Below are 70,788 nucleotides of genomic sequence, written 5' to 3' on the forward strand. Positions count from 1 at the left end.
CGCGAAGGTTGTTATCTGATGAACAAAAAAGGCAACGAGATATTGGAAAAAATGAAAAAGGTAAACATAGTCATGTCAAAAAAATGTACATTTTTATTGCTCATTTAATTCATAATATATTAATTTTTTCATTTTAATTTATGTAGACCGGGAGCATGGAACACCCCCACAAGAAATTGTAGATTTAGTGCACAAGGAATTTCTTTTCAAGGTTGAAGGGAAGGATATATGCGGAATGTGGTTTAATCCAGCATTTAACGTCTTGAAAATTTGCAAGGACCAACAAATAATTTCAAAATTCAAAACAAAGGTAAAATTTTAAACTCTTATTGCTAAATAATGGTTATTTATATTTACATAATGAATTTTGATATTTCTGATTCAAATGTAAAATCTCTGATTGAGGTATTGGTCATCATTATTGTCAAATAGGTTTGTTTTAGACATTGGTCATCACTATTTTAAATATGTTTATTTTGCAGACAATAACTAAAAGTGTTAAACGAAACACACCTCCACCTATACTTGAAGACTCCAACACACCTATTAAACGTCGTTCAGACGAAGAATCCATAACATAAGTTGTTGGAAGTAACGATGCAGAAATGTTCAAAAAGATCAAGTTTTCAAAGAATTGGTAGCATTTCCTCAAGATTGTTTACAAATAAAGAGCATATGTGCTAAACTTTCACTTTTATGTCTTTACCCACGTTGACAATGTGTTTTTTTTAGTAAATTGACCTCGGTGGTAACTTTCAAACATTTTGACATTTGTTTTTCGTATATTGACCATGTTACTAAAATATTCAATAAATTGTTTTGTGTTTGCAAATCTTCGTGCATACGTCAATTTAAATGTGCTTTCGACCCTTAAACACATTACTTTGCAAAAAAAAAACCTACATCACAAATGTGCAAAAAATGAAAAATAAACTAAATACCTATATAGAATAAATAAAAAAGATATTAATTGATTAACAAAAATAAAAAAAATAAATCTAAAATTAAATTTCCCGTGCAAGGCACGGGTTAAAAACTAGTTAATATTATTTAGTATTCATTATTTAGTACAAATTCAAATCTTATTTTTTAAAAAAGGAAATGCATTAACTTAAATTGAATATTGATTTCTTAATCTATGAGTTGATTCTTTTAATTATACTTTGTGGGTAAAAAATTATAAGAAACACATTTAATGATTATAAATGAAATTCTAACTGACTTAGGATAAAAAAAAAGGTATTATGTGTCAATGAAAAATGTATCTTGTGATACATGTATATCTTGGTCAAGTTTAATAGTTATTCTTTTCTGCTTTGTACTATCTTTCTTAAGCTCTTGTTCATTACTTGCTCTAGTGAGAATTCTAATCATATCTGCTCAAAGAAAAACACATTTAAGGAAAATTAAGAACTCTAATTTAAAAATCAAAAGGTTACAAAAGAGAATATACCTATAAGGAAAGACGTATCAAGGTCCTTAAACATTATGTTACAAAGTGGCACAAAAGAGTAAGGACTTAAGTTGATAGCATTGTTAGGAACCAATCGTACATAAGTGTGTATATCAAAGTTGATCTTGAATGGATGCGAGGTTGGGCGGAAATCACGACCGCTTTCACCAACACCAAAAAATGAAATCTGATATACGCGTCCTTCACTTATCAAATACTGGAATCGGTAAATAAGAGTCTTGCTAACTGAAGCGTGAATCTTACAACCCTGAAATTTAATAAACAGAGAACATAAGAGATTTTCCAACCATGAAAAAGAACTTAAAACATGGTGATTAATTAAAAAAATGCTATACCTTGCCATCCATAAGAACCATGTCCATGGAAAAGGGAAGCTTCAAACCATATAAGCTCGGACTTACCCATAAACGGTTCACTTTTACAACAATAGTCCAGTTCTCCTTGGAGGCATTGATGGTGGCGAGATCGTCGATTGCCATCAGAACAAAGGTTATTTGAAAGCTATTAGATGCTGGTAAATGGATGGAATGATGAAGGTGAAAAATAGCATAAGGGAATATATATATATATATATATATATATATATATATAAGTGAGTCAGAATTAGAGTTAATGATGAGTGCAAGTTAAAAAAGGAAGAAAAATATTTGATATAAATTAATTATGTAAGGAAACTATATAGTCTCCAATCACTTTTTAACTTTTGTAATAGCCTTATTTGATAGATTAAAAAAAACAAACGACAATAAATTATTGCCAACACAAATTATTACTAAATTTAAGCAACGAAATTAATGTAATAATCAGTCAACGAAATTAAAACTATTAAATCAAATCTTGAGCTAATTTATGTTTTTAACTTTTGTAACTTTTTTAACTTTTGTAACAACCACATTCCAAAAAAAAAACAACTTTTGTAACAACCTTATTTGATATGTTAAAAAAATAAACGACAATAAATTAATGCTAACATAAATTATTACTAAATTTAAACAACGAAATTAATATAATCATCAGTCAACGAAATTAATACTATTTTGGAATTTAAGCAACAATGGACGGGAAAATAAAATAAAATCAACTATTAATGAGATTTATAATGATCTTCAATAGGTTGTCAATGAGGAGGGGTGAATTTTGTTAAATTGTGAGTTAAAAAAAGAAATTAATTAGCTAAATTTATGCAACAAAATTAATGTAATAATCAGTCAACGAAATTAAGACTATTTTGGGATTTAAGCAATAATGGACGGAAAAATAAAATAAAATCAACTATTAATGAGATTTATAATGATCATTCAATAGGTTGTCATTGATGGGCCTCAATATAAAAATCAAAGAAAAATGAGCTTGTAATAAATTGATCCAAATGAATAAGATAGTAACACTTGTCAGCTAATGAGGGGTGGGTGAGAGTGAACCATGGAATGTCAACTCATCTAAATAGGTTTTACCGTAATTCTCTTTTCTAAAGTATATACATGAATTAAAACAAGTCAGTTTTTTATGAAGCATGGCTTTGTGCCGAACATTAACAGACAGATGCATCATGCATGCATGTTGGATGTGGGTTTAATTCTGAGTGCCATGCAGTGCACCTTTTCAGGTGCTCATGCATTGTTTTGAATCAGTTCTCTGCTCTTTCGGCAATTAAACTTGATTTTTATAGTCTACTTTATTTTGTTCTCTTTATCACGTCATTATTCTTTTTTTAATGTCTTCTTTTCTTTTAAGTTATATAATAAATCATATTTCCTACCTCTTTCTCAAGGCGATATGCGATGCACTCAATGTCTATCCATAATTATTGGTCGGCAATTATGATATATGTTTGACAAAATTCCAGACATGAAGCATGGTACTTAGGAATAGGACACTGACCAGGACAGGCTTTTATATATTCCGACCCCATCAAACTTTCTCGTATTTTTGATATTCATATGTTGCCCGAAGATAATGGCAAAGACTAGGTCTTATTTTATACTATTGATCGGTAGTCTAAACATTAATAGAGAAGGCCGACCTAAGGGTAAAACCACCTAAGCAAAAACTTTATGCTTTCCGAAAAAAAAAAAATTACTAAGGAAAAAGGTCTCAAAAAATATTACAAAGTAAAAAAGGCTAAAAAAAAACTAAACATTAATACTAAGTAAAAAAGGATCCAAAAAAATGACTCACTTTTAAGTTGGCTTTAGGTCTCATTTAGTGTTGGACCGGCCCTGTTGATAGATTTTGTAATTTAGAAATATTCTTAGTGGTTAAGATTAAATTAGAGATTTCGACCAAAAAATATTAAATTAGAGATAAAAGAATAAAAATGCAATATCCTCTCTCTTGAACTCTCTCATCACTTCTCTCTTTTGAATCATCTCATCACGCTCTTGTTCCATTCCTCTACTTCATGAGAAAGGCTTTGGAAGCCTTACAAAATTCGGGAAAATTTATTATTGACCATTTTTTTGTGGTGCAAGTTCTTAAAAAAAATCAAGAAAACATATTTTCTTAATCTTTAATTAATAATTGAATTAGGTCAAATTAAATGCTCATTAATTATTAGGTTAATTACTAGGTCATCTTCTTCTTTTCTTCCTCCACCCACCACAACACTAAACCCGACCACCCAGCCACAACCCCGCCGCCACCACAACCCTAAATCCCGCCGCCATAGAGGTCCATTCCTGCACCAACTGCGAGCAGAAGACAACAGAAACGTGTTGCTGAGTTTAGATTTGGATTTTTTGCTTCGTGGGTCGGTGTGATAATCAGGGCAAGATTATGGATTTGAAACGTGTTGGTGGTTGAACGCATCTCTGATTCCTGTTCGTTTCTCCCAGAATCAGATCTGAGGTGGCAATTGGAGGAAAAGTTTCTCGCACAAGTGGGTAAAGAAGGAGGAGATTCAACCTCAATCTCTCGAAACTAGAAAAAGAAAATGTTTTTGATCGGCAAGTATTTCTCGCGACTAAATCACTTTTGGTTGGAAAATAAAACAAGCCATGAGGAAAAACTACAAGGCTAATTTGAAGGAGAAAGTTTCATATCTGGCTGTGGTCTGGATAGGTTTTTATAACCATTGATCAAGGGAAATGAGAAGTTGAGAAAGCGCATTGGTTGCTCAACAAGCTAAGTATGTTAGGGACCGAAGGACTGAACTACATGCCATGTCAAGATCGAAGAAAAAAAGAAAGCAGAGGAACTAGGTCATGCAGAAGATGAAATAGATGCTGAATATGCTCAGCAAGCTTGTGAACGTTGAGAGGGAGAAAGCAGTTTCTCCAATGTATTATGCACAAAGAATGAACAAAGGTGGAAGGCATCCCAACTCAAGAGAAATCGATCACTACAGGTAGCAATAACTAAACTATCACCACATGTACAAATTCTCTTAGAATAGAAATTTGTTATCTTATCTTGTTGGATTCTAATCACAATATCCCCTTAAAATAAATTTTACATCTAACGATCAGAATAAAATAAGATCATAACTGTGTTATCTTTCATATTAACACAACAAACTACCGATTACACTAAAATATGATTATGTTATTTTATCATGTTGCTATATCTTATCACCAAACGAGCTAAAAGATTATCTTCCTCTTCCTCTAAAAACGAGCTACAAGATTAATTAAGATTTGTGTTTATAAGTGGTCAATACAATAATTACTAATTAGACAATTCGCACCTCAAACTTTGTTTGTTGAACGCATGAGTAAAAATTGAGTAATGTTTCATTCACACCTATCTTTTGAGGTGGAGAGGTGGAATGGTGAGAGAGATAGGAAGAAAATAAAAAATATGAGAGAGAAAATATGAGATGTGATAGTTGATAAGATGAGAGAGATAGAAATAAAAAGATGTGGAAATTGAGTGTTTAAAAAATGAGGTGTGTATATATCATTACTCGTAAAAATCATCTGTCTTCTTTTCCTGTCTCAAACCCTGTCCCTCCAATAAAAATATGACACATCATTTAAAACTTACACATCAGCTTTTAAATTTGAGAAACGACGTTAGATCATTGTTAAAAAGAAAACGACATTAGATCCGTTTTTTCTCTTTCAGTAACATCCTTCCTATTATTTCAATTTTCTATCTTCTCAATCGGTAGCAGTAGCACTTCCAGCAATTGCAGAGGCTACCAAAACCCATGGATTATATATTTTTGTCTCCATTGTGGGTTCCATTTATCATAAGTTTTTTCCTTTTCCTTTTCCATTTACCAAAACACATCTGGCAGAGGCTACTAAAACCCATGAACTATGCTGTGGCGGAAAGCAGCAGAAGGAGGAGGAAAAGATAGACAAAAGGGTAAGGCAAATAGAAGAGAGATGTTAGAGACAGAGACAGACATAAAAGAAAAACAGATCTAGCCAATTTGCATCCCCTTCTAAGAATTGGGGGCTTGGATTTCTCGTTCTATTGTTTTTCTTCTCAAAAACTCAGATCTGGGAAATGATATTGTAGAAAGTAACACAGATGTGAGTGAATTATTAGGAAGTAGGAACAAGAGAGAGATTTAACGGCGTTAATCAATTCAGAAAAAAACTGTGAAAGATGATGTGTTAAATTAAATGACGTGTTATTTTCTTATTGGAGAGACAGAGGATGGAGACAGAGATATGAGACAGATGATCTCCACTCATATCTATATAATTGGGGTTTCCCCCATAGCACCGAAAAAAAAAAAGAATCTGTATAATTGGATGTATTTATCTGTAATTAATGACATACATGTATGATTGTGTATAATCATTGTCTGCAATTAGCTCTTAATTGAGTATTTTTGAAAATCTAGTTTTTTTTTTTTGAATAGGAAAATCTAGTTGCAAATAGCCATTATGCACAATAATCTCTTGCGAAGTATCATGTGATTATTAGAACCAGAAATATAGTATTACCTAATTATTCTTTCGCAAGTGAAAATTAATGGCCATCCAAGCCCATTGAGAAGGAGAAAATGAAAAACAAATATGATGGCTTAGTTGGAAATAACGTACCACTCACTACCACATTATTTTATTCATTTTCACAACCATTCAAAAGTGTAATCGTAGACACTAATAATATTTCTTAAACTTTATGCAATAATTTATGTCTCATGTTTCGACATTACATATACCTTTTAATTTGATAACATTATACTCTATGTAAAAATTATAATTTATTATGTGAAAAATGCAACAATTATCACGTAATAACTGATTCATATTATTAAATACAAAATATTTATTTAGTGTTGGAAACGTGTTAGCTAAAATGAACCTTCTATAACAACAACACGAACGGATTCTTATTGCATTTTAGGCATCGCTTTTTCTTATTGTATAAATCAGTGTTATTAAAAGTGAAAAATATATTGTAGTGATCACTTCCTCTCAAAAAGTTGTGAGTTTAATTTTCATTACTAATATAAAACCTGTATTGGTAGGAGATATATAAATGACCTATCACTATATGAGAATTGTTATTCAGACCCCCCACCCCTATTTAGACCGGAGGAAATTTCTGAAACCCCGAAATTACCCCTTTCGAACGCACATTTAACTTGCGTGAGGGTTGCAGTTTGAACCTTATTTTTCGAGTGTGAAACAGACGCACACTGAGGGTTCGATTGTGACGCACTTTGAGAGTGCGTTTAAAACGCACCGGCCATTGACCATGAGTCAACAACCGGTAAAACTCATTTAATGAGTCATTAAGTGCGTCATTACAACCTAGGTCATCGCAGCTTTATAAAAAGGGCTTCCCAATCCTTCATTTTTCACACAACACCTCTCTTCTTCCTCTCCTCTTCTATGCTTTTCTTATGTCTTCTTTTTAATGTTATTGTTTTGAGTGGTTGGGGTTAATTATGTGGATGTTATCCCCAACATTAGCAACTTTGAGTACTTTGAAAGTGAAATTTCAAATTCAGAGTGCCAAAGTTGCTAATGTAGGGGTGACCATCCTTGCTCATGTGCTTGTTCAAAGTACTCAAAGTTGCTAAATAGAATAGGTCCACGCTCCCGTAGAAAAGGTCCTCCTCCGGTGTGGTATTGTGATGGAAACATCAAGTCTCACCCAGGCTCAGGTGGCTGCACTGGATCCATCCGGGATGCTGAGGAGGAGAAGACAAGGAAGAGGAGCTCAGAAGCCAAGGAAGAGGACCTGAAGAAGAAGAAGAAGACTCCCTCCTGATTGTATCCCATATGTGGGGGGGGTCATTGTACTTGTATATGTCAAGTACTAGGGTTAGGACTTAGAGTCTAGGGGTCATTGTACTTGTATGTTTGAAAACTTTGTAATTTATCATCAAAAAATTAAATTATGAATAAAGTCATTTTCTTGTATATAATTATGTTCATATTTGTTTCATCATGTTTCTGTTTCATATCTGGTTCTGGTTTCGAGTTGTAAATCGCACTCTCAGGGTGCGTCTTAGACGCTGCTCCAAGGAGCGTCTGCAACGCCCCATGTAGAAGCGTCTAACACGCACCTTGAGAGTGCGATTAATTCAGAACTTGTGTCATGTACAGGGACCCTGGCATGGAACATTGTTTGGGTGTTACACGTCGCACTCTCATGGTGCGTCGTAGACGCATCTTAAGGATGCAATTGAGACGCACCCTGAGTGTGCGATGAGAAAGGAACTCTGCAACAGAAACGTTTCATTCAAAACAGAAACATTAAAACAGTAAATGTTACATGTTACCAAAACAGAACAATTGGAGACTAAATTAATCACATCACAACATAACTGGTCTTTTAAACACAACTTACGTGAAAAGTAATTTGTCTTCAATATAGTCATCCTTTAATTAATCCTAAAACACTAGACCTAACTAGTCTTCGAGGTAGATGCTTTTGCTTTTCCTTTCTTCTTTCTCTCAGGGTGTGTCTGTGTCCTTAAGGGTGTGTATCAAGCGCACCCTTAAGGTGCATGCATTCTGAACACGCACCTTCAAGATGCGACACAGACGCGTCTACAAGGTGCGATCAAAACCATAATAGAATGGGTCGGGTCGCGTAACGAACCTGGGTTCCAGGAAGAATGTTTGGGCTGTTGGCAGCAGAAGGTGGCGATGGGGGTGGCGGCGACTCCACACAGTTGCGGTGTAGCTGGCGATGGCGGCGGCCGGCGGAGGCAGCAGAGGATATGCGTGAGAGAGGGAGGGAGATTTTGAAAGAGAGAAATGTGTTTGGGGGAGGGGTTGGGGGGGGGGGGTTTCAGAAGTTTGAAAAAGTGGGAGAAGTGGGAGAGGGGGAGTTAGTGGGAAAAATGAGAAGTTTTTTTTAACAGGGGCATTTTGGACAATTTACCAATTTTGAGGGGTCTGAATAGAAGTCGGGGGGTCTGAATAACAATTCCCTAACTATATATGTGATGGTGACCAAAGTCAAACTTATCCAAACTTTTCATAACAAAAGGGAAATGGATACAAGAGAAAACAGAAGTAATGACTTGCATGCTTGATTGTATTCTTCAATACACACCACTACTCCACAAGTTTATGCCCCTTAATTAAAAAAATTGACACTTCTCAAATTCTTTCAATACACACCACACAAGTCTTTTGATTTTTGATAATTTTAAACGATCCCCGTCAACAGTGACTCAATTACCCACGCAACTTCTCTGCCATGCTATTTTCAATTCCGCGCCGTGCCATTTCCAACATTGTTTATTTCGTTCTTAAAGTTGTGGAATTCTTTTATCCCTAAGTGCTTTCTTAATTTTGTCAGATGAACTTCGCATTGATTTGTCCAACCAAATCTGATTCTAAAAGGATTCAACTTTGTGTTATTTTCTTCTTGTCCTTTGCACCAAGTAGAGTTAATTATATTACTAATTATGCATTATGATTTAGCTCACCCAATAGGCTGGTTAATTAATTTGACAATCCATTTTATATATGCACTTGTTTTGGTAGTTAATAGTTACATGTATCTGTTGTGTGGGTCACCAATGAGTGAGCCCACTTGGATACATTTAAAAGAAAAAATAAAAAGGAATTGAAGAATTTGGACGGTGCTTATGGGGTAAATAGCTAACTTGGTCCCTGAAAGTGTACGCCGCCTTCAACTTCATCCCTAAACTTTCAAAATGACGCCCGTGGTCCCTGAATGTGCAAAATCTCCTTCATCAGCAATCCCTGGGTTAAAAACAGCTGACGGCGTTAACGGATGTGTGACTTCGATTTTTTTTTTTTTTTGTCAAAGTTGAAGCTTATGTGGCATTTGACTCTTGAGGAAATTTTAAAAGTTTCAATTTAGTCCTGGATCTGAAAAAATTCTTTCTCTCCACCATCTTCCTCTACCTCTCCCCACCACCATCACTCTCTCTCCATCTCCATCTTCTTCATCCTTCTTCTTCTTCCCACCCTCATCTCCTCCCTCTCATGCTCTGACGCTCTCCCTCACCCCAACCCTTTCTCCCTTCCAAAAACCAAAATCCTTCAACTCAAAATCACAAAACCAAAAAACCCACAAACCCACCCTCACCTATTGAAAATCCATCGCAACCCACAAACTTAGGATTGTGTTTTTTCACTTTTGGTTTCTGAATAATAAGGAGGATTGACTTGTGCTGGTGAAAACTTGTTGAGGTGATTTGTCTGCAACTTTGCATGGTAACTGAATGAATTTTGTTTCATTATCTGAGCAAAGTAAATTGGAAAACTGACAACTATGTGCATATGATGTTGAGTGATTGATGTTCATACTTGATGCTTTGATTTCCTGGTAATTATTCTTGTGTATTATGTGAGCATGAATGAAACATCATTATTTTGTGATCTAGAGTCTCGTAATTGGTGGAGCATGAATTTTGAGTGATTGAGGAGGGTTATTCATTGGATTATGGCGATTGGTTACATATGTTAGGATTATCCAGGAAAATGAGGCAGATTGGAATATTTTCCGTGTTTAGTTCTTTTGAATTTGTAATATGCAAGAGATGGGCATGTTATAGGAATCAAATTCTTCTTTGCAAGAGAGAGGGAGGGGGATGAGGGTGGGAAGAAGAAGATGGAGATGGAGACAGGGTGATGGTGGTGGGGAGAGGTAGAGGAAGATGGGTGAGAGAAAGAATTTTTTTCAGATCTAGGGACTAAATTGAAGTTCTTAAAACTTTCCCAACAGTCAAATGTCACACAAGCTTCAACTTTGATAAAAAAAAAATTTCAAGTCACACTTCTGTTAACGGCGTCAGCTTTTTTTTAACTCAGGGACCCCTGATGAAGGAGATTTGACACATCCAAGGACCACGGGCGTCATTTTAAAAGTTTAGGGACGAAGTTGAAGTCGGTGAACACATTCAGGGACCAAGTTGGCTATTTACCCGTGCTTATATGGTGTTTAGGGATAAAGTTGAGCCCAACATCTCAGAGGACAACAGTATCCCATAAAGTGGGAAGCAATACTAGTGGGTTTAGGTGCATGCTTTCTACATTGTCAGGATTAGTTTTCTATTCTTGTTAATCTAATAATATGGTAATGTGGGAAATGTGATCGTGCTCTGTCTTTTTAAATTACAGTTATCCTCTGAGATGTTGGGCTCAACTTTATCGAAATCCCCAGGCCACTATTTGTTTATTTAACATGTGATAATTACTGATAACATGTTGTCATTATCCCTTCTTTGATGTCAATGTTAGACAGCGTTAATTTATATGTAGTGAAGTAATTAATTTGAAGTGCCAGAAGGGATGTCAACTAAAACAGAAACCCCACGCATCACTTTTCATCTTCACTAACATACAACATCTCTACTCTAATGGTTATACGTACTCATAGTCTTAAATCATAGAATCATAGAGTACTAGGAATGTTGCGTGTAGACATCTAGATATTAAAGACAACATGATTAAAACAAGTCATAAAGGATGTGTTTGGATCTGGGTTTCTGAGACTCATAGCTAGTCACAATTATTTTAGTTTTAATTTACAATGGGATAAGATTGGTCCCATAATTCAATTATCTCAACAAATTAAAGCTATTTGGGCATGTGAATATGATTTATCTTAGTCCTCATGAGCAATGTGACTTGGTGACGCAAACATTTTTTGGCGGAATCATAAGAAATGCAACGTCAAATAAATATGAAAGACTACAATCACTTATTTTAAAACACATGACTTAATTTCTACAATCTCAGTTTTTAATTAAGGGTACTCAAAATGCAATTAAACCTACAATTTAATAGTTTTGTGAGATTTTCTTTTTATTTCCAAAATATCTTTACAATCGACCGTTCCTTTACCCTCATATAATTAGGCACGAAGGGAGTATGAAATAGATGGCTATTGTCTTAATTTTTTTTTAAAGGTTCAGTCATTTGCATTACAGCATTAGAGTCGGAAAGTATTGACAAAAGAATGTTCCAATTTACAAGGAAAAACAAAACTCTTATTTTGGTCGACATGAGAAATCCTAAAAGTAGTAGTTGCATACCCTACGGCCTACACTCCTCCACCTTGACCTGAACTAGTTGTTTGCCGTCTTCTTATGAACTTGCCAAATGTTTTTGAAAACCATGAAAGTGAAACAGCACTAAATTCCATGTCAAACCCATTTTTCCATTATTTAAAAAACTCATTTACAGAAAAAAGAAAAAGATGATATATTAATAATGTAAAGTTTTTTTACACCGTAAACCAATAATATTTCAAGAATGTGTCACGTTAATTAATGAAATTAAATTAAATTAATATTTCAAGAATATGCCACGTTAATCTGATTGGTTGATAGTGTAAAAAAATCATATAAATTAAACTCTTAAATTTATACTATAAAGTTGTCAGCTTTATAGTATATACCATATCATTATGAAGTTCTAGACTTTATCAAATTTATTAACACTTACACACCCAAACCCAATTAAATTCCACGATCACAGCTTCCAAATCTTGAGAACAAAAAGTAGCACATTCTTTCAGCTCCAACTTGTATTTTCTCATCTCTCTATATTTCTTCTTCTTCAAGTATTGCTTCTATATTCATCTTAATTGTCTCATCCATTCTTAACAGAGATGAAGCAAAAGCCACCACACGATCAACAGGTGCTGTTTTTCTCTTTCTCTCTCTCTCTCTCTCTCTGATGGCTTGTTGTTGTTGCTATGTTTAGTGGTGTTATTGGGATTTGTTGATTTTGGGGGAAATGAGGAAAATTGCAGAGAACATGGGCTGAAATCTGTTGTTTCGGTTGGTCATGCATACAGCTCTTCTGGGCGAGAGTGGTCATGCGCAAATGGCTCAACATGCGGACCAACGAGTCTGATTACAGTGCTGATCCTGAGGATGATGATGATGATGAAAGTGATTCAGACAATGAAGGTGAGTCATGGGTGATTGGTTGTGTTTGTTCATTCTAGTGTGTGTGTTTTTCATTTTGGAAGATTGGGGAAGTGGGATTCTGTGGATTTTGTTAATTTCATTAGAATTGAGAAATTTGAGAATTTAGGTGAATGTCAATTGTAAACTGGTTTGATAAGCCAAAATTGAGATTTTTCTGGGTATTACAGGCTGTGTTTGATTTTCTCTTTTTGTGTTTTGGCTGTTGAAGTCTCACTGTAAGCTTGGTGTGTTATGCAGAGTGGGGAAGACAGTCGCGGTTTATGGTCAACAGAGGTGGTGAAGCTCCACTTGAATCAAATGGTGACTTTTTCCAGACATGAAGCTCTAAACTGTTTTACTATGAACTGCAAAGTTTTATTCATTTTCTCTTACATATCTTCAAAGATTGCATAAGGCTTTTCAGTGGATGCCAGAATGTTAGATCTATTTAGTTCTGATACTAGGATTTGTTGTTGCTTACTTGTCAGTTTGGACAATTCCTCCAGTAGCAAGCTGTCAGAAATAATAATTACATGATTTTCCCACTAACCGATCCCACACTGGGAAAATACTTAAATGCTTTAGATGCTGTTATTGTTTAACATTATTCATGTCATGAGACTATCTCCCGCCTTCGTTGAAAATAGCCCATAACAAAAAATCATATAGCTTCCTGCAGAAATTAACAGCTCCATGAGTATCCAGTTCTAACTCTTATTATTAGCAGTTTCTCATTTTTCATCTATGATGTAAATGGTGAAGGTTTAGTATATTGCTTTTCTTTATTGGCTCTGTACATTAGTCTGAACTTTTATTGAATTACAGATTTTGTTCCAAGGTTAAGGAGACAAAAGTCATCAACTTATAGATCTCAGTATATAAACACGAAGGATTTGAGGTGAGGCACTACTTTCATGTTTCTTTAGTAGGCAAGAGCAGACAACATTGCAATGATTTGAAAGTTTGAAAAGAACAATTTATTGGGAGTATTGCTCAAGCCTCTCATATCTGGATTCTGATGTATATAAGCTTCGTAGGGTATGTGCTGGAACATGGAATGTTGGAGGTGAACTTCCACCTGATGACCTAGATATTGATGAATGGCTTGGTGTCAGTGAACCAGCTGACATCTATGTCCTCGGGTAAGTTCTTGATTGATTTGATTTTTACTTGATCATACTTCTCATAGTACATAATGATGAGATGATAATTGTCATATGAACAGTGTTACTTATTCATTATGTTAAGCTGGTCTTGGTATATTTGTTGATGAATTCTCGGGCCAAGTCATAAATCTGATGCCATGCTGTTATCACTTTTAGAAAATGTTTTACTATAATTCTATTTCATGTACATCTAGATTCATCTGATAGGTTTGACTAAAAGAATGTTTTACCCTTGCAGTCTTCAAGAGATTGTACCCTTGAATCCTGGTAACATATTTGGTGCAGAAGATACTGGTCCTGTTCAAAAATGGGAGAATATTATTCGGGAAGCACTTGATAGAGTTCGACCTACAGCATCAAGGATAAAATGCTTCAGTGACCCTCCATCTCCATCAAAATTTAAGCCATCAGATGATATCCCAGATATAGAAGATGAATTATTATTTGAAAGTGATAGTGATGTTGGCGAGGAAATCCATCCTTTGGTTGAAGAACAGACTATTTGTGATGGAGGTACAAATGGATTAACCACAGGTAAAATCGTGAAAGCCAATTTATTGGCTTCCAATGCCACTGATACTGCCAACTCTCGTATTCCGGTTAACATTGATTTACGGAGACAGTTTTCTTTTCCAAAGAGGTTTGATAGGCTACAAGTTTCATCAGAAAATATGGATACATCATTTTCCCAACAGACCACTAAATTAACCAGAATGCTAAGTGGGTCTGAAAGAATTGGTTTGAGCTGGCCAGAGCCTCCGCTACATCTTCTATCCCAGCGTGTTTTGGAGAGACCAACTTCTTTTAAATCAGTCAAATCCTTTAAATCATCGAAGTCATTTAAAACATATAGTTCTTTCAAGTCAATTATGGATGAAATACCAGTAATAGGTTTTCTTCCTGAAGTTGATCTTGAAGCTTTAATGAAGCGGAAAAGAAGATCATCATATGTAAGGATTGTGAGCAAGCAGATGGTTGGAATTTTCATCACCGTATGGGTTCGTCGGAGCTTGCGCAAACATATTCAGAATTTAAAGGTTTCAACTGTTGGTGTCGGTCTTATGGGCTATATTGGTAACAAGGTATTTTCCCTTTTTCCAGAGTATTCTTTTTCTCCCTCAGTTCTTAAGCCTTTGGTGTTCTCTTACATGTTCCCTCTATCTTTCAAGAACTGAAATACTCTAATTCTTTATCTTAGTTCCACAAAAGCTCGGTGTGCAGATTATTTTTCCTTTTTGCTCCTCCTCTAGCCCATCTTTGGTTGGCTGATATTTGGTTTGATCTTTAATTACTGATCTTGATATCATTTTCTGTTTTCTTGAACGGCATGATTATCATCTCTTAACTTGTAACAAATCGATGGCCCATTCTGGTGCTTTCATGATGAAAATATTGTCCCTGCATCATACATTAAGTTGGTTTCCTCTTTATCTTTCTACCTTCACCTATTCAAAACTCTTGAAAGGGGTTAATACCCCTCTTCAAACCTAGATAGCCCCATAAAAAGAAGTATTTATTTTGATTTATCTAAATTGGTATACATTGCCTACCAGTTAACCCGCCAGTTAGCTTTAACTTTTAACATAATTTCTTGTCATGATGGTATTGATTCTGTTTAGTTCACCGTGACATTTTGAACGTGATTGATTTTACTACTTTTGATATTAATATTGAGTAGAGTGACCATCTGATGAATATTATTTTTGCATCAGCTTAAAACAATCTCTTTTCCATTTTCCAGGGATCAGTATCTGTCAGCATGTCCATATATCAGACGCTTTTTTGTTTTGTATGCAGTCACCTTACATCTGGTGAAAAAGAAGGAGATGATCTTAAAAGAAATGCTGATGTTCATGAAATTCATCGTAGAACACATTTTCAATCACTCTCTTATATTGGACTTCCCAAAACAATCCTGGATCATGAGTGAGTGCAAGCTTTAACAACCCTGACAAACTGACATGTTACTTTACACCCTTGTTAAAACTGCTAGACATTTTTAACACTATATTTACCTGATGCACTGACGTTCCTGGTCATTGGTTTATTCATCTTTTAGCTTAATTATTAGTTATGATATTTTTATAGGTTTTTTAAATTTTTCTGTCTTTGAGTTATATTGTGCCTGAAAACTGTTTATGGTGAGAAATAGGGGGATGACATGGAATGAGATGGTTGCTGATATTTTGAAAATTAGAACACAAGGATACTATTGATGAATTATCTGGATCTGGTTAGGTCTTGTCAGACTAAAATGAAGCACGTTTACTCTGATGATAGTAGGAAGATATGAGATGTGCTAAATTGACTTCAGCTGGGCTCCCAGTGTGTGTAATTTGTAACCTATATTCATAAGAACTGTAACAAGAGCAAACTGCCATTATTTGCTACTCACTAACAAACTACTGTTCTTTATCAATTAGTTTGGTTTTTCCATAACATGCTCTCTTTACTGCAATTTAGTAGCCTTAAGTTGTATTTAGCTTTTGGGAAAGATAATCTAGATAATGGATTTTATTATCTATGACTCCATAATGGTGTGTCAATGGTTTTCTACACGGGTGACTAGCTTGTTGGCTAGTAGGTTGTATTCAAATAAGCCTTACACTAGTATTAATACTTACATGAGAGCCACTGAGGAACTCATATAAACCCTTGATGGTGGAGGTTTCTTGAACCTTACAATTTGTAATATAAATGTACTCTCATGGTATAGAGGCATGGACAAGGCTGGGTAAAATGTTACAAAGGGCTATTTGAATTTTCAAAGAAGGCCAATATTCCTACAAGGCACTTGTCTAGCCCCAAGTGGCAAGTACTGTGGCATGCTTATATATTATTTAAGAGCAACTGTTTGTATTTTTTTCACTAGTGTTTCAGAAATTACATTTTTGTGTTATTTTGGAGTCAATTCTTTATCTCTGGTATGCTCATGCAAACTTTGACACCCTCACCTTTCAGATATCTCATAATTTCATCACCCTATTATTTCATACTATTAATATCTCAGACTCTCAGTATGGATTTCGAACTACTACTCGATTTAAATAATAGTAAAGAAATATGTGCACAAAGAAGTGAAAAGGAAAATAAATCCAACAAGTCCTATGTTTAGAGATTATTTGCTTTTGCTGTATAGTTATAAATAAATATGTGGTCATAATTATTATTGTCTTCTTCATAGATCACATTGATATAACTGAGTTGGTTTTCTGTTTGGAGCCCCAAAATCAAAACCATATTGAGGCAAAAGCTACAAGAGAGAAGCTTTTGTCTAGACCACAATTTGGGCTTTCCACTTTCCATATGCAAAACATAACACACATTAATATAGTATGACTTTCATGAACATAAGGCGTCATTCTAGCAATCTGCAGCATTCGTAGTTGCTGGTAATTCGGCCTTTCTGGTCAGGCAGAGAGACGCGAATCTTTATTCTGTCATTCTTACCGTGTACGTTGATTTTGTGGGTTTCTTGTGTTATCTGATGAGGATCATAGAAATGAGGATGTTGTAATGGATAAGTGTTGATATCATCAGGATGAATAATGTTATGAATGAGTGAATTAGAAAGGTTTGGTTGGCTCCTTGGCTTCTATAGAGGAGATTGTGATGGAAAACTATTCTGAATGGTTTGGTTGTCTAAGATGACAACCTACCCACAGGTCCCATAAGATTTATTGCTGCTTTTTTTTATGTGTATTTCTTTTTCTGTTTGGTTTTTGTTCTCTCAACATTCTCGTCTAGTTATTTACTTATCTATTGCTCTAACCTTCTGATAGGAACAGTGCGCATGAACAGTGAACCCCATAGGACAGTTTCTTGTTTGGGTTAGTTGTCACTTGTCAGTTATTTTAATGGTTGAGTTAGTTATGTTATGTCGGTTATTTCTGGTAGAGTTAGCAGTTATGTTAAGTTACTTACTAGAAACTGAATGTTGGGCAGTTATATAAGAAGTGTTAGACATGGTAGAGAAGTTAGAGAATTATGTATTTGGGCATTAGGGAAACACTGGCTCTCGAACACCAGAAAACAATAGAGATTTCATAACCAATTTTTCTTGTCTTAAACAATGTGTTTTCTCACGTTTAATGAAGATTTATAATTCCTAATGTCTAAATCCTTATAAAGTTAATTTCCACTCCTATATGTACCTATTATTGATTATTGTTTGATTTAGGTGTCAATAATTTAATCTAACTAAATGAGAAGAGTATCTGATATGACCAAATAATTCAATACTCCTAATGCATTTTGTATGTTTAAAATGATTGGAAAGAATTGCAAGCCACAGGTTGGTGAGTTTGTAATTCAGTCACTCATGTTTCATTTGCTTGGTTGGAGGACTTTTAGCTTCCTTCTATTTTCCTGCAACTCTATGTATTAATGTTCAGTGTTTTACAATCACTTAATCAATTTTCATTTTTCTGCAGAAGGATAATTTGGTTGGGTGATCTGAATTACCGAATCAACTTATCAAATGTGGAAACAAGAGCTCTCGTCTCAAAAAAACAGTGGTCAAAATTGATTGAGAAAGACCAGGTACTACAAAAACTCTTGCATAACATTTAGTATGTACTGTACAAGAACATTCATTGGGAGTCTATGGTGTTTTCTAACCTGGTTGGGTTCAAGCCAACTTAGAGTCGTTTATTTTTGTTAAAAAAAGTTCCGGGAACACTTTTAGACCCCTTTATCTCTTGCTTGTGAGGAGCAATAAGTAAAATTTTTGCAAACCTGTGTCTCCATTCAAATGTTTTTGTCTTTTAATTTCATACTAAATTAATGAGTCATTAATACTATTATTTAAGTGCATTAGTTGAATTATAATTGTAGTTATGTAGTAATTGTAAATTTTTAATAGAAGAGATTTGTTAGGAATGTTAATATGAACTTGCTAGATACAAAATGTAGTAGTGAACATAAATATGCACCTGGTTGCACAATTTATTTGTGGCAATAAGTTGTTAGTTTCACTACTCACCTAGTAATAAATTTCAAAGCTTCAGTATAGAAGTTCATTTCAGTTTATTCTAGTTGGTGAATCTTTTTGTTTCTTTCTAAATCAGGAAATTTTATCTATAGAAACGAGAAAGTGATTAAATCAATAATAGAATATGAATGACAACTTGTCTATATATATTCAAATGAAAATTTTCAAAATACTGTTACACTTTCACCCTTTTATATTTATCTTGACAAATGAATTAAACGGTGTATATTATGTAATGCTATGTAAACTACAAAAAACTGATACAAATCATGTTAATTAGTATTTTGTCCAAATCAATGTCCCTGCTAATTGGAAGTCTCAAATTTTCTTTCAGAAAATATCTATTTCATGACTTTTGTTTATTGCCCTTGGAGTCAGGTTTAGTTTTATGCTAAAAAAATTATTGGCATTTTATATTTCCTATCTTACTGTTGTTTTTGTTTGAGAAATTTTTTATGAAACAAATGGTACTGCAATTTGATCGCTTTTTTATACAATTTTGAGGATGGTAATGTTTGACTTTAATTTTTTGGTTAAGAATTCTTCATACCTTAGTGTAGACACATATCTTCGACCAGTAATATTCTATCCAAAAGAACTTTTGTATGTTATACGTATTTTTCATTACCTTCAACCAGTAATATCCTTCATAATTTTTGTAGGTTTAGAATCCTTTCTGTACATGTATATAATCTCTAGAAACACTATGGTATCTCTTTATTCATGTCGTATATGATTTGTTAATCAAATTCTTTCTAACTGGACCAAGTTGGATTATGTAACTATTCATTTTAGTTCCACACTTGATGAAATGTGAAAAAACCCTGCTTCAAAAAGTGAACTCAAGTTTAAAAGTCAAAATTGATTTTGTATTGTGACAGCTTATACGAGAACTCAGAAGTGGTGTATTTGGAGGATGGTCAGAAGGCATATTAAACTTCCCACCAACTTATAAATATGAGGTTAATTCCGATAAGTACTATGGAGATGATCCCAAGGTTGGGAAGCGTGCACCAGCATGGTAGGCTTTTATTTAACCTGGGATTATGCTTTGGTGTTTGCAAATCCTGATTTTGATTTGTCTATTTTCTACTCCCTCTGTTCCTATATATAAGTCACAAATACCTGATTCTCTTAGATTAAGAAAATTAGTTACTCGCATTAAATTTGTAAAACAATTTATTAACTTTCCTAGATTACTCTTATTTAATTTTCTATGAATTTCTCTCACTAGGTTAATTGTCTAAAACCTCATCATCTCTTTCATAATAATTATGAGGATAAGTTTGGAAAAAAATATTTAATGCTTCCTAGATATTAGAAAGTGACTTATATTTAGGAACAATTTTTTTTCACAAAAAGTGACTTATAATAACGAACAGAAGGAGTAAAAAACTATTTTTTCTCATGTTCTTTAATTTGTCATGAATATCTGATTTAATTATTTTGTGTAGCCATGTACATTCTTTTTTGTTCTTTATATATGGTAGGAAATAGTGGATTGGGCGAGACCCCTGGGGCCCTCGCCCAGGGATGCTTGCCTCAGGGCGACATGAGAGCCAGGGAATTGGGCCTCCCTCGAGAGGCCCAACCGGCCCACTGAAGGCGGTAAGGGGCGCCAGGCCCAACCCCTAGCCTATAAATAGGGGGCGGTTACCAATTGTAAGGGACTCTTAGCTCATTTACTAAATAACAAACTTGAAATTCTGTTACACTCTCTCTAAGTGGTTATACGCTCTCTCTCTAGATTCTCTCATTGCAATCCTTTCACTCTAGGTACTATACCTTCTTTCTATGTTCTTGGCTGGAACAAATAGCTTTGGAGGTAGAGTTATGCCTAACTTGAATTCTAATATGGTATTAGAGCCAATCCTAAATCTGTTATTGGGCAAACCATACATGAGTCATGTGTAGATGTCCAGTCGTGTATACTTCATGCTCCCTATGTCCAGCCTGGGAGTGAAGGGGTGTTAAGGTTGTACATTTACTAGAGATATGGCAAAAAATGTCCTTGTATATGTTATGGTAATGCTCACACCTGACTACCTGAGCTATCTTTTGGGGTAAAATTGGACCTAGCATGAGTTCTAATACTTTTTGTGTGTTGAATTCACATAAATTATAATAGTAAAAATAGGATGTTATAGATCATATATCTATTGTAGGAAACGATTCAAATGACTCAAGCTTTCTTGGTATGAGATAAGATCTTATACATATTAACTATTTTTGCCCAAATTCCATAACTTTTTCCCCTAATATTTTACTTGAAAGTTGAAACTAGGCATAGAGCAGATTTGATCCCTATATTTTTAAAGTTTATAATAGGTCTGTAATTTCAAAACTATTAATCAGGTCACCGTGAAAAGTACTGTTTTAAGTTTTTTATAAATGACCGGATTCCGGCCTTTATAGGGGCGAAAGAAGAAAATTTTAAAACTTTATGTAGCCCAAAAAAATTGTAATTGAGTCCTTATACTTTGTGCTGTAATGATAGTTAGTGGAAATTTGACAATTATACATAGCAAGAACTAAAACTTATCCAAGATACGACATTTGTAAGCTTCAGACAGATAGAAATTAGAATCTTAGGAGTCCCAACAAACGTGGAAATAAAATCTTTTGGAATTGCATATAGAACTTGTGCCAGTCAAAGTCCAGGACAGAAAGGGAAGTCATCAATTAGTAGGAAAGTACTCGTATGATAGGCAGCAGGTTTAGAAGCCACACACTTTTAGAGAAGTCACTGTTGGAAGAACAATCAAATGCCCAACGTGTTGATCCTTTCCGGAGATCTTCAACAAGTGAGCTCTTACTCCAGTATAAGATCTTCCCGAAATTTGTCATTTGATCATGGCTAAGAAGTCAACATTCTAGATACAATGAAGTGTTTCATTTGATGGCATTTGGGACTTGGATTTCTAGTTAGAAAGTAGGATGGTGCAAATTACTCTATGATGAAATTGTGCCAAGCATAGGTTTAATAAGATACTAGGGAGGCTTATGCAAAGGGTCTTGCTTGATACTCTTGGAAAATTTTGAATGTTGTCAAGTTTTGGCTTTCTTCGGAAGAGTTTATTTAAACTTTATAACCTACATATAAGATCTTTTGAGCTTTTTTTCATAAGTGGTTTAGATTAGCTTAATAATAAACACTCATACCTACTTGTAAGTTATTTTGAGCTTATTTCAATACATTTCTATAATAAGCGATGAATAATCGCTTATGTGTGAAGTGTTTAATGCCATATGCGCTCTTAATATCTTAGTTACCAAATTGGGTTAATTGGCGTGTTGAATTATTTATGTTCTTAAACTTGACTTCATGGCATTAGAACTTAGAAGTTAAAACTACTGTTGTCTGTTAAATGTTTTTTATTATAAATTTTCTCAACTTTATATTCACTTTTCAGGTGTGATCGTATTCTTTCATATGGCAAGGGGATGAGGTTACTGAGTTACAGAAGGTCTGAGCTCAAACTGTCTGATCACAGACCCGTGAGCGCCACATATGTGGTCGAGGTTGAGACGTTCTCTCCGAGGAAGCTACAGCGAGCCCTGACTTTTACTGATGCGGAGATCGAAAATGAAGCAAATTTAGGTATCTGGAATTAGCTTCTTAATTAGAACAGGTGAGTATCTTCATATACCATACATAATAAGCTTGCCTTCCATGTTTGAATGGATTATTCTTACTGTCAAGAGACAAGAGTCAATATATTTTTCAACTGCTATGACTTGCATCAATCAACTCTTGTTACTCACGATTTGTTGAGAAGTCTCACATTGAGTAGAAATATGGCCAAATAAGTGTTTATAAAGGGCAGAGCAACCCTCACCACTAAGTTAGCTTCTTGGGTAGAGTTAGGTTTAACACATTCTAACACGACTATCAACCAACTTGAAAGTAGGAGAAATTGTATTATTACTTCTTAATCAGAATACAAAGGGTAATTACATTATATAGAAGAAGACTAATCCTAAATAAGGAAATAACTAATTATGTACACAATCTCCTAATAAGAGAATAAATCTCCTAATACTGAATATAATCTTCTAATAATAATTCTTATATTAATTCCTTATTTACAACACCCCCCCTCAAGCTGGTGAATGAATATCTATCATTCCCAGCTTGCAAGTAAGCTCTCGAAACCGCTCCAAGGGAAGTCCTTTGGTGAGCACATCAGCCAACTGAAGTCCTGAGGGGACATACTGTGTAGATATTAGACCACTATCCAATTTCTCTTTGATGAAGTGCCGGTCTATCTCTATGTGCTTTGTTCTGTCGTGTTGGACTGGATTATGAGCAATACTAATGGCAGATTTATTATCACAGAAGAGTCTCATGGGAGCTTCATACTTTATTTTCAAATCATCCAGTATGATCTTCATCCACAACAGTTCACAAACTCCTTGAGCCATGGCTCTAAACTCTGCCTCTGCGCTTGATCTGGCAACTACATTCTGCTTCTTGCTCCTCCATGTAACTAAATTTCCACCCAAGAACATACAATATCCTGTAGTGGATCTCCTGTCAACAATTGACCCTGCATAATCTGCATCAGTATAAACCTCCATAGACAACTGCTCACTCTTCTTGAACAGCAGACCTCTCCCTGGACTTGTCTTCAGATACTGCAAGATTCTATCCACAGCCTGTAAGTGTCTCTCCTGTGGGTCATGCATGAATTGACTGACAACACTAACAGGATAAGCTATGTCAGGCCTAGTGTGAGATAGATAAATGAGCTTCCCCACAAGTCTCTGATATTGAGCCTTATCAACCCTAAGGTCCTCCTCACTACTTCCAATCTTGTGGTTTTGCTCTATAGGCACTCCAATGGGCTTACAACCCAATTTACCAGTCTCTTTGAGAAGATCAAGGACATACTTTCTTTGAGATATGAAAATCCCTTGCTTCGAGTATGCCACCTCCATACCTAGGAAATATTTCAGTTTTTCAAGATCCTTCATTTCAAATTGGGCTGCCAACTGTTTCCTCAGATTCTGCTTCTCAAGTTCATCATTACCTGCAATGATCATATCGTCTACATAGACTAACAGAAGAGTGAGTTTACCATTTTGAGTATGTTTGATAAAGAGGGTATGATCACCTTGGCTTTGTTTATAACCCAGAGACACCATAGCATTAGTGAATCTCCCAAACCAAGCTCGAGGTGACTGTTTGAGCCCATATAGGGCCTTCTTCAGTTTGCACACCTTATTTCTTCCTGAAGTAGGGTCATACCCCGGTGGAATCTCCATATACACCTCTTCCTCCAAATCTCCATGCAAGAAAGCATTTTTAACATCAAACTGTTGCAACTCCCAATCAAAATGAGCTGCTAAGGAAAGAATGATCCTTACAGTGTTCATTTTTGCTACCGGAGCAAATGTCTCTTCATAATCAATTCCATAGGTCTGGGTGTATCCCTTTGCAACTAGCCTCGCCTTATACCTGTCAAGTGTGCCATCAGATCGGTACTTCACGGTATAAATCCACCTGCAACCTACTGTCCTCTTGTCATTTGGCTTCTCAACAATCTCCCAAGTTCCATTTTTGTCCAGTGCATGCATCTCTTCATTCATGGCTTGAATCCAGTTCTTATCTTTTAATGCTTCTTGTACTGATGTAGGGACTCTAATAGAGTCAATAGCTGAAATAAAACTCTGATGCTGCACAGAAAGATTTTGAGTAGACACAAACTGGGATATAGGGTACTTGGCACAAGAACGTTTTCCTTTTCGTAAGGCAATAGGTAAGTCATCAAGGTTATGCTCATAGGAATTACTAGGCTCAGGGTTCGCAACACTTACCTCAGGATCAGACGATTGGACTTGTTGTTGGATCAGGACGGGTTTTACTGTCCGCTGGTACTTTATCCTGAACCTGTCAACATTATTCTTATCTGGTACTACTTCAGAACCATTGTCATCATTCTCATCTGGTACTAGTTCAGGACCATTGTCATCATTCTGATTTGGTACTAGTTCAGGACCATTGTTATCATCATCACTGTCCTCAGTGATAGGAATAGAGGAAGGCATCAAGGGATCCTGTAGAAGAGGAATAACAGACAATTCTGGAGACTCAACTTCCTGAGTATTCCCCCCCTGAAGCTGAGGATTGGGATAAAAAGACTCTGATTCTTGAAAAGTAACATCCATGGATATATAGACACGACGACTAGGAGGATGATAACACTTGTAGCCCTTTTTATCTGAGGCATATCCTATAAAGATGCACTTAATAGCCCGAGGATCTAACTTACCCCGATGATGACCGTGAACATGGACAAAGGCGGAACAACCAAATACACGACTTTGAAGACCTGACTTAATGGGCACAGACGGAAAGAAGCTAGTCATAACCTGCACAGGACTAACATTAGATAAAACCCTAGAAGGTAACCTATTAATTAAATAAGCAGCAGTCAAGACAGCTTCCCCCCAATAAAACTTAGGAACATTCATTTGAAAGAGTAAAGCTCGAGTGATTTCAAGAAGATGACGATTTTTCCTTTCAGCAACCCCATTTTGTTGTGGGGTGTCAACACAAGTCAACTCATGAACCACACCATTTTTTGTAAGAAATTCAGAAAAATTCTTGTTAACATACTCTTTCCCATTGTCTGACCTTAACCTCTTAATAGGTTTCCCAAACTGTGTTCTAATCATGTGGAAAAAGTTAACAAATAATTGAAACACCTCAGACTTATCTTTCATAAGAAAAACCCATGTAATCCGAGTACAATCATCAATAAAAGTAACAAACCATTTTGCACCAGAAACATTAGAAATGGACGAAGGTCCCCACACATCAGAGTGAACAAGATCAAAAGGTTGAGCACATTTATTATTACTAGGAAGAAAAGTTGAACGATGATGCTTAGAAAACTGACAAACATCACAATGAAAAGATTCGACTAACACTTTTGAAAATAAATGGGGAAACATGGTCCTTAGAATACTAAAAGGAGGATGCCCAAGACGCTTGTGTCGCAACCATATTTGAGAAGTATTCCAGGACTCTGAACTCGTCTGATGACACTTGCTTTCCTCGTGCCGCAGACAGTATAACCCGTCATGTTCCTTAGCAATCCCAATTATCTGTCCCGTGGCAAGATCCTGAAAAACACCATGTGAGTGGAAAAAGGTTACAGCACAGTTCAAGTCTCGAGTGAGTTTATGGATGGACAAAAGATTGTTAGAAAGCTTTGGGACATGAAGCACATGCTTTAAGGGAAGAGATGGACTAAGGTGAATGTTACCACATCCCGTAATCTGGTTTTGGGATCCATTAGCAACAGTGATATAGTGTTTTTCAGGGTAAGTGGAATAAGAAGATAAATGTGAGGGGTGAGGTGTCATATGATCTGTAGCACCAGAGTCAATAATCCAGTCATTTTCAGTACTCAAAGCATTAAGAGATAAGAAGGTAGAACTCTTACCAGTCATTGTGAGAGAACAAGAACCAGAGGGCTTACTCAATGAGTCCATAAAAGCTCTCAGACGCTCCAATTCTGCTTTGCTAAGGCTAGGGACATCTTCTACTGGTGGTACAGGTGGGACTTCACCATCATTTTCCATGTCAGAAGTTGTGTGATTTGCACGCCTCTGCGGAGCACCTTTGGACCCCCTCATACGTCTAAGGACGTTTTCCCTTCCATAAAGTTTGAAACAGTACTCTTTGGTGTGACCAGACCTCTTACAGTAAGTGCAACGATCATCACGGTTGAAGAGATCATCACGGTTGAAGCGATCATCACGGTTGGGGCGATCATCACGGTTAGGGTGTCCGGAAGAGGTGGATCCTTTTATGGGACCCTTTCCAGAGGCTAAGGCTGAACCATCAACTGATTTGTCTTCCACCATCACTGTCCTCCTAGTTTCTTCACCACGAACTATAAAGAACACCTCTGAGAGAGAAGGGAGTTGCTCTTTACCCAAAACTTGGACCCGAATCGGATCAAATTCAGAGTTAAGCCCAGAGAGAAACTTAAAGATTCGCGCTTTTTCAATAAATTTATTCAATGTTGTGGAGTCAGCATCACACTTCATCTTCAGATTTTGATACTGATCTAATTCAATCCATAGACCATTCAAGGTCCCATAGTAATCTGTCACGGAGAGAGTTCCTTGCTTAGAATTGAAAACTTTATTTTCCAATTCATAACAAGCTGAGAGATCTTGTTTCTTAGAATATGCCTGTGCCAGATTATTCCAAATCTCCTTAGCAGTAGGGAAAAACATATAATTCCGGCTAATTTCCGGAATCATGGAGTACCAAAACCAGGTCATAATAAGAGAATTCTCTTCACGCCATGTGTCATATTGTGGATCAGTTTCAGCAGGGGCTTTTTCTTCAATATAACTGATTTTCTTGCGACTTATGAGAGTGTGACGGATGAGCTCAGACCATTGGAGGTAGTTGCGCCCATCCAAGCGAAAGGAACCTTGTAATACCGGGAGATCTTTGTGGGTCAAAGGTGGAAGAGAGACTTTCACTCCAGAAGTGAGTTTCTCCTTAGGTATGGGAATCTCGTCTCCAGACATACTGAGAGATGTTACTGTAGAAGGGAAACAAGAGGAAAAATAACAGAAACAGAGAAGATTGCACTCTCCTTGAATGGAAGAACCAAAGGCTTCTCAAGAAAAAACACCAACAAAGTGAGGAAACGACCCTCAGAACAAGACCAAAAGGCACGGGGAACCCTCTCTGTGCAATCGGAGTAACGAACAGAGGATGGCAGGCCGGTGATGAAGAACACAGGCCTCCAAACGGTATAAGCCAACAGTGGCAAAACAGGAAACGTTACCAGATAAAAGGGCCGTAATAAGACGCCTAGGGTTTTTTCCGCAGAAGCAGAACTCCCAAGATCGGGAGCTCTGATACCAACTTGAAAGTAGGAGAAATTGTATTATTACTTCTTAATCAGAATACAAAGGGTAATTACATTATATAGAAGAAGACTAATCCTAAATAAGGAAATAACTAATTATGTACACAATCTCCTAATAAGAGAATAAATCTCCTAATACTGAATATAATCTTCTAATAATAATTCTTATATTAATTCCTTATTTATTTACAACATGAAGCAAATTTAGGTATCTGGAATTAGCTTCTTAATTAGAACAGGTGAGTATCTTCATATACCATACATAATAAGCTTGCCTTCCATGTTTGAATGGATTATTCTTACTGTCAAGAGACAAGAGTCAATATATTTTTCAACTGCTATGACTTGCATCAATCAACTCTTGTTACTCACGATTTGTTGAGAAGTCTCACATTGAGTAGAAATATGGCCAAATAAGTGTTTATAAAGGGCAGAGCAACCCTCACCACTAAGTTAGCTTCTTGGGTAGAGTTAGGTTTAACACATTCTAACACGACTATCAACTTCATATATGAAACATCTTGGAAATCATGCTCTTGATGTATACGTGTCCTATTTTCTGGTGCAGGAATACATCACAAGTTTTGAGTTGTAAAGGAGGTCAAGTATTTGCAGAGTTTCAAGTAGTAGCAGCGGCGGTAGCTGCTGGCTGCTGCAACTTCTAACACTCACATTTGCTACTACAAGATATTAAAATTCTTTCATTTGTTTTTTCTCTTCTAATTTTTCACGTAAATATATGTAGAGGAAATAACCTATGATTTGTCTTGGAGGGACTTTACCAATAGGATCAAGAGCTAGTGTTTGATTGCTTCTATCATGTATATGTGTGGTTTCTGTGATTGAGGCGTGTATTGTATGTAATGTAATCAATGTAATTAAAGGTATATTTAGTTAAGATGGTTTTGATTGTCCAATGTCTCCTGCTCATTGTTGTCAAATAGCGGCGTAGCGCTCTGAGGGCCACTGCTATCTGATATGACATAGCTAGATTTTTGGCTTTTTGCTATTTTCCGCGATTAACAACACTGCTCCTGCTTTTAATGTTACTCCTTGATCTTTGATCAACAGCAATAAAATACAGATTTGCTAAAATTTGAATACATTGAGAAATACCCATCTACATTTCTTTTCTTTTTTTACTGTATCTTTCTTTTACAGTTAAGTCTGTTTAGAATCATGGAGGCAGTGGTGGTAATAAAATCTGTTCTTATTGTGGTAAGCTTAGGCATACAATAGAAACATGCTACCGAAAGCATGTAGAATAGTTACACCAGTGTTATCAATTGAAATATAGAATTAAATTCATATTGATACATAATACATTTATATTGGCACTTGAATTTAAATTTATCTGCTTTACTACTTGATATTATAATTCATATAAATTTTACCTAATAAATAACTCTCAAACTTTTGGATAAATTTCCTTTTCTGGAGACTAATATGACCAATTAGTGGTAAAACAAATTGTGTTTCTGGCATAACAAAAATCTGAAATCGAGAAAGGGACATGGGATATTTTGTATGATCAGATTTTCCTCTCCATTGCCCACCAAAGTCCAAAGTTCAGAACAAGATATTTTATAGAAGAAAATCTTCCACTCATTATAGCAACACACTTGAACCAAACCAGTGTTAGCTCATTGATTAGTTAAGGTAGGAACAGAAATCACTACCAATCTATCTACTACTCGTTCTTTCTTCTATCAACTCCTCCAATGTTTCTCTCTCACTACCACCATCACCATCTTCTCTTCTCAAACCTCCCTGTTCCTCTAACACTGACACACCATCACTCATCCTTTTCACACCCTCCACCATCTCATCTTCTTCATTTTCTCCACAGACCCACAATTATTCCTCATACTATTTCAGCCATTCCTCCAACACTTTCATCATGGCTAACCGAACTCACCACCGGAACAGATGACCCTTCTTCTACCATCCAAGTCACTTCCACCATTCTTGTGACCGGAGCCATCACTCTCTTCTTCTTTCGCACTCTCCAGCGCCGAGCAAAAAGAGCCAAAGAATTGGTAAACTCTGTTTTGCTTCACACTGATAGAATATGAAATATTCTTCCAGTAATTACGCCTAATTTATTGTAATTATATTTATTCCTAGGTTAACTTTACATGTATATATACTCTTGTTACTGATCAATGAAAGACACCAAATTATTCCATAATCTTACATGTAGGAAATATTCTTCTAGTAATTATGCCTAATTTATTGTAATTATATTTATTCCTAGGTTGACTTTACTTGTATATATACTCTTGTTGATGATCAATGAAAGACATCAAATTAGGCCCTGTTTGGATAAACAGCTTAATTAAGCGCTTATGGTCATAAGCGCTTATGACATAAGCGCTTATTCATAAGCTATTTTTAAAAATTTATTGAAATAAATTAAAAATAAGCTGTGTATAAGCATAAGCTGTTTTTCATAAGCTATCCTGAGTAGCTTATGAAAATAAGCTGAAAATAGCTTATGGCAGACCATAAGCTGTTTGCATAAGCTCTCCCAAACACTGGCATAAGAGCTTATGCTGTCAGATAAGCTCAAATAAGCTCTTCCAAACTGGGCCTTATTCCATAATCTTACACACACAAATTACAACTACAACTATTTCATTATATCGTACATGTTTGGAATAAAAAACCACCCGAAAATCATAGGCAATAGCTTATGTCCACATTGATTTTAACTTCACCGTTATGATTTTTGAACAAGTTCCCAAACATCCACTTAACATCAAAATTTATGTTCAGCTATTCTTAGAAACATGTGTAAACATCTCAATGAATATTATTTTAAGTTAAATTTTTCACATAATATTGTCACTTCAAATTTTTTTCGTATTGAAATTTCAATAAGTTCTTACTATGGTTTTAAGTTGTGTGGTTGTGGGCATTTTTGGAATCCAGGAAAATGAGCTTATGTGGCTGCAATTGCAATCACGACAGGATCGTGCCGATACCTTCTAAACCTTAATGTCGCGATTACGGAACTTGATTTAAATCTCTATGAAGTTCTTTCGTATTATCTATAAAAAAAACACACATAATACGAATGTTAACATGAGAAAACCATAATTTCAATTTTCACATATACACACACAAATGAGTTCAAATCAGGAACTTGTAAATTAAAAATAAAAAATGCCATCTAGCTTTGTTGATTTGCATTTTCATGTTAACTAGTTGATATGTGATGTTATGGTTAAGTTTGAGTCTATATTGTTTAATGAAATGAGTTGTTGTCTTTAGAAATTTAGGTCCTCTGGAGTGAACAAGTCATTGGCTTCAACTTCCATTAAAGCTAAGAAACGACCTTCACCTGATCAAGCATTGTTGGGAGCAATTATAGCAGGTGTTATTGCTGTTATTCTCTATAGGTTCACTACAAGCGTAGAGGCAACTCTGTATCGCCAAACAATTTCAGATAATTTCTCGGTTTGTATCATGTCCTTTTTCTCTGTCCTTACTTATTCTTTACTAAAAACAATTTTGTTCCTGTATTATTGAAAATGGCATGCTTTTCAGGTCCGCCAGGTCACAATCACCATAAGGTTCCTACCATAACTTATCTCTCATATGGTTTCATTTTATTAAGCTTCTAACAAAAAAATCATCTGAAATTTTCTCACAGGACAATAATAAACGGCTTGTGCTACCTTGCTACATTTGTCTATGGCATAAATTCTGTTGGTTTATTGCTCTATTCTGGTCAGCTTGCCATGAACACTTTTGAGGGAGGACCAAGTGGAAAGGAAACTGAAAAAAGAATCCTTGAGCAGTCAGGCTCATCAAATTCATCAACTGATAAACTAAACAGCACAAAGGAAGATGAAAATTCCAATAATTCACAACAATGAAAGTCCATTGGGAAAGTAATTCACGATTAGAAGTGATCAAGTTCATGTTGGTCTGTAAAGAGGTTCTTTGTAAATACAGCATTGTTCAAAAATAGTGGTGGACTTGACTAAATCCAGTTAAATGGTGGTATCAATGTTTCAATTATATGGTAATCTCTTGACTTAGGTATTGATCTGAATATTGCGCAAATCTATATACCTCGTTTGTTGATAGTTTGAAAAACCGATTACTGGTTCTGTACACCTGCATGATGTCTCTGTTGACTGTTTTGGCATGCCTGAAGGAATTTCAATTTTGCAATCCAATTGATCGGTATGTTTCTCGTACTAAAAAAGCATTGAGGGTTGTCGGCACAAAAGAGGTGTTTAAAATTATGGAAATCATCACATTGAACATTAAAGAGTAAATCATGTGAATTGGACAACACATCTTAACACATTGGATTTATGGGTCCTGCTACTTATAAACTGCTTGAAGTTGTTATTTTCTTGACTCCCATGCTTCCAGGGGCGTATCTAGGTGGGGGCAGGCAGGGGTCATCGCCCCCCCTCCCAAGAATTTTGAAATATTCATTGACTATAGATATTTTTATATAGAAGATGTTATAATATTTTGTGATACTCATCAAGTTGAAGTTCCTGACATGAAAACCCCTTATTTTATGGGTAATGATCTTCATAAGAAACAAAATGGAGATATATAGAACATTATTATATGATATATGTATTTTATTCTGCAATTGATTTGCAACTATATGAATTAAATAGAAGATTTAATGTAGAGGTTGTGGAACTTCTCATACTTAGTTCAACTTTATATCCTAAGGAAAATTTTAAATCATTTGGAAATGAGAAAATTTGTAAGCTTGTTGAGAAGTTTTATGCAGATGATTTTTCCGAGCTAGAAAAGAGAAATTTATCGTTCCAACTAAGACATTATCATTCAGATGTTTACTGATATCCTAATTTAGGAAATATTTTCATTTTATCCGAGTTTTACCAGAAGTTAGTTGAAACTGGAAAAACAACAATATTTCCACTTGTTGTTAGATTGTTACGTCTTGTTTTGACATTCTCTCTTTCAACAACATCTACAGAGCAATCTTTTTATGCAATGAAAGTTGATAACTTCGGCTTTGCAACAAAATTAAAGATGATCTTCTCAGAAATTTATTAGTTGTATAGATCGAGAGAGAAATTGTTGAAAAAATGTATATTGATACAATAATAGGTAAATTTAGTACTATAAAACAACGAAGAGTTGTATTTAAATAATCTTTTATAATTTAAAGTTTATATAATATTCAATGAAAATTTTTTTAGTCTTATATTTCGCCCCCCGACAAGAAAATCCTGGATACGCCCCTGCATGCTTCTAGAAATTGATTTTTTTTTGATACATCGAAAAGCTAGAAATTGATATTTTGATAGAATAGAATAATTTATTTTATTCATTCTGTAATAGTAAATGATATTTAATAGTTAATATTACTCAAATTTAGTAGTTGATATTTAATAATTAGCATTAAATTAATTTTAAAAATTTGGTTGAAATTATATCTAGTTGATTTAAGTAACATCAGCAATTTGATCCCAAGTACATCAACTAGTAGCTCTTTCAATACAGGGAGAGCACATAATTTATCAATTTCAGAAAGTGCCCAAATCCAAGCATGGCCGTGGTTATCAGCTAGGGGAAAAGGCTTCAAATGTTCAACATATGAATGGATGAACCAGCCGGTCATGTGCATTCAGGCAGCAAGGTAATTGATAGATCCCTGATTTGGTGGACTTTGGCTACTGGAATCTCTGTCATGACTGATACAAAGGGGAATAGAACTAGAAATTATGATGTTGATAATGCTTTCAATGTTGGGAGGCTGCTTTTGTTTTTTTCTCTCTATCTTGGTGTTATCCCCTGCCATTGTCCCTTACTGTTTTTACCTTTCTTTTGTCCCTTTTGAGAATTGGATTTTCTATTGTTGTACAGCACTTCTTGTGCTTTTATTTAATTATATATATAATTTGGCTTAACCAAAAAAAACATCAACTAGTAGCTTTATAAAGAAAAAATTATTTTAATATTTATTTAAAGTATACTAATTTTTATATAATGTTGAAAAAATATTGTAGTTTTTTTTAACAGTGAAAAAAAAATGTAGTTAAGTATTATATCTAGTTGATTTTGTTTTATATATTCGTTCAAAAAACAAGATTTTGTTTTATATACGATGCGATTATATATGTCAATATATATATATATATATATATATATATATATATATATATATATATATATATATATATATATATATATATATATATATATATATACACGATGCGATTATATACGTATTGAACTTCAGATTGATTTAGTATTGATTTAATTTTCTGATTCGAATTTATTTTACAGTATGTTCATCCAATTTCTATAAATGCCCCAATTGAAGAACTCCAACAGCACTTTTCTATTTGTGCTCTGATAAGAATCACAAGCTGCAGTGTGTATTGAAGACAGAACACCGATTACGACAAAGGTATGATTTTGATTATAACTACCTGAATTTGTCAGTGCACTTAGTAGTTTCTGTTTGGTTTTGTTTTTTACTTTTGTGTTCTTTTCTTTGATATGTGCATGCATGGTTTCAGTTTAATGTTTTTCTTCCGATGAATCTTGTTCTTGTTTGGTTTCTGGGCCGGAAGATCATGGGAATGGGGTTTGTGTTTTTTTTGTCGGGCACTGCTCAGAAACTCTAAAACTAACCCAAACATTCTCTCGCTTTGCAATTTTGCATCAAATTAAGTGATTTTATCCATGTGTTCTCCTCACCTTTCATGTAAAAATTCATTATTTTTCACAAAAAGTTCCCTCTTTTAGGTGGGAAAAAAACATTGATATGATTGGGAAAAAAAAGGAGAGGGTATGAATAATTTATAGTTGTTCTTTTTTACTACTTCTTATGTGACAAAACTTTTATTGATGATAGTAAGTACAGAAAAGTCTTGAAAATAGTATACAGTATTGTTATAATAAATTCAAGTATCCGTAGGTTTCACCTATTTCCTTTATTTGAAGAGAGAAAACGAAAAATCTCAATAAAAATACTATATAATACTCCCTCCGTCCCTAATTATAAGCTAACATTGAGACTTTTTTTGTGTCACTAAATATAAGCTAACCTTGCAAAAGTTAATATTTCTTTCCATATTCACCCTTGCATTTATTGGTAGTGGAGCACCACCATTAGTAGTACAATGATGAAAAAGTGTTATCATAAATAGGGGTAAACATAGAAAGTTGTACATTTTTTTTGAAAACCAATGCATCAATTAAGGCTTTCTTAATAAGTGTGATTTTTACAACTTTAGCTTATAATTAGGGACGGAGGGAGTATGTTCTAGGGCACTTATTATACACAGCCAAACTTCAATGCACTTTCTTTTTGTCACTTCTTTTAGGTGGTTGTTCTTGTACTTGTAACATCTTCTCATTTATTATAGGATTTGGATCCCCTCATCTATTAATTCTCATATGTCATGTCATGTGAAAATCTGAGCATTTAATTATATATTAATGAAATTTGGGCTGTAAATAAATATATGGAGAGACAAAATTAAAATTGAGCAGGAAATAATACTGACCATTAAATTTAATTTAAAAAGTAATTAAAGGTTTCCACATTACCATGTCATGTGAGATTAACACATGATGGGATCCCTGCCCTTTATTACTAGTATTATCATTGTTAATATTGTTGTTGCTTGTTTAGATATAATTGTACTTTATAAGAATTTTTTTGTAACTATTTTTGTATTTATGTTGTGATTGTAGAGAATGGGTCGTGCAAAAGTAATTTTGAAACCAATCGAAAAGAAGAATGCTCGTAGATTGACTTTCAGTCAAAGAAAGAAGGGACTTATTAAGAAAGTTTCTGACTTTCACAAATTTTGTGGAAACGAAGCATGCTTAATTGTGTATGATGGTGATGGTACTGGTGAACCTGAGGTTTGGCCTCCAGAACCTTCAAAAGTGCACTCAATCCTTGAGAAGTATGAGCACCAAAGGAGTAGCAAAGATAGACCTGCTACTAAGACATTTGATCTGGAAAATTTCTTTGACAATAGGAAAGTGATGGTTGAAGCTGAGATTGCTAGAGTGAAGAAGGAGATTTTTAAGATGAAATATCCAACTTGGGATCCATGTTTCAATGAGCTGACAATGGAGCAACTGAGTTTCTTCATGGCTAAGCTGAGTGCAAAGATAGAAGCTTGTGATCATAGGATTGATATGTTGAAGAAGGAGCGTCAAAGCGAAGCCGTTGTTACTGCTTTCGATAACATGCAAAACATGGCTCAGGAGAGTGCTGAAACCTCAAATCATAGCCAACTTAATTCCATGTTGAACATCTCTGAAGGACAACTTGTACGTGCTTCTTCTATGAAGTCACTAAATGATAATAATGTGATGGTGGATTCAACTTATCAAGTAGATGCTACAACTGCCACCAGCTTCGGTAGCGTGCAAAACATGGCTCAAGAGAGTGCTGAATCCTCAAATCCAAGCCAACTTAATTCCATGGTGAACATCTCTCACGACCAACTTGTCCCTGCTCCTATGAAGCCACTTAATGATAATAGTGTCATGGTGGATCCAACTAATGAAGTAGATACTACGGAAGTCGTCGCCTTCAGTAGCATGCAAAACATGGCTCAGAAAAGTGTTGAATCCTCAAATCCTTGCCAACTGAATTCCATGTTGAATAACATCCCTCAAGGCCAACTTGTTTCTGCTCCAACGAAGAAGCCACTAAGTGATAATAGTGGGATGGTGGATTCCACTGTTGAAGTAAATGTGCCTCTAGATTCAACAGACCCACTTGATGATGTGGATTGGGTTGAACTAGGGCCTATGAATTGGTGTAATGGTTCTACTAACTATCAAAGTGATCTTATGTTTCGAGCCAGCCAACTCGATGAGTCTATCTTTCAGAATATGCCATTTTAGTCACAGAATGCAGAATGTTCCAATTCAGTCTTTCTCACATGCTTCAAATGATTGGTGTTGAAGGACATAAGTTTTGAGTACAGTAGAAATTGATGTTTTTTTGGGTTATGGCCTAGTTTTTGTTAGAAAAAGAAAAGCTTCTTATCATTGTCAAATTTATATATTGATTTCTCTTTACTTTATGAATAAAGAAACTTGTTATGTGTCCAATTGATTTATTGACATCTCTTTATTTTATGAATTAAGGAGCTAACATCTTTGCCAAATTGATTTGTTGACTTTTGCTTATTTTTTATGAAAAAACTTATAAGCTCCCGAAGTAAAATAAAATAAAAAGATGCACCTAATCAGAGCACAAACCAATTCTAGTGACAATATTACAAGATTGCACCTTAATTAGATTAAGTAAATAGAATTGCAAACAATAAGGGAACACTATAGTAGCTCCTTTCCTATTTTACTGTAGTAAGTTTTCAGCTGCAGTATACAATCATACATATTTGCTAAAGAATTGCTTTAATATATGACAATCTTCAAAGCTATGTTGAAATGAGCACTTACCATATAAGCACTTCCCATATATGCTTTTTTCTTTTTTGATAAACCCCATATATGCTAATGTAGAGAAGAAAGCTAACTTTGTTGGAAAACTACAATGAAAATTAACAAAATTACAATATATGTGTCACTAAAACAACAGAAACCACAATAGTTTGAGGTGTGTGTTGACACTATACTCAAGAGTTTATTTGCTCTAGATGCGATAACTCCACAGAATACAACAGACTCTTCTAACCATTTGTTAGGACTCAGAACTAGCACTATAAGAAATACTAAAATATTGCTTTTACTGACAATCATTTTCATCATTAATGCTATGTTTGGTAAGATAGATGTAATACCCCGATTTTGGGATCACTTTAGTAACTCAAAAACAAAATAAAGCGAAAAAGCAGGTTTTTTTTTTCGTTTCATTTTTAAATAAAAGACTTTCCAAAGTAAAGACTCAACCCAATGCGAGAAACACAAACTAATATATATATATATATATACAACCCCTGCGATAAGTAAAACTCAACGTCACGAGTAGCCTCGAGTGACGGAAAGTAACTGAAAGTGATGCCTGTAGGCTAATAGGTACAAACCATTATCAGAGTCATAAGTATGTAAGTACAGTCATCCAAAAGAGTAAGTCAGCCCAAAACGGCCTCTGCAAGACCTCCTACGTCCGACTAACTCCATATGATACTCATGAAAGAGAACCACACAAAAAACTAAAAGTCAGGGACCTACCCTGCCCCAAAATGAGAAATGACAATCAGAGCTGCGACTCAACTCCTACTCTAACCACATGAAGAAGCGTGCCTCAACACTCCTCTTCCTCTTCCTCACTGGCATAGTCATCGTATGGGTTAGAATCCAGGATGATCAACTCACTATCCACATCTATCACCTCTCTCCTCACAGACCGAGACACTGACCTAATCAACTCTGTCTCCGCATCTACCGCTCTGACAAGCACATCCCCCTCCATCACGTGGACCAAAGGTACCACGCGATAACCACGGGAGGAAGCAGATGACCTGAAACGAATGGTAGTAGCAGTGTCAGGATCATCCTCCGGCTCGACAGGCCTCGAAGAAGAAGGGGCATCAGAACGGTCAGCGGCGGCAGGAGAGCTCGATCCAGACGATGCTTCATCGGCAGGCTCATCCTCAGAGGGATCCTCGTCGTCAGACAACGGTGGTGGTGGCACTCCAATACCGGGTCCACGATGCACAATAAGTGGCAGGTTAAAGCTCACCGAGTAACATCGTAAAACTCCTTTGGTCAGATGCCCAAACTCATCGATTTGATCTCCATGATCCTCCCCATGTAAATAGCCCGGTGACTGGCGGGGTCAGTCACCCACGCGGCAGGGGTATCCTGGTCCAACATCTCATATCGGGTCCTTCCCGAAGGGTGAACCAGCGCAAACCAATCCGCCATCGACAACTGGCAGCAGGCTTACGATCGCCCAAATACAAGCATACAAATGAAGCAAGCTTGAGAGTCATCTCACAGAATAGTATGTTTATTACAAACAACAGGTAAAGTTTACGGGAATAGATTCTTAGGTTCAATAGGCTGATCATAGTATGTAAGTATCATATTCTCAATTGAAATAACAATAGACAAATAATGACTCAAATAGTTATCAAGGAATATAATGATGTTCAACAACATCAAATCAACAAGTCAGAAATGCATGATGAGATGTATGTCATGCTGCATGAAATGCTTCGGAATAGATGGGCACCAACGAGTCAGTCCTAACACTGGCCTAGTGTTTAACCATTTCTGCTCGGGCATCTCTAACACCAAACAAATGTAGTCAGATCAGTTGTAACCCACAGTCTGCCATTTCCGTTTGCTACTGAGAACCACACGCAGTGTTCTTATGTGAAAACCCGGGTCTTATGACCATTTTGGGATTCACCGAGGTCCGACATCCCATCCTGTATTAACCTCAATATGTATGAAAGATGTAATATGATCAGCCAAACAACGTATCGACCTCACCCATCACGTCGTCATGTGTTCTAGCTAATATATTGTCTCTAAAAATACCCTAAGGTAAATGTCAATTCTGCGACAAAATGCAATTAATATAAAAAAGAGTGCAATCACCCTTGATGACTTCTCGAGTCATCTCACTCATCCAATTTTGATGGTCAAAAACTGCTCAACGAGCGAAAGAGTACCAATGTACTTGGAAACTTATAGTTTCCTGGCTTATCCTTTAGATAGTCAAACAACAAACTTCTCATCGAGCAAAAGAGTACCAACGTACTTAGAAACTTATAGTTTCCCCGACTTATCTTTTAGATAGTCAAACAACAAAACTGCTCATCGAGCAAAGTGCCAAAGCACACCGGGTTTTCCCCAAAACTTGGATTCGGCGACACTTCTCATTTTCCAAAACATATTCCCAAGCCCTAAGCTTTCTTCAGAGATTGTTATCATTATTTAAAGGGTTCGGATGTTGACTAGTGTATTATGAATTTTCCTTGTGAAATAGTTTCCATTTCTTTTTGCCTCTAATCTATGAGTTTAAAAGATCCCATCAACTCAAATGATTCCCTGAGAAGGTCTCGATCCATTAAAACAATAAGGGCTCGAACCTCGGTTCGTCCCATCAAACATTTTCCTAAAATCTCGTCATTAGTATGCCATAACTCTCTCGTTTTCCCACACTCTTACGTATAACAGATATATGTATAATTGCACGATAAAGTCAGTACAGTCCAACAAAACATGGCACATATATCAACACATCCTATGATTAACCACTTAGCACGTATAACATGTGAATCAATCAATAGCAATAACCAAACAATAACACATATACACGTCTCTATTGATTAACAACGACCTAAGCCACATAAAACATTTTCCAGATCACATAATCAATCATAAGCATAAACAATAAAAAATTCGAATATATCGACGCCTATGTCATTAACTAGCAAGGTAAGTTGCCCTCACCTCTAGGTTTTCCAGCTTCACACAACAGGGTTTCTCCACTTACTCTTCCTAAAGCTCCAAAGATTTCCTCTGTCGAACCTTTGAGCAAAACATAGCAGAATTCAACATAAATCAAGTCAGAACTAACCAAACAACAATTACTAACGTTAGACGAAGCATTAATAGCTCTAGAGTACGATAACCTAACACGAGATGACGAGTTTTCACGAAAAGAGATATTTTCCTCCCCCTTGGAGGTGCTCTCGGCCGTGTACATCACAAATGTGTTCCGACACTTTTTCTTCAATCAAACTTGATTCCTAGGTTATCATGGGCAAGGTTATCAGAACCGGACCGGTGATGAAACCGGTGAGGGCACCGGTTCAAGGTTCACTGGTTCAACCGTGGTCCAACCGGTTTTACCGCTATATATTAAATAATATTATTTTTAAATAAATAGATAATATATAAGGTGATCTTAAATAAAAAGAATATCCACAACTTCATATTTCAAATGAAAATTACTTGTCAAACTCAAAATTAAGATTAGTACCCACCAAAATAGTAGGTTTAAACTTTAAAGTAACAATGCTTAACATTAACATATTCATTATCCAAAATTTCAACGAGAATAAAGTAGCAAAATCTATCAAGTCAACTATCATAAGTCATAACTCATAAGTCATAACAATCACTAAGATCAACTCCATCATATGCCGATATGTTGGGATCTTCATATGCTCCACTAGCTGCACCACCATAGCTTCCAACATTTTCACCTAATTTAACAACATGGAGAAAATTAAATTATTTACTCTAGAAACAATACTTAGACAAAATGAAACATAGTCAATATGATTTAACTATTAACCTCCATTAGTTCTTGATGTTTGACCAACTACTGGAGTTGAGTTATGGGTAAAAAGAAAATCATCAATGTCATCAGCATCAAATTCAGGGGTTGTTTCTTCTTCCTCAGCAACCCAAAAATCAAGATTGTCAATGGATTCATAATCAATAGGATCATAAGCTTTCTTGTTGTGAACCAACCTAGAAAGACACTAAAAAGGTAAATAACAATGTAATTAAGTTAAATTAATGACAACCATGTTTTGATTTAAAGAAAGTTAAATACCTGTTCTTCAAACGCAAGTTGTAAGTAACATAAACAAGATCATTTAGTCTTTTATGTTCAAGTCTATTTCTTCTCTTTGTATGGATACGTTCAAATAAGCTCCAATTTCTCTCACAACCAGAGGAAGATGATGTTTGACCAAGAAGACGGATTGCAAGCTTTTGCAAAATTGGAGCATCACCCCCGTAGCATACCCACCATTGATCTACAAAAGACAGTTAGATATATATCATGAAATAATAAAATTAAGAAAATACAAGTACGCGCTTACCAGCTTGTATTGTTTTTGCCACTTTTTTAGCACCATTGGATTCAAAACTTCCTTTCCGCTCACGATACAGTTGCATCTCTTGAATGGCCTTTGTCAAGTCAATATTAAATGAGTTGATATTAAATATTTTAAGAAGTTCCTGCACTACCCTATTCTTCTCTTGGAACTTTTCATCATAAGAGAATGCAGGATTCAAAAAATAAGCGGCTGCATGAAGGTCGCGCTTTAAGTGTCTATCCCATCGCGCTTTAATAATTTCTGTGTAAGGCTTATACAAATCTTTCTTCTTTTGAAGCATTGTCTTGATTGCATTCTTTGCCCTTTGCATGCCCTCATATACGTAACCCATAGAAGGCTTTTCATCTCCATCAACAATTCTCAGTAATCGAATAAGTGGAGCTACAAGATTTGTTATAAGAAAGCAGTGATCCCAAAACCTATTGTCTAGAATGATAGCACTTACAGCCTTTCCTGCTGCTAACTTGGATAACCTGTGACTAGTGAAGTGGCTATGCAACACTAAAGCTTGCAAGTGACTCTTGTGGTCATGAATACTCTTCAATGTCAAAAAAACAGTGGCAAACCGAGTCACTCCAGGACGAACAATTTCTTTCCACCCATCTCTTTGCCTAAGCCAAGATAAGAAAACCACGTGATTGTACACAAAGATGGTTACCTTCGAAGCCTTTGAAGCAAGGTCTGCAATATGAGGCATGCTACCAATATCCTTCAAAAGAAGATTCATACAGTGTGCAGCACAAGGAGACCAAAAAATTGTTTCATATTTGTCATGTATCAATTTACCAGCAGCAACATAATTAGCGGCATTGTCAGTTACTACATGGACAACATTGGCAGGCCCAACCCAGTCAATAACTTCAGAAAATAAATTGCACAATGTCCCAGCATCTTTAACAACATTAGACGCATCAACAGATTTCACAAATGTCATACCTAAAAGACATTAAACAAGAAATTCAATTAAAATGCTAGAATCATCATTCACAATAAGCATCAAAGAACTTTAAAAGATATAAAATAAATTACCATCAGGACAATAAACTAGAAAGTTTATCAGAGTTCTTTGTCTTTGGTCACTCCATTCATCAGCCATGATTGTACATCCTCTTTTAGCCCAACTTTCCCGATAAGTCTCAACAAGCAACTGGCACTCTTTCTTACAATCTTCCAACAAATTAACCCTTACTTCATGATAAAATGGAACTTTAAAACCAGGACCTATAGAAACAATAGCATCCGCAGCAGCTTGAAAATAAGGTGATTGGGTTGCATTAAATAGAATACAAGCATCATATAACCATCTTGCAATTGCCATATGAGCTTTATGTACTGCTTCTTTGCTAGCCCAAACACTTTTAAGGGTTGGTTGAGAGCCAGGAGTTGTCCTAGGAGCAAAAAAGTCACTAATATTTGCAGTAGCTTTCCTTTTACTTTTCTGTTGAGTAGGAGGAAGTGAACTATTCAATGGGGAAGACTCATTTGTTTCAATCACATCATTTTGAGTTGGTCCATTGTATGCTTCATTGACTTCAACATTATTTTTCTTAGCTTGAATACTTTCCAATGCCACATTCATTCGGTGACTAACATCTTCAGGAACCTTCCTGCAATAGCTAATTTGGCCTGGTAAACGAGCAAGATGCTGCTTCATTCTATTTATGCCACCTCCTCTGTACTCAGTTCCACAATGAAGACAAGTGTAGCAATTAGTTTTTCCTTCTTTCCTGAATGCAACATGCTCCCATGCAGGATCAGTTTTTCCACGAACAACGCCTTGTTGTGTATTGTTATTAGCATTAGCATTAGCATTAGCAACATCATCCTGAGATGCATCCATGTTTGCCAGCTCCTGCAATAATTAAGAAGTTTCCCGCATCAAAACTTGGTAAGTACAAAATTTGGTAATGAAATATATGGATCACACCTTCACTGTCAAATTAATATGATGTATGAGGTGTCTATGATTGATAATTACTGATGTTCAATCTTCTCAGTACAGGAAATAGTTTCAATATTCTAGTGAGATGAAAATTTGGACTGAAACTAAATTAAATTCTACACCTAGTTGCAGCAACAGACCAACAACACTGGCGGAGGATGTGATGAGTGGGCGGAGGATGTGTTGCGTTAAAAAAACAAAAAAAAAGTAAAAAAATCACTCACCAGTGGCGGCGGCCGGCGGAAGGAGGAGCACGGCGGCGGGCGGATGGTGGCAGAGACCGAGAGACGAGTGAGTGGAGTGACTAGGGTTGAAGATACCTGAATTGAGAAGCAGAAGTGCAGAACAAAGGAGGAAGGAAACGTGATACGTGAATTGGGAAGAAAGTGAAAAACCTTTGGTTTCTATTTTGATTTTTGAAAACCTTCTGTATTCCTTTTTTTTTAATCTACATCTGGGTAGTGGGCCGAGCCCAAAACACGTGAAAAGCAAAAAAAAACGGAAAAAACCGAGAAAACGTAAAACCGGCCAAAACCGCCAACCGGCCGGTTTTCACCGGTTCGAGCGGTTCAAGGCCGGTTTGGACGGTTCACTACCGGTTTTATACCTAGCCGGTTTTGTGCTTGCTTTGGACCGGCCAGGGGTCCGATTCCCGGTTCAACCGGTTGAACCGGCCGGTCCGGTCCGGTTTTTACAACCATGATCATGGGTCGTATCTAGGTAAATTAAAGCTTAGAAAAATTATCGGGTTGAAAACTAAAATAGGGACAATTTGGTCAAGGTTTTTAGCTCAGAATTTCAAAGTTGATATTTTGAAAAATAAATTTGATGAGGTTTTTACTAACGTTGTTTATGACGACTAATCCTACTGACGCTAAGCTCCAGTCGAGAGTTTTTGATCCAAAAAGCGAAATCTCAGCATAAAAATGGGTATTTGAGCAGTTCTAAATTCCTACGACGATCCGACGCAGCGGAGTATTTGTGATGTATAAATGGTAGGGATGAAGTTTAGAAAGAAGAATCGAGTTATTTCGACAGTTTTGCAAAAAGCTCAAAACTTTGAGCACATAAAGACATGTAGAAAATCGACATAATTGACGATCAGAGGTTAGAAGTAGTATCCACGATGTCTACGTATAGCAACTGATAGTGCGACGATCGGTCAAGAAACGAAAAAAAAATCTCTTCTCCCCCTTCCTCCTTCAAGCTCGCAGGTTTGGGCAAGAATAATGATGGGAATTTTGATTTTTCATGCTATTTATAGAAGATGGAAAACACGGGAAAATGAAAATTTCGTGATTCCGATTTTTCCTGTACATTCCTCTGTGAATTATAAGTGAGAATCTGGCGACAGAATTCCAGAACTCAAAATAGGTTTCTTGGAACTAAAGCAAACGATTCAATAACGATATTAATCGATTTAACCCGAAAAACTACTTATTGCAGTTGATGTCGGATGAAGAAACTTCGTTATGAAGAAAGGTTGGAAACATCGAAGGAAATAAGTCAACGTGCGTGGAAACTTCGTTAGAAGCTCCGAATAGAAAAAGTCTGCATCTAGGGTTCATTTTAAGGTTCTTGAGTCGTCAGAATCTTAGTTTCGGCAAACTTCCGAGTAATGAAATCGATCGTGCGTACAGTCCAGGGTTTCATGTCGAAACACTTGTCATGGAAAGGAATAAGAGAAATTCTTATATTCCTCTGGAGATTTTTGAATTTCGTTTCTACAGTGCTTTAAGAGCAGATTAACCCTTTACTAACGCTTTCGCCCTAAGGCGGAAGTGAATAAGGCTCGTGCTATAATCTATAGCGACTATAGTACTATTCTTAGTCATTTCCTGAACTAAGGCGGAAGTGAATAAGGCTTGTGCTATAATCTATAGCGACTATAGTACTATTCTTAGTCATTTCCTGAACTTTCTCTTTCATTAAGTCATTAAAATCAGTGAACACTCGTTCGAGTTTCCTTCACGATACACCGAACCTAATCGTGAATAGGAATTTATTTATTTAATTCTATGATTAAAATTTAGGGTCTCACAAGAGAGATGGAGAAGAGATTGAGGGAGGAGAGAGAGAGATAGGAGAGAGGTGGATTGTGTATGGTTATTTGGTTGTGTATTAATGTAGGGGAGAGATAGAGGGTGGCTTTTTCTCACTTTATTATCTCTTCGCGTTTTGCGAAGAGATTCATGACTCACCTGTCATTTTTTTTTTTTAATTTAAGTGCAGTTAGTGGTAGTGGAGGTTACTATTATTTTTTTTTCATTTTCTTAGCAGATAAACCGCCATTAATATGCATTCTGAATTTTTGTTTTAAAAAAATGTTTTTTTAATCAAAAGTTAATTTTTTTTCTCTCTTCCATCTCATTATTTCTCACCTTTCTCTCTCCTTTATCTCTATCATACCAAACAACTTATAAATCTACTCTATTTCTCACATATTTCTCTCTTCTGTATCTCTTTCTTCTCTAGTCTCTCTTCTCTATCTCTCTTCTCTACAAAATGAAGCCTAAAAGCTTAAAAAATCGTCACTATAAACGTCTCTAGTCATCACTAATACTCACTAATATAGTACTGACGATATTTTTTTAAATGTCACTAATGTTGACTTTTATTGTGACGAAAATATTGTCACTAATATTTGTACCCAATAATGACAAAAAAAAGTCATCACAAATGCAAATATCAATAGTGACTTTTTAATCATCACTTATTTTTTTGTAAATTTATGACAAATATAAGTTGTCACAAATACAAGTATTTATAGTGACTACTTAATCGCCACAAGTAGTCACTACAAAAAAAATGAATTCCATGCCTATATATATATACATTTCCTTTCCAGCCTCCCCCAGTGCTATAAATCCATATAAGTACCATCACAAACTAAAAATGGAACAATAAACAAGAACTATGAATCACCAATAAGAAAGCAAAAGGAAGAATAAATAACTTAAAGTATATCTAGAACAGCTCAGAAGTTACATACAATGCTCCAGCATGCTTAGAGGCTTTTCCCGGAATACAATCAAGCAATGGCATATTATAAATAGAAGCCTCCTGAAGATCATGGCAAGACTCAACACAATAAAGTCTTGGATTCAGAAATTTGCTATTACACCTGAACCTAATCTTGAAATTAACAATCATTAGAGATCTCCAAATCCCCACAAAGAAAAATGTAACGAACTATATGTATACATTTGCAATCTAATATTTGGGCTAAAGGATGTACTGTACTCATGCAAAAAGAAAACTTGGGCTAATGTCTTATGCTTCCTTTTCATGCACAGGAGAGCATTTTTTTTAGGTAAGCAATGAATGTATAAACAAAGAAATGGCAAGAGGATGCCAACCCTTACAAAAGGACGAAAAGAAACAGAGGGTGCAAAGGGGGAAGACGAAAATTAACAAAACCCCACATGGAACACAGGTACAGACCCAGAGTCGCATAAGCTTAATCCTTCAAAAGCCAAAAGGCATCAGTGTATTGAAAAGAAATAGCAGTGGCCTTGTTGCATAATTGGAGGCTATTCTTTCTTTTTGCTAAGCAGTGTAACGATTGCTGATAGTTACATGGGGTTAGCTAGTTAGTATTAGATTTTATTATTAGTATCTTTATCCAGTCAGCATTAGATTTTATATTTTATTAGGTTTAGCATAATTAGAGAGTGAGTATAAGTAAGTGAGTTAGAGAGACTATTGAGTATCTTTGTATTCACTTTGGAATTAGGGTTTAGAGAGCGTTGGGTCTCTCTGGTTCTTGGGAGGGTGTTTGGGATCCTTTCCTTGTATCTTTCCCCCAATTCCTATTTGGGAATTAGGGTTTTACCATTTAATAATATCAGATTTGGCTGGTTTCTATCATTGGTATCAGAGCACCGATTCAGGTGCCCTGGCCAAGAAAACCCTACGGTAACAACGTATGAAGCATATGGGTAGTAAGAATAAAGAAGATTTCAGAGGGTGTTCATTGGCACTGCAGGAGAAGGAGGACATATGCGCACTTCTGAGAGATTGGATGATTGAGAATGCCGAGTTCAGAAAGCAAGAAGAGTTGATTAAAGAACGGTGGACAGAACTCGATACGGTGGACAGAACTCGATGAACAAAGAAAGAAGAAGGAACAAGAAAGACGTGAATTGGAAATCGCAGCAGAGGCAGAGCGAACAGCGGCAGCGACATGGATGAGAGAATCAGAGACCGCTGCGGAGGAAGAGCGACACGCTATGGTGGCTGAGCAAGCCTCTGAAACAGAGGGGGATTTAACCTCTGAGGTGCAGCAATTCAGTCTTGAAGTGGGGGAAGAAAATCGAGTAACAGAGGAAGAGTGGCGGAAGGAATTGGAGTCTGCATCAATGGCGGAGACGATTCGAAAACCCAATCTTGAAACAGCGGGTAAATCAGAGACGACCGTAAAACAGGAGGAAGATGGAACAGGGGTGGTGGTCCTCGTTCCGTCAATGGCGGAAATTCAGAAACAGCACTCTCGGCGGGTAAAGGAGGATAGATTCATCGTTTGGCCCCAAATTTTTGAATTAAGGATTGAAAGATCAAGAATTCCAGAATTAGGGGTGAAGGGAAGCAAGATCCTGCCTTTCCAAAATAAAGGGGCGATGGGCATGGAGCCTCGAGCAGGTGCAAAGAAGGTAGCCACTATGCTTCCACCATGGAAGCCGCCATTCGCATCTTTTTGCAGGCCTGAGAAGGCACTTCGTCCTCCGGCGAAACCAGCTAACAACGAGGCTTTGGGGGCAATGTCGACAACGGAGATGATGGTCACTTGCCGCGAGAAGAGAGGGGGAGAAGAAAGAGAGTGGGGCCCTTCCTGGTCAAGATGGGCGGCCGAGCGGCCACCATCTAAACCACCAGACTTTGCCGTCAAAGACAGTGGTGGTTGGGCCTTCATGCCGCTGAAACTGTGGTGCTGTGAAGGAGGTGGTGCGATAGTGTATTCACTTTGCTTCCCAAGTGCCAAAAAGCTTCTGCATGGGTCACTGAGGTTAGACACGAAACAGAAAGGAAAAGTGGTGCTTGCCCCGCATGACCCAAGCAAAGACAAGTGTCACCTTGGAGTGACATTCTACATCAGCAACGTTTATGAAATGGGAAAAAGGTATGCACATATTGTTTTTGGTAGATTGGGCCAAGCACACAATTCAGGACAAAAAGAGGGGCTGTTATTTTTCTTTTTAAATGGGTTCCTATCCAACTTTGTACAAAAATGAGGAATATTGTTGAAGACAAATGTCTGGAAGTATTAGGTCTCACGCAAATCAATCGGGACACCAAAGACCAGAAATTGTTTTCCATAATACATGTTGTTGCTCATAGCTTGGTGTTGTATGAAGATTCAGATCTTATATTGTGTATTGCCAATGTTCCTAAGAAATTGAAATTCCTGGGCCTAGCTCATATGTTGGGGCACCAATATGATAAAGGGGTTTGGGAGGCAGAAAAAGCCCAGAATAGTTTTCATTTAATAGGCCAATTTCAGCAGAGTGATGACCATGTTCCAGTCCTTGAATTTCTTCATACAAATCAAGTTGAAGTTGGCAGTGGGAAAGAAACTGGATTGGGGAAAATTAGCTTGGGGGACCTTGCAGTTGAAGATTATACTAGCTTTCTCCATCAAAGGTTAAGGGACCATGACAGAATTTATACCAGTTGTTCAGAGGATTGGATCAACACTTTATACCAGTTGTTCAGAGATATTAGTGTTGGTTCTAGTATTGTACTTTTTGAGGACTTATTGGCTGGTGATGGGAAGATGTCTGCCAATTCATTCATGTCTGGATTTGCTTTTGAAGATGGTGGTACTGTGCTATTTCAACCTGTTTGCATCATTTGGATCTACTGCAAATTGTTTTTCTGGCACCGAGAGTTAGGCAACATTAGCTTCAGCAGCCCAGTGAAGATTTTCACCAATTCATATATGTTTTGGACTCTTTGCTTTAGGTTATGGGATCCAGGTTGAAGTTGTGCTTGTCACATTTGAATTGTTGTTCATGTCTATAGCTTGTATTCAGTCCTTCACCTTCACCTTGGGGACAAGGTGCCCCAAGGTGAATTTTTAGGGGGGGAGTATTGATAGGTACACGGGGTTAGCTAGTTAGTATTAGATTTTATTTAGAGATGGCAGGAAAACCCAAACCCGCGGGGCCCAACCCGAACCCGACCCGAAATTATGGGCGAAACCCGATTTCTTTGGGTTTGGGTTCGGGTTTGGGTTTCACCCAAAATTTAAAACATGTTTGGGTTTGGGTTCGGGTTTGATTAAACCCGCACCCGCACCCGCACCCAAACCCAAACTCAAACCTGAAGTCTTATCCATGTAATTACGAACCCTTATATATATACTATTAAAGTTACTAAGTAGGCTTATGTTCATGAACTATATTTTTTCCTTTGTATTAGAATGATAATGAAGTTTAATCAACTTATGTTCATGTTGTTCTCTTATGTACATGTTGTTTCCGGGTTGATATTTTTAATTTTTTGTCGGTTCGGTGCTCACATTGGGTTTTGGGTTTGGGTTCGGGTAACCCGAAACCCAGAAGTTTAGGTTTGGGTTTAACTTTTGCACCCATATTGGATTTGGGTTTGTGTGTTAAGTTTGAGTTTGGGTGTGGGAATGACCAAACCCGCACCCATGGGGCCCATTGCCAACCCTAATTTTATTATTAGTATCTTTATCCAGTCAGCATTAGATTTTATATTTTATTATTATATTTTATTAGGTTTAGCATAATTAGAGAGTGAGTATAAATAAGTGAGTTAGAGAGACTATTGGGTATCTTTGTATTCACTTTGGAATTAGGGTTTAGAGAGCGTTGGGTCTCTCTGGTTCTTGGGAGGGTGTTTGGGATCCTTTCCTTGTATCTTTCCCCCAATTCCTATTTGGGAATTAGGGTTTTACCATTTAATAATATCAGATTTGGCTGGTTTCTATCAATTGCAGACAACCACCAAAGGCCAGGAAAGGATGTCCTCCAAAACCATCACTGAATCACCTTCAATAATCCACAAATAAACAGAGGCAAAATCACTCCCAACGCCAAATTTTCACAGCAGACATGGTCACACACAGCACACTACTGATATACAGCATACTACACCACACTTCTGATGCACAGTATAGGCTCTGCTAGCCATTCATAAAAGGATGCGTGAAAACCCTTAACCCTCCCCTTAAGCCATAGCCACGCTTGGTGTTGCGCACTCTCCAGCAGACCCAGTCCTTCCTGCTTTATCCCTCCATTGAAGATCAATTTGTTCCTATGCTTCCAAAGTGTCCCTTTATCCCTTTGTTAATACCAAAATTTCACTTGACAAATTAATGTAGCTTAGTACTAATGGCGCAAGTTTTTGATGCCATGCAAGCAGGTCTTTGTCTACATGGTCGAAAAAGTAGCAATAATATAGCCATTGAAATGTTGAATTGTTTTTCGACAGAAGAGAAATAATAGCATGTTTTAATTTGTCTAAGTTTATTTGTGAAGTTTTTCGACTAAAGACAAGTGGCAAAGTGGGAGAAATTCAAGGATAATATGGCATTGGCGGTTATCAAGTAATGGAGCGTGACACTACTTTGAATTGGAAGAATGGAAGCTATTGGGAGTTATATATTATTTTGTAATTATGCCAAATAAATGGCTGTAGATTATGCAGTTATTTTCCAGTTCATTTGTAACCGTAGGATTAAAATGGTAGTTCCATTTTAAGCTCTATAAATACTAGTTTGTAACTAGGATAAGTGGTTGGATTCCTAAATGACTGCAAAGCTCTAAAAAAGCCTTTAAGCCCATGGTCATGGCAAACGGCTTCAACGAGTGCGCAGTAGACGGATTCCTTCCACCATTTACCATTCCAGTAATGAATTTGCTTTGTTCTTATTTGTCTTCTCTTTGATTACCTTTTGATTCCTTGCAATCTTTTTTATCTTGTTTTAAATTTCTATTTGTTTCTACATCTATTGCAATACTCACCGGGGTGTTGTTTCTTTCAAGTTGTCACCGGACAATTTCTCCACTTTTTCATTCTTGAAAACGCACATGAATGCCTGTAAGCCGTCGGACTTGGAGAGCCCATAAAATAGGATCTGATCCTTGAAATAATTAATTTACATGTGATTTTACAAAAAAATCAGTGTAAACAAATTGGCGCTAGAAAGAGGGTCATTTCAAGTTTGAAGCAGGGTTGTGTGTTTGAAAAAGTAGGTTTTTATGGATGCTAATGCTTCAAATTTTGGCATCTCAAGTTTGAGAATGCCATACGTAATGCTCCCAGTACCCCTTCAACGGAAAGGAATTGGGTGAAGCAATTTTGATCACCAATTTAATGGTTTCTGAGACCAAAAAAGATTTGGTTTTTGAAACCACACAAAAATGTCAATTAACCAGATTTGGCATATGTGTATGTGTGGTATCATTCTATTCAATTTCTACATGGTTGTCTAATTTTTATTCGACCAAGGTTGTGTGAGTTGAGGAAATAAAGTATCAAAGCTTGAATTATATAAATGTTTCAAGTATGATATTTGAAGTTCCAAACGGCAGAGATATTGGATCAATATTTCGACAAAGCTTCAGGAGATATTGAGACCATTACCACGACCCAGTGAGGAAGAAAGAAGGAAAATTGCAGTTAGCAATGAAAGTGAAGCACAAAATATTCAGATGAGAAATGGCTATGTGATCATAGAAGCCATGAAGTGTATGTTCAATTTTGGTGTTACAATTCAAAATGTTATTCCTCTCACTTTCTTCGAAAAACAACATTTTGGGGGGCCTCAGTTAATACCAAAATTTCACTTGACAAATTAATGTAGCTTAGTACTAATGGCAAGTTTTTGATGCCATGCAAGCAGGTCTTTGTCTACATGGTCGAAAAAGTAGCAATAATATAGCCATTGAAATGTTGAATTGTTTTTCGACAGAAGAGAAATAATAGCATGTTTTAATTTGTCTAAGTTTATTTGTGAAGTTTTTCGACTAAAGACAAAGTGGCAAAGTGGGAGAAATTCAAGGATAATATGGCATTGGCGGTTATCAAGTAATGGAGCGTGGCACTACTTTGAATTGGAAGAATGGAAGCTGTTGGGAGTTATATATTATTTTGTAATTATGCCAAATAAATGGCTGTAGATTATGTAGTTATTTTCCAGTTCATTTGTAACCGTAGGATTAAAATGGTAGTTCCATTTTAAGCTCTATAAATACTAGTTTGTAACTAGGATAAGTGGTTGGATTCCTAAATGACTGCAAAGCTCTAAAAAAGCCTTCAAGCCCATGGTCATGGCAAACGGCTTCAACGAGTGCGCAGTAGACGGATTCCTTCCACCATTTACCATTCCAGTAATGAATTTGCTTTGTTCTTATTTGTCTTCTCTTTGATTACCTTTTGATTCCTTGCAATCTTTTTTATCTTGTTTTAAATTTCTATTTGTTTCTACATCTATTGCAATACTCACCGGGGTGTTGTTTCTTTCAAGTTGTCACCGGACAATTTCTCCACTTTTTCATTCTTGAAAACGCACATGAATGCCTGTAAGCCGTCGGACTTGGAGAGCCCATAAAATAGGATCTGATCCTTGAAATAATTAATTTACATGTGATTTTACAAAAAAATCAGTGTAAACAAATTGGCGCTAGAAGGAGGGTCATTTCAAGTTTGAAGCAGGGTTGTGTGTTTGAAAAAGTTGGTTTTTATGGATGCTAATGCTTCAAATTTTGGCATCTCAAGTTTGAGAATGCCATACGTAATGCTCCCAGTACCCCTTCAACGGAAAGGAATTGGGTGAAGCAATTTTGATCACCAATTTAATGGTTTCTGAGACCAAAAAAGATTTGGTTTTTGAAACCACAAAAAAATGTCAATTAACCAGATTTGGCATATGTGTATGTGTGGTATCATTCTATTCAATTTCTACATGGTTGTCTAATTTTTATTCGACCAAGGTTGTGTGAGTTGAGGAAATAAAGTATCAAAGCTTGAATTATATAAATGTTTCAAGTATGATATTTGAAGTTCCAAACGGCAGAGATATTGGATCAATATTTCGACAAAGCTTCAGGAGATATTGAGACCATTACCACGACCCAGTGAGGAAGAAAGAAGGAAAATTGCAGTTAGCAATGAAAGTGAAGCACAAAATATTCAGATGAGAAATGGCTATGTGATCATAGAAGCCATGAAGTGTATGTTCAATTTTGGTGTTACAATTCAAAATGTTATTCCTCTCACTTCCTTCGAAAAACAACATTTTGGGGGGCCTCAGTTAATACCAAAATTTCACTTGACAAATTAATGTAGCTTAGTACTAATGGCAAGTTTTTGATGCCATGCAAGCAGGTCTTTGTCTACATGGTCGAAAAAGTAGCAATAATATAGCCATTGAAATGTTGAATTGTTTTTCGACAGAAGAGAAATAATAGCATGTTTTAATTTGTCTAAGTTTATTTGTGAAGTTTTTCGACTAAAGACAAAGTGGCAAAGTGGGAGAAATTCAAGGATAATATGGCATTGGCGGTTATCAAGTAATGGAGCGTGGCACTACTTTGAATTGGAAGAATGGAAGCTGTTGGGAGTTATATATTATTTTGTAATTATGCCAAATAAATGGCAGTAGATTATGTAGTTATTTTCCAGTTCATTTGTAACCGTAGGATTAAAATGGTAGTTCCATTTTAAGCTCTATAAATACTAATTTGTAACTAGGATAAGTGGTTAGATTCCTAAATGACTGCAAAGCTATAAAAAAGTCTTCAAGCCCACGGTCATGGCAAACGGCTTCAACGAGTGCGCAGTAGACGGATTCCTTCCACCATTTACCATTCCACAATGAATTTGCTTTGTTCTTATTTGTCTTCTCTTTGATTACCTTTTGATTCCTTGCAATTTTTTTTATCTTGTTTTAAATTTCTATTTGTTTCTACATCTATTGCAATACTCACCGGGGTGTTGTTTCTTTCAAGTTGTCACCGGACAATTCTCCACTTTTTCATTCTTGAAAACGCACATGAATGCCGGTAAGCTGTCGGACTTGGAGAGCCCATAAAATAGGATCTGATCATTAAAATAATTAATTTACATGTGATTTTACAAAAAAAAAAATCAGTGTAAACACCCTTCATCAAGCAAATTGCATCTGAATGCATGTTTGGTAGGACTTATAAGAAATCACAACTACTTTCCCCTTAAGGAACCAGGCCACTAGCCTTTGAAGGAATTGTAATTCGATTCTTTTAGCCGCCTTTTATGGAATTGTAATTCAATTCTTTTAGCCCATAAGCTTTGATCAGCTGACTCGCAAACTGGAAACCCAAGTACAGCGCACCATCTTAAATTCAACAACCCAACTGCAAATTCATCTTCAGAATCTTCAAATAATTTAACTAGTATATCTGACTCAGCAGCCGAATCTTCAGCAAGGATGAATTCATCCACAAATCTCCTCTTCTCTCTAAGAATATTGCCATCTTCTGACATCATACGCAAACTTAAAACCTGCAATGCTTCTATTGCTGTATTGTGAAAACCTGAGTTCACATATGCAGAGAAGACATAGCCGCAAGTCACTGGATTGGGTCTAACTTTCTCTTGGTGCATATACTCCACAATAAGCTCAATTATGTCGATCCTTCTCTAAGTAATGGAAAAAATTATAAGACACAAAATAGTTAGGACATACATTCTAAGTTTAAATCCATTATCATTTAGGCTTTATTGCACTTTTGGTCCCTCATGTTTGACATTTGTGCAATTTGAATCCCCTTTGTTTAAAAGGAGCGATTTTAGTCCACCAGAGATCGATTTGTGATAATTGGGTCCTGCCGTTAGTTGTCGTCCAATTCCAAACAGAACTTGCACGCGTGGCCCTCATTAATGACATGGCCTGACATATTTTACCACTTAGATGCCATGTAGATAAAAAAGAATTAAAACATATTTTTTCATCCAAAAAAATGTAACAGAGAAAGGGAAGGCAACGAATTGAATCTTCATCTTCATCCTTATGCAGTTTTGCTTAACTTCATCTTCATAAACAAAACCCAAAAAATCAGAACTCAAACCCAGAAAATTAAAATCACACCAGAAAACCCAAACCCGCAAAATTAAAGTCTTCATCTTCCACCTGTTATTAATAACCTCAACAGCAAAAAAAAAAGGAGGGAGAGAACTCAAATCATAGATCCTCTTCTTCCTCTGCAACTCCAGTTGTTGATCCTCCTCCTGTAGCCCCTTTCCTCCACTTCACAAAATCCATCACCATCACCCCGATGTTGAAGTAACAAATCCTTGTTGAAGGGAACACGCGTGACAATACAGGGTCGAACCATGCAATCGAAACCCTTTTCCCTTGCAATCCAACCCAGTTGCTCACCCTTTTTCCGTTCAATCAAAACCCGTGTGCAATCGATTTTGGCTTGGCTGTTTGCGGCAGGGATCTGGGTTCAGTTACGCTTTATGGGTTACGGCGGAGATTGATTTTGGCTTGGCTGGTTGCGGGTGAGAAAAGGGGTTAAAGGTTACTGGGTGTTTATGAAAGGATGAAAATGGAGGGTGCTGCCATATGGTGTTTACGAGGTTTGCAAAGTGAAGGTTGGCAAAATGAGCTTTCTTTCCTCCTTCCCCTTTCTAATTGTGATATGATTATGTTTTCGGTTTTACACTGAGGGGTTTCTTTTCATCTTCCTCTCTTCTGTACATGGTTCCGGCTAATTGGTGGTTGATGATGGGTTTGGCTTGGTTGAGGTCGAAGGGAAATGGGTTCAAAAGGGTTTAATTTTATTTTTTAAATTAATTTGTATTATTTATTTTATTTTATTTACTGATGTGTCATACATGGTGGTGTAATTAGTAAAAAGGAATCAAAGTAAGAATATTCTGTTTAAAATTGGATGGCAACTAACGGCACAAATCGATATTTGGTAGACCAAAATCGCTCGTTTTAAACAAAGGGGATTCAAATTGCACAAAGATCAAACATCAGGGACCAAAAGTGCAATTAAGCCTATCATTTATCAAACATGAAATAGTTACTATAGCTGTATAGCATAAAATTTGAAATTTCTTAAGAAAAATGCTAGATTAGCCTTAATTTTTAATAGAATGGCCCGGCATTACTATTGACTCTTGAATGGATAACTGACCCTTACCACTTTTGAGTTATCTAACCATCCTTTAATCTTGACAAATTTTGGCCGACTTCTATCAAATTTTTTATGGTCGTGTATATATATATATATATATATATACATATATATATATACGAGTTGAAAGAGTTGTCTTTTCACCTATCTTTTATCTCCTTTCATATTCTGAAAGATACTGATATGAAAGATGAAGTACCTTGTAACATGCTTGGCGAAGAAATGTATTAAACAAAAGTACATCAAGTTGGATGCCATCCAATCTGGTTCGTTCCAAAAGATTCAAGGCTTCATTAAATTTCTCATCTTGCAACAAAATCTGGTTAAACAAAAGCTCAAATATCAGAGGCACAAAGTTCAAAAATTAATTAAGAAATGGTAAGAATAAGGTTATGGCAACACATCTGAACAAAGATAAGATATCGGCATATGCATAGTGGCCAGGTACAACACTACATGCATCAAAGCATCAGTTATAACCCAACTTCCATAATGACCAGAAGTCAGCTGCAAGATTTCTATAATTTGATGATTTTGGTGGTAAAATAGTGCCATCTGAGGACAACATAAGCACTAAAATGGGATATAAATCAGGATAAACGAAAGCCACGGGTAGTTATACTTATAACACATTTGCAATGCTTTATACACTACATATATGAGCAAAGATTTAGTGAATTAAGTATGTCCAGACTCTATCCAGCCTAAGATGCCTAAATTTATAAGGGATAAAATGCTTCAAATATTCTACATTATGAGCATGAGGAATGTAACTCAGGACTCGAGAGAACTGCAGAAATATTCCTTAAGTATCATTTGAAGAATATCTCATCATATTTTATTTACTAAACCCCCCAAATTCTGGCTCACGATTATGTAGATCATATGCAATGTACCAGGAGAAACATATAACACAATATGTATGCATTTGTCACATGAAGGTTGACTGCTAGGCTCGTGGAATGTAACACAATATGTGTGCATTTATACTAATCAAGCACAATTGCAAAAACATTGATAAAATTATTATAATTTGAACTGCACTCTCACAAGTTAAACAAGGAGAACCTTAATAAGAGCAGTATATGTACAAGTCACTGGGCTAAACCCTTGACGAATCATCATTGAAATCAGCAAAGAAGCAGATTTGTAACTTCTTAAGATGCTACAACAATCAACCATTATATTGTACGTTTCGGAATCAGGGTGGTAGCCACATAACTTCATCCTCTTGAAAATATTAATTGCAATTTGACCCTGCATATCAAGTAGAAAACATCATAACACGCCTACTTCAAAACGTGTCAAAATAGAGAAGTGATGATGTATGACTCACTTTTTGGGCTTCAACAAGATGATGCAACACTACGTTGTAAATATCTGTTGCCAATGACGGGTTTCCATAAACGAAAAGTTTCTCTGCCACATAAAAATACTCGATCAGCTCTCTTATCATCCTTTCTTCTCCAAGGGCATTCAACTGAAAAGAACAAAAAAGACATAGCCAAGTCATAAACAATGTAAACAAACAAGATACCTATCCTATCCAGCCCAAGTGAGCTTTGAGCCTAATTAAGCTGTTAAACATAAAGTTTTATTCACAATAATAGCAGTTTAGTTGTAATAATTGCTAGGTTGTCAGGTGTTACATTTCTTTTAGTAACTGCAAGTAAGGTAGTTAGTTAGTTGCAGAAGCAAACCCACATGAAATTGTAGCATCTTTAAGATATATGCAAAAAGAAAACATGACTTGAACTTACTAAGTTTTTCATTGAAAGGTGACTGTGCTGAACGCCATTGTTGGCCATATCCCTTTCTATAGCATTTATTCTTTTTGCAACATGCAATTGTGATAGCATATTACTATGTTCATATGGGGAATTTACAAAACCAAATAGCGAGAATAGCAGCTCGTATGTCCTAATATCAGGTAAAAGTTTTATCTGCTTCATCTTGGCGAACACTTGAACAGCACGCTCAGGTTGATTCTGCACATTTTAATTAGATAATAAAGTAATCCATTATAAGATCCACAATACTAGAGAAATCTAACTTTAACATGGCAGTAGAGGAGGAATTTGCAGAGATAGTTCATTTATAAATTCAGTTGCTCATTCTAATTGGTGCTCTATCATGCAACCCGATGATGAAATATATGGGTAACTTTAACATGCCATTATAATAGTAATAAAAAGACAGCTTCTATTTATCACAGTGCAAGAAGCCTAGAAAATTATCCATTTGTCAATATATTCTCGGTATAAAGAAATGTGAATAGGAACATAATAGTTTCTTTCTTACCATTTTATGTAGTATGTATATAAATTGCTGTACTTAACTTTGTACTCCCAGATTCTTTAGTAATATAAATAGGACACAGAGGACTGTATTGCACTGACTTGTTCACTTAATTTAAGGTTTATATATGATCCTTGTTCTCACTCAACATGAAACAGAATACAGCAGAAATAATTTAGTCTGTTTTTTACAAGAAATCTTGCCAAAGAATATAATGGAGTCTTTAGATAACCTGACTTTAGTCTTGCAAACAATGGTACAAAACAGATTTTTGCTTTTAAGTTTAACATTGGAGCTCACCAGTACATTACATGATGCTAGCAAAGCATTATAAGGATGCGGAGATAGACATTCAGAAATCCGATCCAGGAAAGACTCTGCTAAATCTAGTTGCAGTGCTTTGCTGCAGATGACTGAAAGTGTTGCTAGAGTTGAATTGAGTGGCTTCAAATTCTCCTGCTGCATTATTTTTAACTGCAAATCATATGAAAATAATATAAGGCCAAGATAAATCTACTATCAAAATGAGTATAAGCAAGCACAAGGTCCTCGAGCTTTGTGTTATACTTGATCTCACATTTAATTCCAATATCACTAATTTTGGGAGTCTATTTGACCTAAATTTGAGATGTTGAAATTTCTGGATGTAACTCACCCTGACCACAACTTACTCAACGAATAAATAAGTTAATAAAACATAGCAAAAACAAGTGAACACAATAATTTAATGAAACTCACCACTCCCAAGCCATCCCGAAAATTACTTTGAAAAGAAGCTGCTTGAATAATGCCATCATATGTACAGCTGGATGGCTTCACACCAAGAATTTTCATCTGTACATAGCACATGCCTTCAATATGTTAAAAGACATTGATTTAATGAAATTATGAGTAGAAAAAATTCCCTTGAAATTTCATACACACAAATTATAATTATGCTAAAAAGAGTTGATGTTCGTATGTGATTGAGTCGACGAATAGAAGCTTTTGATAATTGAAATCTTTGGGATTTGAATTCTGAAAATTGAAATGTGACATAATATGACTGTAGAGAACCTTTCATGATTACACAATTTGGGAGAGCAAATAATTAGTTCTATAGATCCAAGAGAAATGCTAGCAACACACTTTTTTTACCACACTCACACACTTCATGTGACATGTGGTTGGTTACTTTTGCAAAAGTCAACATTTTTAATAAGAGAAAAGGATACATTGACTACTTTGAAAATAGACTAATCACAAGTAGTGTGTGAGAGAATGTGTTCCAAAGAGTGGGTTGGTAGCACTCCTCAAAAACCCAATACAATTTGGTAGATTACAAAGAATATCATAAGTCTAGTTGAATGTGTACCTGAACAATAAGCTTCTTAGCGAGCATATAATTCTTTTCTTTTGCACACCCGTGTATTACATCATTAAAAGACCACCTTAAAACCTTCATAAGCTGTAAGTGTTTTCGTCTACTCAGCTCATCTAATTTAGCAATCTTCACTTTTTTATTTCCCGTAGAAATAGTTTGGTGTGCTAAACCAAGTGGTTGAACCCCTTTCCGGACACCAGGCTGCCCCTTTTCTATACTTGCAGAAATAGCATCTGGTAAATACATAATAGAAGGGTGTATACAGGAGTCCAGTTGTTTGTCCCCCATAAAGTCCAACATGGTAGGGCCTAGCTTTTTATTTGAAGGTACAGGGATGTCCAATATAGTAGAATAAAACTTCCCATAAACTGTTCCAGCAATGTTCCCCGTCATGGGTAATGACACCATCTGTTGTAGTGCTTCATATGCCGATTTTAAATCTCCCAACCTTATAAAGGTCCAAATAAATTTATGCAAAGCAATGATACTCTTACTGTGATGTTTATTATACTCCTGCCAAATTAGAAGGGCTGTAGGCAAGCTTCTCTGCAAAACTGCAAGCTGAGAAAGAGGGTAAGACAAACAATCGTCATAAATTGTCATAAAATACATAAAAAAAAGAAGAGACAGCACATTCAAAAACAGTAAAACATGATACATAAAATAGCCAAAGCAATTAATTGACCATATTGGTGTTGCTTGATTGCAGACCATTTATGATGTCACAAAAATTGACAACATATAGATCCTTTATGTTTAAGTGTTGTTTTAAACTCACTGTCTCTAAAACAGTGTCTCTAGACAGATAGATTGATTGATTTAGAACAAAATGAGAGCTGAATCATATTGTGAGGCAATGGATATGAACCTATAAGATCCATTTCCCTAACTTCCTTGTCCCTTTCTCTGAAAGACTAAGGAGCAGGCAAAAAAAAAGTGATGTACAACATAGTAAAAAAATAAGCTTCCAATTCCTATGAATATAAAAAAAAAATTAATATACTATATGGTAATTGTTGAATAACAAGGAGACAGGAGGCATTTGGTGAATCAGTGTGTATAAACTACACAACAGGGGTCATTATATAATAGGCACCATGAAGGAACATTAAATACATAATATCCTATTTCCCTATTTACATGATTAGGTTACCTAATAATAATAAATAGAAGATAGCTAACACTCCCCCTCAAGCTGAAGCATATATGTCATATGCACAGCTTGTTACAAATAAAATTAACTCGAGGAGTTCTCAAAAACTCAGGAAGCGGCTGTCGGAACAGTGGTCGGATATATCATAATAGAGAAACTAAGGAAGCTAAAAGATTGAGTTTGGGAGAGAAACTGAAAGATGCATTTTATGAATTCTTGAACAAATGATGATTACATAGGAGTAGGGCTGCTACATATAGCACTTAAGCAATTACGAACGAACCTGTTATGTACAGCTGTACATCTAATAAAACTATAACTAACCTTCTACGGTTAGAAATACAAAACAACACTGCTTATAAATAAACTAATACAACCAGAAATACAATAGAAACATTTATCTCTAGTACTAAGAACATGCATCTTAGCATATAGATCTAGTGATTAAAAATTCACATCTACGCACATTAAAGTGCTTTCAGACTTGGTATGTGAAATATTATAACTCCAAAATCTAAATGCAGACAATGCTTTTATCAAATAGAAAATGTTCTTCTTCAAAAGCACCAATAGAATGATACAAGCACTATCTATCACCTTGAGAAGCTCAGAATATGTAGCTTCATTCTTTCCCACCATTTGTTTTTCCATTAATTCCAAACATTTGCTTGCTTGAATTATACTCTTTGATTCCACGCAGGATCTTAAGAGAATATTGTATAGCGGGAGAAGTGGACGGAGATGTTGACTTACTCCAAGAAAATCCATCAAATTAAAGGCCTGAGCAAAGTAAAGCACGAGGACAGAGAAAAATAAAATCCTTTTAGATAAGATCAAGCTGGTTCAGTAGTAACTGCCTCATATACACCACATGCCATGAAAATAGCAATATAAGCAGTTGTACTTCAGTAAAATGAAATCTATTATTTTTATCCTAAGAAATAGTAGAAAAATGTAATGGATCTATCCAATATCAACATTAGTCCCTTCCACTCTCTCCGTTAAGAAATTCGATAAGCAAAGGAAGGTAAAGGAAATGTATACTCAATTAGAAGTTAATAATTTACCTCATCCAAGTAACCCCCTTTACAAAGGGCCTCCATCATAAGAGAGGAGCATATATTATTCATGCTAACATCTTTTAACTCCATTAATCTCCAAATCTCCACAACAAACTGCAACCAATCAAAAGGGGAAGGATAGTGTGTACTGTACTCTTGCAAAAAGAAAACTTGGGATAATGTCTTATGCTTCCTTTTCATGCACAGGAGAGCATAAATTTTTGATTTCTAATAGTAACTAAACAGAGTAAATATGAGTTGTTATCATCTATTCAGGTTAGCTACTTTTTATAATAATCATAAAGCATGGCAGTTAGTAATTAATACAATGAGGAGAATCACTCTGCAAAGTTGCACAAACATTGGATCAATATGTAGAAGTGTTAAGGATATAATTGAGCTGCAGCTAGAATCACCAATGCTTTAATCAAGAAGTTAAAGGATATTAGGATCCAGAAAAACACCATGCTATTTAGCATACCAATGGAACTAAACAGAGTAAATATGAGTTGTTTTCATATAAACCTGTTCAGGTTAGCTACTTTTTATGATAATCATAAAGCATGGCAGTTAGTAGCCAAAAATACGCTACGCTATATCGGCATAGCGCCGCTATAACCGCTATTAGTATTTAGCATACCAATGGATCAGGAGAGCGTGCACAGTAGTTTAAAATACCAACAAAATCATCAGCTTTCAATGAGCGGCTTCTGTAACCGAAATCCAAAAGTAAGTCGGAAGCCTTTTTTCTCTCACCCGAGCAGAGTGCATCGACAACTTGCTTTTGCATAGACCATGGAGATAATCCTGCTACATTTTAACATCAATTATTCATTCATTCATTCACTGAAAAGAGAAGTGAGTGATGATTACCTGTTGTTGAGGTGGCAAGATTTCGAGAGAATTTGATTTTACGGCTCTACAAAAAGAGGAAGGAAGCGTTAGTTAGGAAGGAGAAAAGGTGAAAAGAAAGCAAGAAAAATGGCATCAATCATAATAGATCAGATACACAGACAGACTGACATGGTGATACTGGCAATTTGAAATTGACCACAGAGCAACCCTTGCTCTGAATCCATGTAAATGCATGCTTTGAGGAGCGGGGCGGAGAGGGAGCAGCTTCAGACAGATGTGACGTTGGTGAGGGAGAACGAGGAGCTTGGGAAGTTGAACCCGTTTAGAAACGGGTCGAAGGATACGACCCATTTAGAAGATGGGCGTGTGGATTTGACTAAGCCCACAAGAAGAAGGTTCTCCATCTCCTAGTTTACTATTAATCATTTCTTCATGCTTAGGTTTAGTTGGGTTATTGACCAAAAAAAAAAAGTTTAGTTGGGTTTTCTTCAAGTCCTACAACGTTCTCATGCGTGCATTCTGTCTCAATGGTGATATCAGCATTGCCTACACATTGTTCAATAAAATGCTTAAGAGAGATCTTGTTCCGGACATTGAGTCATACAGGATTTTGATGCAAGCTTTGTGTAGGAAGAGTCAGGTAAATGGAGTTGTTGATCTTCTGGAGGACATATTGAACAAAGGGGCTGTTCCTGATTCATTGACTTATACCACATTGTTAAATAGTTTGTGTAGGAAGAAGAAGCTCAAGGAAGCTTACAAGCTTTTTTTGTGCTATCCAAAGGTTTTTCTCCACACTTTGCTTTCATCCATGCCTTAGTGAAAGGGTTCTTTGGTAGGATTCAAGAAGCTTGTGGAGTTCTCACCAAATCACTCGAGCATGGGGAGGCTCCTCATACGGAGACTTGGATGATCATAACATCTTTAATATGTGAAGGGGAAGATGATGATGGTGTGGAAATCTTTGATATTTTGGAGAAAGCTCTTAAGATTGAAATTGAAGATCATACTAGAATTGTTGATGTGGGCTTGGTTTGGAAAACTACTGAAACGCACCGTATTAGTAGTATTAGTAAGTTAAAAAAAAATATATATTAATAAAAAGATAAAGAATGAAAGACAACTTATATTGAGGGGCGCATCTAATATGGGAAAAGATTTATTTGTGTAACTTTGCACAACCAAACAAATTGTCCCTTCTACCCTTACTCCAAAAATTAATTCCATCTTCATCCTTCCCTTCATCTTCAACCCAAACCCAGACCTGCCTTCACCACAAGAACACATCTTCATCCTTCCATCTTCTTCTTTTGTCTCACCTTCATGTTCAATGTCCTCTAACAACCAAAACCCAGAAGAAAAAAATTTATTCTTCCACCTCCTCCCTTCCTCCACCACCAGAATCCCTCCCTTCCTCCACTTCGTCTCCCCCACAACCACCTCAAAATCTGCTCACCGTTTCAGATCTGCCTTCAACACAAGCACACATCTCTTCCTCACTCTCACCTTATACGCTGCCTTTGCTACCTCTGTTCGACGCCGACGACCACCCTTCCTCCGTGGTGGTGCTGTATGCTTGGGAAAAGGAGTAACTCTCTTGCTATTTTTCTCTCTCTGCTTGCTACTCACTCTCTCAAGTGACCGAAATTGTTGTTTGGCTGGGGGGAAGGTGGGATCTAAGATCTGATATTGTAGATCGGTAGCCATGTTTTGGGGATCTGAGATTTGTAGAGCATGGTAGCCATTTTTGGAGCTCACTTCTTCAAGTAACTAGCGGCGGCAGAGATAGGGGAAGAGAGGACGAGGGAGACAGAGCGAGAAAGGGACGATGGAGATGAAAATTGCTCTGATGCTTGAACAATTTGAAGTGAAGAAAGAAATATAAACTTGGCATGTGGGTAATTGAAATTCAGATCGAAAAGGAATTGGGTTGTTTGCTTCTGTTGTAAATGGAATTATGTTTAGTCAGATGTTAACTTGCTTATCCATTTATTTTGTTTTGCATAAACTGGATTTGGGTTGGAGATGATGAAGATGATGGGAAGGATGAAGATGAAATTAAATTTTAAAGTAATAGTAAAAAGGACAATTTGTTTGGTTGTGCAAGGTTGCACAAAGCTATTTTTGTGCATATTAGATTTTCCCTATATTGAGAAGGAAATAGCATGTGCTTAAAATACCCATTTCTTCTCACTGTCGAAAAGAAAAGAAAGAAAAAGAAAAGGTGGACTCCATCCTCTATTCCTCAATTTCTTATTCCAGCACCTTCCTCCCACCTTGATTTCACTCTCCATTTTCATTCCATATTTCCTCCATCATTTATTCACTCTTCACTCAAGCTCTTACTCACAGTATTTGAAACTGTGAAAGTGGGTATTTGGGACTCTTCTCATCTCTTGGGTAGTGCTATTTAGAGCTCATTGAGGTAAAATTTTCAACTCAAAGATTAAGAAATCTGTTTTTATGGCATGAATTAGTAGTGGGCATTATCATAGCATAGTAGGAAATCAAGTGTTTGTTTTATTTTCATTAGTTTATTCAAAAACCATAAATCTCATAAATTGGGGGTTTTATCTAATCTCTTGGCTACCCAATATTGATGCTTAAATTCACAAGGTGGCGTCTATCTTGTTCCAACGGAAGGCACGGAAGGGATTTGAGCTTGCTCTTCATCGTTGTGAGTGTATAGTTTATAAAGTGGCGGCTTAACTGCACTTTTCGTCCCCCACGTTTACCTATTGTGCGATAATGGTCCCCAACGAAAATCATTAGCATAACGTGTCCCCAACGTTTAGCGCGTTTTGCACTTTTGGTCTTCCGTCCATTTCCATCCAAATTTTAACGGAATATTCCGTAAAAAATTTAATCATAAAATAAAATAAAATTTATCCATATACATTCATCACCTTGATATGAAAAATCCATAAACATATATGAATCTTCATCTTCTTCATCACCGTGTTCATCATATTTTTTTTTAACCAAGAAAAATAAACCATCTTCCTTACATTCTTCATGTTCTTCAACAAAGAATTAAACCATATGAAAATCAGGATCAACCCCTCTCCCCAAACTTGGGAAATATACCCACAAATATAATTAATCCTTTTCAAAACAATAACTAACCCACAAAATAAAAACTTATGCAATCTGGAAGATGGTTTTAACAAATTAGTTGAATGTTGAATGCATGACCTGAAAGGATTTAAGTTTCTCAAAAAAAATAAAACCCCCAAAATGAAGAAAATTAAAAGAACAGATCAATTAGCTCAAGAACATATCAGAAAAAATGAACTAAAACAACCCAAACCTCTACAATCGAAGCCCTTCCCTCCCCTCCACCATAGAACCCAGCCACCGATTTCCACCATGCTTCTACAGCCTATAAGAACCCACATCAGCCTCAGAGCCACCAAATCAGAAGAAGCCAGATCGGCCTCAGAGAAAAAGAACCCAGGTCGGCCTTAGTGCCACCATGCATAAGAACCCAGAACCTAGATCGGCCTCAGAGCCACCATGCATAAGAAGAAGAAAGATAACAAGACCAGAAGACGAAGGGCGACAGTTTTGGAGCCTGGAACAAAGGGAGCGCGCCCTGGAGAGAGGAGGAGCGAGGTGTGTCGATGTGGGTTTTCGATCGGGCAAGGGCGGCGAGTCCTCATGGAGGTGATTGCAGCGACGCAGCTTTTAGGCGGTGGTGAAGGCTTGGGTTTCGTGTTACAGAGAGAGATTGAGGGTTCACAATGTTCAGATCCGTCCAGATCGAACAAAAATGGGGGATTTTGGCTGTGGGTTTTGCAGCAATGGGGGTGGGGGTAGTGGTGGTTGTTCACCAGAGGGGTTTGTGGCTTGAGTTGATTTGGTGTTCTCTAAGTTTTGATTTGTTTTGATTTTGATAATAGTTTTGCTGTGTTGGGTGAATTTGATGCTAAAGAAGAGGGAGAGAGGTGAGGATGAAGGTTGAAGATGAAGATGATGATTATTATTCAATTATGTCTTTTCTTGTTTTTATTTTAATTTTTTTTCCAGAAATCCGTTAAAATTTGGATGGAAATGGACGGAAGACCAAATGTGCAAAACGCGCTAAACGTTGGGGACGCGTTATGCTAATGATTTTTGTTAGGGACCATTATCGCACAATAGGTAAACGTGGGGGACGAAAAGTGCAGTTAAGCCTAAAGTGGCAAGTTTTTACATTTAGTTTTCATGGGAGAAGCACAAAACTATATTTTCAGTTCAAGCTCTATATATATTATATCTTATGTCCATGAGTTTTATTCCATATTAGAAGCATATGAAATAGTTAGCGCTTAAGTTGTTTTTTTTTCTCCATATTTAACTCTTGGACTTTTGATCATTTGTGACTTTCTTTTTGACTCTATGTGTTATGATGCTTAAGTTTCACGCTTAGTAGAGATGATAGAAGATTCACGAAAGTGCTAGACGGTTATGTGAGAGTTTAGAATTTAAACTCATGAGAAGGAAGATGACACTGAAGGAGATTTGAAAAGTTAGTACATGATATATATACATACCTATATTTTTGTATTTGAGCTGAACCTAAAACTATATTCTATCAAATCTTATGTTTGAAAATTATGTGATAAGTTCTATTTCGGGAAGCCGTTCGTCGCAATGAAGAGATAATGCGACATAATTACTGTTCGTCGCAACGAAGAGATAATGCGACATATGTACCGTTCGTCGCAACGAAGAGATAATGTGACCTATGCACTTTATGTCATAGTATAATACCGTTCGTCACAACGAAGAGATAATGTGACTATGCAAATTCCTGCTTTATAGTAGCACACCGTTTGTCGCAACGAAGAGACAATGCGGCCTATATGCATATAGTTCATGAATGTGATTTTGTTGAATGATGAAAGTTGAAGTTACTTCCCAGTTTTATTATTTTGTTTTTGGATTAAAAGCTTGTGTGAAAGTGTGTGGAGTTTTCAGAAATATAAAGGTGTCCATTATTTTGTTCCTTTTTTCGGCCTAGTTGGGTTCTCTTTTGATCGTTGAGATAACTCGTTTTTTTGGGTTATCTTCTCTCCCTGAGGGTGTTGTCCTTAGGGGTTTTTTGTGGTCATTAATAGATATTCCTTCATCTTTCAAAAAAAATATATATGGTATGCCTAAGATCTGATTTTTATGGTCGTGCCTTAAGTGCTTCTCCTTTCCGCGCACTTTATTTATTATGCTTCACTAAGTCATTGCGACTTACCCCTTTATTATTTCCATTTTTTTTAGATTCACAAGCAGCGGTGTAGCGGATTTTTGGGATTACTGAGTTACCCAGGAGTCATCACTTGTTTTGGTATGCTTCCATTGTGCGGTGGCTAGTATGTTCGTTTTGTCGACTCCAGTATGATGAAGCCATAGGGGTAGAAAGTTGTTTACTTACTTTGAGTTGTAATTATTAAACTCACTATGTTACGGCTTTGTTTGGTTTGTACTCTTAAGACCCTACGATGGGTGTAAGGCCCAAGTTTTAACGCTTTGGATAAGTGAATAAAATAAAAGAGTTATTTGATTAAGATAAATTTGGAAAGGAAAAAGGTTCAGGAAAAGTCCAAGAATTTATCGAAAAACCGAAAGAGTTATAGCACGACTAACATACGCTTAATCCTAGGTCAAAGGTATTAGTGAATAGTTAATTTACGCTTTAGGACACGATGGAAACTAATTCCAAAAATCCTCAGAGAAATGTTAGAACTTCTCTTTTCCGTCCTTAAACAATCATTTCGATGCGAAATCCTGGAAAGTACGAATGTCAAATTCCAATTCTCGGAAGTTTGCCGAAACGGAATCCCTGATAGTTCGAGAAAACCTAAGATCGACAGACGATGAAGACTTTTTCTATTTGGAGCTGCAAAAGAAGATTCCACCCGCGTACTCCTATTTCTCTCATCATTCCTAATCTTTCTTCAGAAGGAAGTTTTCTCATCCGACGATCACTGCAAAAAGTAGTTTTTCGGGATAATCCGACTTACACCGACTTATGCCGATTTTGGATCTTTTGGTTTAATTCCAAGAATCCTGTTTTGAATTCTGGAATTCTGTCGCCAGAACCTATCTTAGAATGCGCAGAGGAACGCGCAGGAAAAATCGGAAGTGTTTGGCCAAAGATTCCAACTTGGCAGCATATTCCGGAATAGTCATGCTCCCTTGACGAAGAGTCAGAAACTGCGACTCACGCTCGTCACGAGCACTATCAGGAAAGTACTTTTCCAGAAAAGCAGCACGAAATGAAGCCCAGTTCACTTCCACATTATTTGCTTCCATCATTCCTCTGGTACCCCTCCACCAGTACTCAGCATCGCCCAGCAGCAGATAAGTTGCCAGGCCCACCTTGGCCCCTTCACTAGTCTGTAGTACTTCGAAAATCTTCTCAATCTCTTGGATCCAGAGATCCGCCTCGTCCGGGTCGGTCCCACCCGTGAACTTGGGTGGATTTTGTCTTCTGAAATCATTCAATCCCCTGTTCTGGTCCAGGGCTGCTTCTCTCTGAAGCCGGTGTAGCTCACGTGCATCCTCAGCGGCACGCCTATGTGCATTGTCATTCGTTTGTACAGTCATTGCTTGGACCAAAGTGGCCACCATCTCAGCAAGTTGGTTCGCGTTCACCATGTTCTGTATTCGTTTAGCAAACAGTCAGTACCAATCATAAGATAGTATTATGCATAGCTATACAATATGATTAGGTAGCAACTTCAATCATTTAAAGCGAAGATCGCTTGGCAGACAATCAATTTTTTCTCTTTGCAGAGTCACACAACCTAGCACAGAAGACCTATTCCCCAAAGACTCCCGAAAGACTCGACAAGCTCTGATACCACAATGTAACACCCCGATTTCGGTGGCGTCACTTTAGTAACCAAAAGAAATACTTAAGCGGAAAAACGTGAATTATTTTTTTTCGACAATATAACTAAAGACAGAAAGCAATAAACTTCCCAACAAAAGATAAAAGAAACTACTATACAACTATATATACATGCCTCGCTAAATACAACCACGTCACGAGTAACCTCCAGTGACGGGTGACAGAAAGAGAGTAACGCCCGAAGGCAATATGTACAGTCCAAGATAAAAATACTGTGTCCGCAACACTAAACCACAAAATCTGAGAACAAGTTGGCCCAGCGGCCTAAGAGAAGACCCCCTAAATCCAACCAGCTCTCTGTGATCTCCATAGGAAACCACACAAAAAGCTACCGGTAGGAAACTACCCTGTCCCCAAAACTGAAGCATGACGGTCAGAGCATCGACACTAC

At 36.3% G+C, this 70,788-nt stretch overlaps 6 protein-coding genes across 15 annotated transcripts; 3 read left to right on the plus strand and 3 right to left on the minus strand.

The window, feature by feature from the left end:
* Positions 1–1,242: 1,242 nt before the first annotated feature.
* On the minus strand, positions 1,243–1,953 carry LOC130736447 (uncharacterized). The gene is made up of 3 exons (XM_057588280.1): positions 1,810–1,953; positions 1,454–1,721; positions 1,243–1,376 (listed from the first exon to the last, which is right to left on the minus strand). The coding sequence occupies exons 1-3, from the start codon at positions 1,951–1,953 to the stop codon at positions 1,243–1,245; spliced, it is 546 nt and encodes a 181-aa protein (XP_057444263.1).
* A 7,768-nt stretch (positions 1,954–9,721) lies between these two features.
* LOC130738031 (type IV inositol polyphosphate 5-phosphatase 3-like) lies at positions 9,722–28,773 on the plus strand. Of its 7 annotated transcripts, none has more exons than XM_057589922.1 (12): positions 9,722–10,086; positions 12,486–12,517; positions 12,632–12,791; positions 13,050–13,112; positions 13,617–13,689; positions 13,829–13,933; positions 14,196–15,039; positions 15,699–15,883; positions 18,391–18,499; positions 19,832–19,971; positions 22,364–22,582; positions 28,425–28,773. In XM_057589922.1, exons 2-11 carry the CDS (start codon positions 12,488–12,490, stop codon positions 22,563–22,565), a joined length of 1,911 nt encoding a protein of 636 aa, XP_057445905.1. In that variant the 5' UTR covers positions 9,722–10,086; positions 12,486–12,487; the 3' UTR covers positions 22,566–22,582; positions 28,425–28,773. The 7 variants fall into 7 exon arrangements, with proteins under 7 accessions (XP_057445905.1, XP_057445906.1, XP_057445909.1 ...); XM_057589923.1 differs by having other exon boundaries at positions 9,722–10,062; XM_057589926.1 differs by having other exon boundaries at positions 9,723–10,086; positions 12,677–12,791.
* Positions 28,774–29,427: 654 nt separating this feature from the next.
* Positions 29,428–31,953, plus strand: LOC130738032 (uncharacterized). 2 transcript variants are annotated; one of them, XM_057589928.1, is made up of 4 exons: positions 29,435–29,895; positions 31,133–31,318; positions 31,409–31,434; positions 31,515–31,953. In XM_057589928.1, exons 1-4 carry the CDS (start codon positions 29,578–29,580, stop codon positions 31,738–31,740), a joined length of 756 nt encoding a protein of 251 aa, XP_057445911.1. In that variant the 5' UTR covers positions 29,435–29,577; the 3' UTR covers positions 31,741–31,953. The 2 variants fall into 2 exon arrangements, with proteins under 2 accessions (XP_057445912.1, XP_057445911.1); XM_057589929.1 differs by lacking the exon at positions 31,409–31,434 and having other exon boundaries at positions 29,428–29,895; positions 31,515–31,650.
* Positions 31,954–35,575: 3,622 nt separating this feature from the next.
* On the plus strand, positions 35,576–36,745 carry LOC130736448 (agamous-like MADS-box protein AGL8). The gene has a single exon (XM_057588281.1). The coding sequence runs from the start codon at positions 35,576–35,578 to the stop codon at positions 36,743–36,745; it is 1,170 nt and encodes a 389-aa protein (XP_057444264.1).
* Positions 36,746–40,927: 4,182 nt separating this feature from the next.
* On the minus strand, positions 40,928–43,516 carry LOC130736450 (uncharacterized). The gene is made up of 5 exons (XM_057588282.1): positions 42,706–43,516; positions 41,659–42,612; positions 41,388–41,592; positions 41,124–41,302; positions 40,928–41,031 (listed from the first exon to the last, which is right to left on the minus strand). Exons 1-5 carry the CDS (start codon positions 43,514–43,516, stop codon positions 40,928–40,930), a joined length of 2,253 nt encoding a protein of 750 aa, XP_057444265.1.
* An 11,130-nt stretch (positions 43,517–54,646) lies between these two features.
* LOC130738033 (pentatricopeptide repeat-containing protein At1g76280) lies at positions 54,647–63,888 on the minus strand. 3 transcript variants are annotated; one of them, XM_057589930.1, is made up of 13 exons: positions 63,674–63,888; positions 63,524–63,569; positions 63,291–63,460; positions 62,657–62,764; positions 62,187–62,369; positions 60,428–60,997; positions 59,812–59,907; positions 59,374–59,547; positions 58,536–58,763; positions 58,112–58,255; positions 57,844–58,032; positions 56,975–57,094; positions 54,647–55,267 (listed from the first exon to the last, which is right to left on the minus strand). In XM_057589930.1, the coding sequence occupies exons 1-13, from the start codon at positions 63,854–63,856 to the stop codon at positions 54,836–54,838; spliced, it is 2,643 nt and encodes an 880-aa protein (XP_057445913.1). In that variant the 5' UTR covers positions 63,857–63,888; the 3' UTR covers positions 54,647–54,835. The 3 variants fall into 3 exon arrangements, with proteins under 3 accessions (XP_057445913.1, XP_057445914.1, XP_057445915.1); XM_057589931.1 differs by having other exon boundaries at positions 63,291–63,457; positions 63,674–63,887; XM_057589932.1 differs by having other exon boundaries at positions 63,291–63,431; positions 63,674–63,834.
* Positions 63,889–70,788: the final 6,900 nt, after the last annotated feature.

Source organism: Lotus japonicus, chromosome 2 (assembly GCF_012489685.1).
Source record: "Lotus japonicus ecotype B-129 chromosome 2, LjGifu_v1.2".
In the NCBI taxonomy this organism is placed as follows: Eukaryota; Viridiplantae; Streptophyta; class Magnoliopsida; order Fabales; family Fabaceae; genus Lotus; species Lotus japonicus.

What these genes read in the sequence shown, in the direction of transcription:
- LOC130736447 (XM_057588280.1), bottom strand. Translation starts at nt 1,953, where the DNA reads ATGGCAATCGACGATCTCGCCACCATCAATGCCTCCAAGGAGAACTGG. An exon ending in TGGTTCTTATGGATGGCAAG is followed by an intron (nt 1,722 to 1,809) that starts GTATAGCATTTT and finishes ATTAAATTTCAG; the next exon opens with GGTTGTAAGATTCACGCTTC. An exon ending in TGATACGTCTTTCCTTATAG is followed by an intron (nt 1,377 to 1,453) that starts GTATATTCTCTT and finishes TTCTTTGAGCAG; the next exon opens with ATATGATTAGAATTCTCACT.
- LOC130738031 (XM_057589922.1), top strand. Translation starts at nt 12,488, where the DNA reads ATGAAGCAAAAGCCACCACACGATCAACAG. An exon ending in AGCTCCACTTGAATCAAATG is followed by an intron (nt 13,113 to 13,616) that starts GTGACTTTTTCC and finishes ATTGAATTACAG; the next exon opens with ATTTTGTTCCAAGGTTAAGG. An exon ending in GCTGACATCTATGTCCTCGG is followed by an intron (nt 13,934 to 14,195) that starts GTAAGTTCTTGA and finishes TTACCCTTGCAG; the next exon opens with TCTTCAAGAGATTGTACCCT.
- LOC130738032 (XM_057589928.1), top strand. Translation starts at nt 29,578, where the DNA reads ATGTTTCTCTCTCACTACCACCATCACCATCTTCTCTTCTCAAACCTC. An exon ending in CAAAAAGAGCCAAAGAATTG is followed by an intron (nt 29,896 to 31,132) that starts GTAAACTCTGTT and finishes TGTTGTCTTTAG; the next exon opens with AAATTTAGGTCCTCTGGAGT. An exon ending in CAATTTCAGATAATTTCTCG is followed by an intron (nt 31,319 to 31,408) that starts GTTTGTATCATG and finishes CATGCTTTTCAG; the next exon opens with GTCCGCCAGGTCACAATCAC.
- LOC130736448 (XM_057588281.1), top strand. Translation starts at nt 35,576, where the DNA reads ATGGGTCGTGCAAAAGTAATTTTGAAACCAATCGAAAAGAAGAATGCT.
- LOC130736450 (XM_057588282.1), bottom strand. Translation starts at nt 43,516, where the DNA reads ATGGATGCATCTCAGGATGATGTTGCTAATGCTAATGCTAATGCTAAT. An exon ending in GGCAAAAACAATACAAGCTG is followed by an intron (nt 41,593 to 41,658) that starts GTAAGCGCGTAC and finishes TGTCTTTTGTAG; the next exon opens with ATCAATGGTGGGTATGCTAC. An exon ending in AACTTGCGTTTGAAGAACAG is followed by an intron (nt 41,303 to 41,387) that starts GTATTTAACTTT and finishes GTGTCTTTCTAG; the next exon opens with GTTGGTTCACAACAAGAAAG.
- LOC130738033 (XM_057589930.1), bottom strand. Translation starts at nt 63,856, where the DNA reads ATGGGTCGTATCCTTCGACCCGTTTCTAAACGGGTTCAACTTCCCAAG. An exon ending in CAAATTGCCAGTATCACCAT is followed by an intron (nt 63,570 to 63,673) that starts GTCAGTCTGTCT and finishes CTCTTTTTGTAG; the next exon opens with AGCCGTAAAATCAAATTCTC. An exon ending in TAGCATCATGTAATGTACTG is followed by an intron (nt 58,764 to 59,373) that starts GTGAGCTCCAAT and finishes TAAAATGTGCAG; the next exon opens with AATCAACCTGAGCGTGCTGT.